Here is a 68,320-nt window from a genome sequence, read left to right on the forward strand (position 1 = left end):
TGTAACACCGCTGTTTGTTCCAGTTTAGCTAAGACTGATTCTCACTGTGTACAGGCCCTGCTGTTGCTGTTTCAATATGGGGGGTGTAAAATGCGCAAAAGCAAGAAGGAAGCAGCAAAAAATTGATCAGTTGATATATATACATGTGGGGTGAACATATTTGTGTGTGTAGAGACATAAAAGCAAAGCAGGCACTCTGAATTAGTGAGTTTTGATTTTCTCAGATGTTGCAGACCGACGGAGATGGTGTCTCCAGCTTTACATCAGCCTGGTTCTCCCAGACATATTTAAATGTATGCCTCCTATGAAACACAGCAGTCTAGACCAAAAGACATATAGGCTTGCACTGAATGGTATCTCCTAGGAAAAACAGATCATCTAACACATAACTACTCATAGGAGGCTGTACAAGCAGCATAGTGCTACTTAAATCACCAGACTGCTCTTATCTTCATTTCTGAATGTTGCAAATTACTTTCATCATCCACTTTTCACTCACTACAACAGAAACAAGTTGGTTTATTTTCCAGAGCCAAGCTTAAAGACACAGATCTGTTCTAAAAACCTTGGTGGGCTGACTGCAGATCACTTTGGCTGCAGATTTTAAAACAGTTTAAAATTCTTTTTGGCCCTTTGTGCATCTAGTTCAGCTTTTGGCTAACTTCCAACTGAGAATGAGGAATTCTTCACTTTCTGTCCAAACTGCTGTGAAATTTTGCTGTAAAATGAATTAAAATTGCAGAAACACATCCAAGAGGTTGAGAGGGAGACAGACTCCTGCATAGAAGAGGCAAAAGCTTTCTTCATACTACTAAAGCAAAAAAATCGCATAAAACTATTTAGCCCCAAATTGGCTGCTTTAGTGCTTGTTGCAGAAAGATCACAAAAAGCATCTTTCTCTGGCTTCTCAGAGCTGGTCCATGGAAACGTCATGTGTTTTGCAGGTCTGGAGGCCTGCAGAAGAGAAGCTGGAAAGTGAAGAGAAACTTCCAGGCAGCTATTTTTACCAGGCCTGTTTCTCTTCTCCTTGGGTGGTTGAATCTTCACCTCCCAATGGAAGGAGAAGGAAGGACGGAGTAAAACTACGGAGAGAAGAAATGGAAGTGTAGCTTCTCTACATGGACAATACTGTTTAATCTTTAGCTGTCGAAGTCTCATACCCATGTACCAGTCATTTTGCAGTGCCTAAGCTAGAGGATTTTTCTGACTATCTCTATTTCCACTTTCCTTTTTTTTTTTTTTCTTTCCTGTAGTACAAGAGACAAAATCAGGATCAGAGCTGTAAGGTAGCTTACAATATTTGGAAGGAAAAGGTGACATTCATGAGCATGTTTTTTTCATTAAAAGATTTGATTGCATTCACTTATATGAAAATGGGCTTTCAGAAACTGCTGGATCCCATTAAGTTGCATGCTGGTTTTAATGTAAAGCATTTCAGTACCATTCTTTGGGAGGAGTCTGTTTACATACAATATTAGACATAATTTATCTGTATGCACTACGTATCTGACTGTGGTACTCATATATACAGTAAATGGTGTCTTACACCAAAACCAGCTTCACTGGACACTGTGGGAGTTCCTGGAGGGAAAATTGCTATATATATGATGTGTATATATGTATGAGATGTGACAGTGTACGAGCCAGCTTGTGAACATCTTACCTCCTTTGGTAGCCAGCTCCTTCTCTCAGTAGACATTTTGGTTTCATAAGAACTCCCTGTGTAACTTCTTAGCAGCAATAGCTTGAGTAGCTCAACTGCCTTCAAGTGATTTTGAAAAAAAAAAAAGAAAATCCCAAACTCCCAAAACAATCAGAATATCTTTGTGGAACCCAGAAGGATTCTGCAAAGAAACAAGTGGACCATAGATATACATACATCTATCTGTGGTGCGCTTCCATCAATAACATCTTAAGCATCTCTATGGTATATATGGTCCAGAATAGCTGACCTGTTGCAGATACATTGTGATGTAGTAGTAAAACTCAGTATGATTTTCTGTGTCACCGTGCCAGATGGCAGTGTCATGTTTGCAGAGTTCACATATGAGTGCAATTTTCTTTAATGAAAGTCCTTTTTTACTGTGAATATGATTTGGTGATGCCAGAAATTCTTCCGGCTGCAGTAAACTACTGCAATGTCCCTAAATTTGAGGGACACTGGCAAAAGACTATGCAGGCACATCTGCCACAGGCAGCTGCACGCCTCCAGCTGGAGGGACAGTCAAAACCAGACTCCTTAGCAAGGAGATCCCTGTGACACGTTAGCAAGTTAGTAGAAGTCTATGCATCCACTGAGACCGAATATTAAAGAACCTTTGGCTTTCCTGGGGTGACTAGTCAAGGGATTTCAGCTCACCATTAATATCAGCCAGTACAGCTTCTTACCTGTATTACATGCCTTAGACATATCTGTGCAGTGCCTGATCTCTTCCCCCCAATTCGTATTGGGATCACATCTAATCTGTAGCAAAGGGAAACATTATCTCATACAAAACAGCAATGTATTTTGGGCTCACACTTTAGATAATCTGATTTAAAAGTGTAAGATGTATGGACTTTCCCCTACAGTGTCATTTTTCGGTGAATCTTGGCCATAGACACACAAACATGCACCACTAGAAGGAATCAAACTCTGGACCCTTAAACAGAAACATTGTAGACTGTGGTTACTAGAGAAAAGGCATAAAACAGCAGCCCCCGGATAGGTATGAGGAAAACTATAATAGACACTAATTGGTATATTGGGCTCAGTTCCCCACGCACACATCTTTTCCCTCAAAAGTAGTAAGGGATTTAACACTACATGAAATGGATCTGATCCAAATTCTGGAGATGCCCCATCCTTGGACAGGCTCTACTTCTCCTTTGTTCCCCAGATGTCCCTAGAGAAGGACATCCCTCTGCAAAAGAGCATAAGGCTGTAATTTTGTCCCAGTGGGGTAAAAACCATCCATCCCTCCAGAAAAAAGCCCATAAGATAGTATTTTTGTCCCAGTGTGCTAAAAAACATCCTGTACCGAGGACTGAAGTTGCTTGTACTCTAGTCGCACTGCCTGGCACAACCAGTGGAGTTGAGGTATAGTCTGGCCCTTGTTGTACTGAGGCACAAGGTTGGTTCACATTTATATTCCAGGAATCTCCCCATTTCAGCAGCGTGACAGAGTGTGCCCTTGTGCAGCGCTGGGAATCCGGCGCGGGTGGAAAACACAATATGTTGTGCATTCCATAATGTTCATGCTGTGAACACCATCATGGACCTGCTGATAAAACCGACTGCTGCCACAGAAAGGATTAACAAATGAAACTTAAGCGTTCTTCAATAACCACCATACCATCAAATATAGGAAGAGGAAGGACTGGTATTAACCCGACATTACTAACATCATCCCTTCAGTATCTCTTGCTATTAAGGGCTCACAGAGCTGGGAAAGTGTACATGCAAAGATGCTGATTGAAAAAAGACAGTACATTACTGGAAGTTTCAGGTGGTATGAAGTAGGCAGCACAGAGGGATCTTCCCTTAGAAGCAAAGAACTAGCCACAACATTTACTACAAGTGTTGCACCCTCCTCTTTGATTCTTCTGTTTTCTTTCTGATTTTTATTTGCACACTTTCACTTTGATCATATTGAGGGGTTCGATCTCTCTTACCCCATGGAAATTCTGATACAATTCTTTTGAGAGTAACATTGTTAGCAAGGCACCCTTAGGTATGAGCTCCCGTAGCCACACAGCAATTGGATCAACCATACACATCAGAAACACATCTCTGCTGACGCAAGTACTTTGCAGAACAGACAAGGTACGAGGGAGAGGGGTGGAAGCAAACCTCAAAAGCAGATTAATCGTCATTTCAAAAAACAAGAGCACAAGTTTTGTATAACGTATACCACTAACAGTTAATGAAGAAAGTGCATTTTTAGTGATGCAAAACAATAGATCAAGATCTAATATATTAGTGAATGGCAATAGGAATATCAGCACTTTTTAGAATAGGCTGTCCAAAAAATATTTTGACGGCAGTACAAATAGAAAGGCCTATGGTATGGCATATACATATAGACCAATGGCAATAAACCACATAAAAGTATACATCCACTGGGAATTGAGGAGGGGTGGAAAGACCAGAGGCAACAAGGGGCTTTGATTTAGTGCATTTAGAGCAAATGCATTCTGCCTTCCAGTTTAAAGAGCATGTACACAACCAAAGACACCGTTACAGATTAGTCCAATAGAGAATACCAGCAATATAATGGCTAGAGTTGTATATTACAGATCTCAAAGCCAAAGAAATTCTTTGCATAGCAGCACTGTGAGAATTGCATAAGTTCTTGCATGCTAGGAAATTTAGGGTGGTCCAGAAATAACAAAAGTCTAAAGGAAATGGCCTGCCTGCTGGGTTGCTGTAGGTCTTTGCTAAAATGCTGTTGAAGACATTTGGATACCAAATCCCTACTTACAGAAACATTTTTTAAAATAGACAACCAGAGAAATAAATTGGTGCTCTGAATGCTCTGGAAAATTATATTACACTGATTGCCAAATCTTTGCTATATATAACAGCTAACTCCCTTACAGTATGTGCAATAGTGAAAGATAATGGTGTTGTTGCTGGAGAAAAGCAAAGTTCATCCTTTCAGTAACATTTTAAAGATATATAAGAAGTCTGTCACTAACACTGGAAAGATAAAACGTTTAGTGGAAATGTACTCTGAGTTTGAGGAACGACATCCAGAGGTTTTAAAGGCAATTTTTTTTCCTCTACTCCTTCTTCCTCTAGCAGAGGCTCTGAGTCAGGCCAGTTTTCTAGCCTTCAGGTGGCCTGCTATGTTGCCTATGTAAATAAGGTCTAACTGACTCTTCTCTATGTGTTTCTGCCCTGCCATGCTCCTGAAAGGGTCTCAGGGACAGATGATGGCTCCATCTCCCAGTGTGAGGGAGAACGATGCCTTCTGTCAACTGAGTACCAGCCGGCTGATTCCTAGTGACATCCCCATTTCAATGGGCAGCTGACTCTGTGTGCGCAAGGAGCTTGAAAACTACCCGCTGCATTTATTTCAGTATTAAACGTGCAATAAAGAGAGTCTTAGACTTGTTCAGAGCACAAGAGGAACTTATAGCTGCATTAAGACTTTAGACAGCATATGGAGGAATAATATTAAAAACCTATTTTAAAAACAGGCTTACAAAACTCACCGCTTCCATAGGTGACACTAGGATTAATAGAAAGGTCAAGTTACACTTAGATCATTTGTGGTTCTCGCGCACGCGTGCGTGTGTGTGTAGAGTCTCTTGCTTCAGAGCTTCCAAGGTAACTATATTTCCTTGTCAGAGATAACATGGGGAACCTGAAAGTCCAATAGAGCTGTTCCCCCTATAGCAAATAAGTGCAATAAAGCGATTAGTATCGTTCAGTAATCACAGTTCTAGGAACTAAAACATTCACCACAGTGCACTAGCCTTGTTATGGATGTGGTTGAAGAGAATATTTAAACAGTGTCAGTGGCAATTTTCTAAAATTGGTATGTCCAAGTAGCCACCTGCAGACCAAAATCACCAGTTTTGATACTTTTGGGCATCAGAACCCATGTCTGTAATTAGACGGACACAGAAAACCTTGACAAAATGGACTTGTCCTTGACCTATTAGTTTATTTCAAAAACTTTCTGTTCATTAAACTTACATATATCAGGGAATGTTGTAGGTATTTGATTCTTTCTCTCTTATTCAACAATGTGATATATGTCAAAGGCGATCAAAGAAACTGAAGGGAACTAAAGAAACACCTTCACTGACTAATCGAGGGAAACACTTTCGTAGTTACATACTTCAAACAAAAGTGCACCACCATTTTTCAGAATGAAACTGCTTAACTTTACCATGAAGGTAACCTAAAGACGTTTTATTGCGGTCAACACTGACTGAAATTAAGAACCATCTTTTTACAATTCTCTCATATTACCCTTTCCTCAGCCTTAGGTATTTAAAGCTGCCCAGCTACTTAGGCATTTAAAAGGTCAATTTGCAAGGCATTTGGGTTTGCTAATTTCCACAGTTAACTAGAATCTTAAGCCATGTTCCAAATTCATTATGAATCATCTCTAATTTTTCTAGTTCTAAGGAAGTTAATGGAGTGCAATCTCTAAATTAGGGCAAACAGGCAAATTCATAGTACTCTTGATTTTTCACTCAAGCACACAGAATTTTGTCTCTGTCCAAACTGTACAAATTTTCTTCAAGATTTTCTGTCCTTGTATCTTTTCCAGTAATAACTTTGCAATAATGCCTGAGTAAATTTTGATGAATTGTTGATCTGTTTGAAGCCTTCGTAAATTGTTGTGGGATTTCCCACTACTGACACCTAGAAAGAACCAGAAGTCTAGATTGGGCAAATTACTCCGAGCATGTTTTTGCCATGCAGGCAGCCCCACTGGTGTGATAAGGTGGGATTCATGGCTCTAATGCCTGCTTGCTCCAATACTGGCGTGCCTGAAAAGTTACTGATATTACCATACAGGCTGTATTGCTCAGAACGCATGGCCTCCTGTTTTCTCTCTGCCAAACCAAAGTTGTGCAGAGGAAAGAAGGCGACCCTAAAAGGAAGGAAAAAGGTATGGATTCTCAACATGACGGGAATAGGACAATAGATCACTATCAAATTAAGCACAACTAATTTTCCCTATATTGCCACACATACAATTCACTAGGACAAAAGCCTACACTCTCTCTGAAATCCTTTTTACATTCACATAAGAAGATGTGCACATTAATGGATCCTGGGATGATTTTGGAAATTCCTTTGAACACACTATGTTTCTCCAGGAGAAGAAGAAAAGTTGCAAGACAAGATCAGGCTGATGTTGAAGAAGTGCCTCTTTACTCCTTTTACCCTAGACATGCTGTTTGAAGGTAACATTTATCATCATCACCGCACTATGCATCCAGTAACGACCTAGAGAAGGGTGCAAAAATTCCAGGATGAAGGACACCGTCTTTCTGAAAGTTCAGCAAGATTCTGGGTAGTATCCATATTTCTTTCACGCTCTGGGAAGGAATAAGCCAGGCTCTGCGCACGTCATTCAGATAGCCCATAATACTGAGTCAAGTGATGGCAAAAAACGTACTTCCAACGCCATGCATCTAGGATTTTGGGCACCATTGTGATCATATCTCAATGCAATATTTCCATACTAGATGCAACTTGTTGCCAGAATGCAAGTAAACTTCGTAACTGACTGCCACGAGTCAGTCCGGGAGCAGTGAGTTAGCAAGTGGCTCAGGCACCCTAGTCTAGAAGAGTAAAAAAGGAGTGTGGCTGCAGCACTGGGAACAACAACGGCCCTTGTTCTCCTTCCTTGAGTGAAAGTAAACAAGCCCATTGTTATCTGACTTTGCCAAACCTCAAAGTATAATCCTAGAAGGCAAAATAAGTTTTACAGAATTGAGCGTATACAACCCTTTTCTTCCCTTCATAAATTGTATGTTACACTAGTTGAAACTACTGAAGTGTTTACAGTATGCTATATATATAATGGCACATTTAAGCTTTTTAAAGGGATTGCAATATTTCAGGAATGTCTCTGGTGCTGAAAAAGGCTAATGTATTACAAATCATATAATATTTTAGTTCAGAAAAAATATGTTTGGGTATTTTGACCTAGCATCATAAGGGTTAGGAAACCAAATGAGGATGCCATGAAGCATGACTGACTAATCAGTCGAGCTAGTCTGCTTCAGATACATATTGTGCAAGGCATTATCGCTGCAATCAGTCACAAAAATGCATATTTAGTTTTTGTACATTAAATACTACACCTGTGAACCTATGTAAAAGATATACAAAATATAAATGTCATCAGGACTGTATATTTCAAACTTTTTAAAATAAACACAAAGTATATATATATGTAGGCATATAGGTTGTAATTTCAATGTCAACACTAGCACAGTTTGTCTCTTCTAAATACAGACCTGTATACTTCCTAGTCCAACACATGCACCTACGAACACATGGTCATGCATACAGCTTTACGTTCTGCTGTTTGCAGAAGAGTCAGAATATACAGCACTATACATTGTTTCAACTCAAAATTGATTGGCAAATTAAGGAAGATGCCATTCAAAAGAAATTCCTTGTGAGCTATTACTAAAAAAACAGAGAAAACCAGGGGTATAGTTATTTCATCTCAATAAAAACACTGAAGACTGTGGTGATGATGACCTAAGATTCAAAATGCTTTGTCCGGCATGTGGTGGGGGTCACTCTTGGACATGATACAACAGTGTAGAATTGGTTGCTATGACACGTACCCAACACAGTTACAATGAGGCGTAGAGCTTTCACAACACCATCCAACCCAGCTCTGGGTTCAGACTACTGAGGTCTCTGACCGAAAGGAGACAGAGCAGTTGTACGCTGTTCTTTTCACAGCAGGTGGTGCTGACGGTGATCTGGATGCCCATCTGGAAGGTAAGCGTCGATTTGCTGGCCGAGCGGGCCGGGAGAAACCCTTCCCACTTGAACATTTAGCTGGCACAGATACCTAGAACACAAAGGCAATTCCTTGCTTTAACAAGTTATGGCTTTTGTGGAATGCAGCGGGAATGTAGGAAGACATTTGGAGTGACCTCAGAACAGGTGGTCTGACGCTATTAAAAGGAGCACAGTAATGCACAGAATGCAAAAGAACAGCTATTGCTATGTATAGGGATTCTCCAGTCGGTTGCGGTTTAAAATATATGGAGACAAGTGTCTGACACAAGGAAAGGTATAAAATGTTAATGCAAGCCAAAACTGACATTCACTTCTCATTTCTTTTCATTTTTGGAAGGTTTTTTTGTCAATGAACACTGTATACTGCTCTAAATGTAGAACTCAGAATACCATCTTGCATTACTGGAGTATGATCTACATACTTTTCAGGTATTTTTTGATAGATCCTATTTCAGCAGTCACATCTGGCTAAGAACTCTGTTTCCATTAGCGCAACATGAAGCCGTTTACACTTGGTAACTAATTCAAAATCGTTATCTATTAATGCAGTGTCATCTCTACATACAGAGCCTTATATACACAGGAAAATCAACAGATTTTGATCATAGCTACAGTGAAGTAAATTGGAAATAATGAAAATAAACCAAATGCCCCATGCCAAATGCCCCATGCCATGTGTAGTTTTTTACATCTTTCTGACGTGAATGTTGCTGGACCTAAAATGGTACACCCTAATCAGCCAATGTTCTACACTTACTTTGCACGGATAGAAATGACAACATAAAGTGTGAGCATCAATGTAAACTCAGTCATTATCTAGTCATTATTTCTTCCCTACATATTCCTTGATGAAAATTTGTTTTCCTATCAAAAGTTCATTGGATGAAAAAGAAATTGGAAGCTTCATGGTTTTTTCTTTCTGTGCTGTAGCAAAGATGCGTCTGCTAAGCAAGATGTTGCATCACTGCGAGGCTGTCAGAAAGACAAGCAGAAGAAAGTCTGCATGGTCAGAGTCTCAGCTGTTTCAATCCACATACCTCCACTGAAGTCTGTGAATTTGTGACAGTTTAAGGCATATCAGCTGACAGTCTGAACCCATCTAAGTTTCAGAGCTCCAAACACATTTGCCTTCTCTTTTCTGAGACGTTAAGGGCATACCTCTTTGTGTTTGTTGGCTAAGGATCTCTTCAGGAAAAATGGTTTTTCTTTCTTTGTGGCCTCTTACAGAACCTGCAACTTATAGTATATTTTCAAAACCATATGTTTCTCTTTTCATTGAGAAAGAATGTTGGCAAAGGCAATATTTCTAAACTTCTGCAAATAAAATTCAGCCAAATATAAATTAATTAGTCACGCCATCCTCTTCTGTTTCTGTGAGCCTATGCTGGAATATATAGGAGAAGCCTAGAACTGAGACATGAGTCTCAGTCACTTTATTACTGGACCCTTTATGGAGATACAATACCCCTTTTCACAGGCAGTTCCAAGGACATCCTGAACCAAGCAGCACCCTGGATGCTGACGAATGCTATCTAAGCCCTCTAGGATTTTGACACGGCCGAGTGTGCTTGAGCCTTTTGGGAAGGCTTATGAAATAACTCGTCAAGTAAAGGAAGGAGAGAGGGAGTTAAAACCTAATTGCAGTTTTCACTAGTTCAATCCTTGAATAACTGCACTGCAGTTGAAATCTAGCTTTTCACAACAGCAGCAGAGACCAGAATCTGGCACACGTCTTCACTGGTTATTCTTACTTACAAGCTTCTGCCCTCCCACAACTTTATTGTCTGCAGAGGAAATACTCCTGATTCATCCAGATCCTGGCCTAAAGTGTCTATTTTTATGTAATTATTCACAATATCACATTAGGCTGCCTCATTTTAGAATCTGAAGCTTGGTCTTAAACTGAATTATTTTGTCCTTGCCATTGTCATGAACCTTACCTCTGGTAACTTTTGTTTCTCTTTTCCTTGCTTGAGTTGCTGCCCAATATGCCTGGCTGAATTCCTCGGAAATTCTTGCTTTCCTTGCTCAATCTGGAGCATTTCTAAATACTGACTCAATGTCTCGCAACCCACATCAGTGAATTCAGAATTTGCCCGTGTACACTTCTCTTTGCAGCATTTTTCATTACATGGAGAAGTCACTGTTGATTTTTCATAGTTTTTCAAAATCTTTTCAACAACACCATAGTTAGACCTTGAGTCAGCTGAACGCGGGCGACCGGATAAATTACTTGGTCTCCAGTCATGCTCATGAAGCATGTGTCTATAACCACTAGTATTTGGAAGTCCATTTATTTGCTTTTGTTGCCCTGCTGTTCTGACAGCTTTGCTGGTGTTGCTACTTTCTTGCTCCTTTGCTGCGGAGAATTTGGGATTTGAAACACAAGATGTATTTACAGTTTCTGTCCTGCTAATAGCAGACTCACACAGTGGACCACAGGGTGGGTGATCTTCTGATGCTGTTCGAGGCACCTGGTTTTCTTGCAAAGCATTGTTACGTTTGTCTGTGTGAAATACAGTGCGGTTAAACTCATCGATCTTTGCCGCTAAAGTTTCATTTCTTTGGGTCTTTCCCAAAATATACCTAGAGTCTCCCAAAAGATCATTGTGCAGGGTTGCAGGGGCATAAAAGTTGTTACTGTGATAAGGACTGCTGTGAGACTTGGGATTTTGTTTCTGCTGCATCTTGTTGCTTTGGGCCATATTTCCATCTGAACAGCTCTTTTGGGCTGACAGTGGAGAAGGTTCACTTTTACTGTCCTTTCCAAGTTTGCCCACATCATAGGCCCATGTGTTGTGGCAGAAACCTGTTGGTACATTGCACTCATTTTTGGTTACAGGTATTGAGGCAGTTACGATCACAGGACCTTTCATAGCCTGCCCTTCATTTGCACAGGCTGCTGCTGTTTCATTCTGGTTTATAGGTGAAGTATTCATCAGTTTCCTTCCACTCCTACAGTCCTGAGCCTTGCAATTGCTTTTGATGCCTGAATCTCTTATTGGTGCTTCAGAGAGCTGTACAACTGCAGAAAGTGAGTTTGTTAGGTGCCGAGAAGTGCTCCGTGGAGGAACTGGTGGAGCTTCTTTCTTTTGCCAAGGTCTGAAGTCTGTTCCTCTGTCACCAGTAAGACTACCATAAGACATGTCCTTCAAAGTCTTGGTGGAGGTCATCAGATTCTTCCTATTATTATGTTCCTCTGTTTCAAAAGCAACTGAAGTTTGTGATTCATTGCTGGACACATGGTTCATCTCAGGCAGAATAACTGTGGTTTGGGTTTCCTCAAATTCCCCCATGAAAGGAAGTGACTTCATTCTGGAAATAAAAGAAGAGGTGTTTTAGGGATGAGCAATAAGGGTATTCCCTCAGGGGACCTCAGCATGGATTCATTCTCCCCATGAGCAGGTGTTTTAACACTGGCTGCTTAAAAAGATTTGGGAACAGTTTTGCTGCAGCTGATACAGCCAGCGTATTTGAAGCACACATGAAGAATTTGAAGAAAGCTCAACAAAGCGAATCTCGTGTTCCTTTCACTTGCCACTAAAATTCTTTTTCTGAGTTTTTGTAGATGATTGCTTGTTTTCTTATCTATCCTACAGTAAGGAGAGTAGGGATCTTGTGAGTTCTAATGACTCCAGTGAGAGTCTACCTGACTATGAACTTAATGAAGAAAGCTTTAGGACATAGTGCATCCCTTGTGTAGGTTTCCTAGCATTACATATGACAGTACAGATGTGTCTTTTGAGATCTGTTCAAAAACCACCTTTCTCAGCCAGGATTTAGAAACTATGCATCAGCTATGAATCTATTTGCTTTAAAGATACAAACACTAACCCAGCTACAACAGAAATTAGTGACAGACAGCCAACTGATTGCATGGGGGAGTGTAAGAAGTCCCTCTGCTCTTTGGGAGCACCTGAGAAGACCTTGCCATGATGCAGATTTCCATGGGGTCTCAGCATAGCTGAGAAATACCCATTCTCAGTCTCTTTCATGGTGTGCACCCTGTCACATCATGGGTTCAGTCTTACCTTCTGAGAATTTCTGCGCAATTCGAGAGGAAGACTGGTGTTTAGTTTGCTAAAGAAGACCATGAACATTGAATTTTTAACAGATGGCAGAATATTCATTTGCTGTACTGTTCAGGGTCTGGTTTACCACCTTTCCATTAGCACAAATGTATGGTTGTTCTTCCTTCTTTTGCCTTCTTTGCACTCTTGGATTGTCAGTCCCTCACACATCCCCCACACTTAAAGCTGTATCTGGGCTTAATGTAAGAAACCTTCCAGCCTAACAAAGCCATAGAGTGTTGTATAGAACTGCATGGAAATGGGACCAAGGCAGACAGAAATACCCGTCCACTTTCCTAGTCCTCTATATAGCCATTAGAAAAAAGTACAATTTCATCTCATAGAAATACTACTTTCATAGATAAACTCCATTTTGCTAGTAAAATGTGCCCTTGTATCATATTTCAGAATATTTCATTCAAATATTTTATGCTCAGCACTGAAACACTAGGAGAATAGATATTGCCCAACTCCCAGTAAATTCAACAGTAAACCCTCCTTCAAAGTGAACAGGAACACAGTCTCATTATTCATTTTCTTCCTCCAATATAAAATGTCCAAATATGTTTTTACCTTCTGTGGTTGGACTTCTTTCGAATTTCTTCTTGATAGCTGCATAATTCTTCACTGACTCTGGCAAGTTCTTTAAGAGCCTTTATAAATATAAAAACAGTCCTTTAACATAAGCCTTTTAAATGGTATCTCCAGAATTTCTTTGAAACTTGTGGTGATTTGCATTTAAGACTCAAGGCAGAGGAAAGTAGCACAAGGAAAGATACAAAAATGCCCCCAGGCTATGAACGGAGGTAAAGATCATGCTGTTAACACATTTAAACACAGAGAAGATACTCATCAATAGGAAACCCAGGAGGAAGTAGATACAGTGCCTTGCTGGAAAGCTGAAATCAGGGAGATCAGTTCTTTGGGTTAACCCGGCAGGCAAAACCCTCAGTATTGCCCTCACCCTCATAACTGAAACATGCTCATGCTTTACTTACTACATTGAGATCACCAATATAATTCTTGGCATTTTTCTTGGAGGTTTTGATGCTGAGGCTGTCTTCAGGTTCCTCACAGTTCTCGAAGGCCAGATTGTCCATTAACAGAGTATTGTTTCTGCTCTTGGCTGTGGTTTCTTTACATTCGTGTCCTGTCTTACAGAGCAAACTCCCTTTTTCCATCCTGTCATTTGCCACATTGTGTTGATAGTTCAGCTCCACTGTGTCACTCTCTTCCGAAGCAGGGGAATGAATGGACAACTGCATCATCTTGCTCTGAATGGCCTTATTATCATGGACATTCATATTGTTCTCCCTTCTAAGTTTTACCTCCTGGTAAAGCTGAAAAAAACAATAGAACCTTCTATTAAATGAACTTTATGGTAAAAGAACATAGTCATCTTGTTTTGAACGATGTTTCACTCAGTTGCACCAAATAATAGAAAGATTTCATCATGTGTTAGTAGAAAAGTGTTCAGTCACACAGCATGATAGTTCACAGACCGTTATTGTCACAGGATGAGGAAAGGGCTGTTACCATTCACAAACTCTTTGCCATGGTTTTAATGTATGGCTTCCACCCATAGCGTGGGATTGGAAGAGATCTCAAGGTCAATGGCCCTGCCTTGAGCCAGAAGCTGTATGGTTGTCTTCCAAGTAATATCAGTCCACTATGTGGTGGACACAGCCCTGGTCTGATGGATGGGGAGTGTGAGGGAATGTGAGGGAGGGAGGGGACTCTGGCTATGTTACAGCCTGTTAATGTATATTAGTTTAAGGAGGGGAAGTGAAGTCTCATCACATACAGTGCCATCTGCACTAGAGCAGGCTCTTCTGCTTCTCATGCAAGTGGAATTCTTCCCTATGACTGTAGTGATAAATCAGTACTGCAGAATGGTATTGTTTGGCAATGTGCTGTCACCCTCTTATCTTCTTTCATGCTATCTGCTGAGATCCAGTGGCTTCATTAGTAAATGAAAAGGTGTTAATTCCTGTTATGCAGCACATTCCAACTAAGGAACTGTGATAAATTATAAATTAGAAAAAATAGCAACATCATAAAACCCTCTTCTGCTTACAGTATCATTTCCAGTGCCAAGGATCCCACAGCTCTTTATAAACATTCATTCTTAACTTGCTGTTATGAAGAAAGTGCAGAGCAGGCACCTTTGAACAGCCGTCTGCCTGCTCTCTCACAGTGCACAAGGCCAACACAACGGCTTTTGGAAGGACAGCAAACAGGAATAACAACATGAAGAACACGTGGCCATTTCATGGGTAGTGCTGTGGGTTAGAAGTATCTCACGTTCAGAGACTTGACACTTGGCCTCATCCTGGGCTTTCAGATTTCACTCCCAAAGCCCAGCTGCTCATGGAACCCGAGGGCTGAACCTGTCCTTTCCAAGAAATGAGGGCCTCATCCAGACTCAGCATAGCAGTAAGGAGGAAGGATACCACTTCATGACTCAACAATATAATCTCCTAAACCACACAGGTCTTCCTGTAGGATTCCAGGAATTAAGTTAGGTTTTGGTGGGCTAGAGAAAACTACCAAATAAAAATACAAGTTGATAAGGTAGCACCACTTTTATTAAGGAAATCCCTCTACAGATGATGGCTTTTAAAAGGTATTTCCCCTTTTCTCCAGCCATGTTGGCAAAGAAATGTCAGACAACTGAAATCAAGGGCAGCTATAGACACAGCTTAAGAAGGGTCCTTAGGATACCGATAACATTGGGGTATCATCTGAAGTTTTGTCTGGTCCTGCAGTACCCAATGATTTGCTTCATTCTCTTCCCCTCAGCTCCCTTCCAGGTTTTCTGTCTTTGTCACACTTTCCTAATCCATATGCTAATAAAAAACATGGAAAAAACATGGTCTTCACTGCCCTTGTCAGGACTACTAATAGCCAGAATACCTTTTCACAACACATTACTGTCATTCCAAAACAGCTCATATACCTAACAAACTGAAATTCAACTCCACACACAGATCCCATTCCTAACTTTTGAAGCACTCTCACCTTGGTGGTGAAATTGGGTAAGACACCACAGAAATGTCCTAACACAAAAGACAAAATGCTGACTCTCATACCAAAGTCTGCTGGAACTGCAGGTAAAATATAAAAGAGCTGACATTATGAAGTTATGCTGCAGGCTGGGGTAACGGGCAGTGTATGGCTGCAATTCATTTGGCTCTGATCGTTTTCCTTCTCATACTTTCATGTGAGCAATCTCTGCCATACATTCCTGTGTTGCTCAGCCACAGGACGGTGTTGGCAGAGAGCAAGCAAAACTACTCCATGTGTATATTAGAATGAAAAATGTGGAAAGCTCAGTGGTGAAAAACTTGCTTCTCTATGTTGCCAAGGCAGATTCAATTTATGCATTTACAGAATGCCGGAGGGTTCTGCTACAGTGACAATCTGAGGATAAAAGAATAATAATTAATTACCTAAACTATTTCTGGAAGGGGATGCATTAGAAATGATAGAGAGTGTTTGTTACTTTGTGTAAACACAAGAGGTGTCAGGACTTTCATGCTGTTTACTGTAGCCGTTTTCTCTGCTAAAAGCGATGCACAAATGGAGCAGGTTCTAGTCAGAATGACTCTGCATCATGCAGCATTTAATGTATGACATTCTTTTTAATATTACCATTCACCCCAGTACACCTGTGCCATGTAATTCCTTTCTGCCACAGAATGATGATACCTAGATTTTTTGTTACTAAATATGCATTTTCCTAAACCCCATATATGCAGTTGTTCAGCATGTCTGTACTTGAAAAAAGCATGTATAAAATGAGCAGTGTGGCTCATGCCCAGCAGAACTGCCAGCAGTATATACAGCCAACAATATCATAGCAAACTTCACACAAAGTGACATTTAACCTCCTGCTTCGTATTCATGAGTATGAAATAAGCAATTGCAAATTCTGCTTAACCCCAGGCTTTACATCCTACCATGAGATGTTAGAAACTTCCAATGAGATAAGAAATAGGATATAATGCAGAAAACAAAAAAATTGAAGCGACTCCTAGTCACTGATAAGACTCAAGTGGAAATGTTAGCGTTCGGAATTTTGTTTAACAATACCTCTTCTATTTTCTTCTGCATGACCTTCCATTGACATTCCCATTCTTTCCTTTCATTGTCAAATCTCTCCAGCAACTCCATCTTCTCTTTATTCCAGTTCCTCTCAGTATTCTCCAGTTGTTTACGCAAGTCCATGGTTACAGTCTGTGTAACAGCAAGAAGATAGCTCTGCTTTTTTTCTTTCTTCCCTGAATGTTTCCTGGAAGTTTATCAGAGTAAGTCTTACTTGTGTTTAATTCTAGCTTTCAGGAAAAAAAAAGAAAAAACAAACACAAAATAACCCAGGAAAACCCTCAAATAATTAACTGAAAAGTGCTTGCAGGAGAGAGCATCACAAAATTGCATGATATATATCTGGAGTGGGACTGGAATATGGACGAACTAGCATTATAGGACAAACCCAAGGGCAAAGAGGTCCAGTCTGGAAAGGGGAGGAGGGACACGCATCCAGCATGGCAGAATTCAGGAATGTCTGCCTCAGTGGGCTCTGTACTGTGGCCACTTTGCATCTTTGCCATTACTCTTCACTATAAACCCGTTTTCAACAAAATTTGAGTCTGTGTGATATTGAATGGCACTTCAGGACCCTGGGATCCTGCAACGTCTGCCCTTGAGGGTGAAAGCTATTTTTACGTTTGTTCAAAAGACAACTGCAAGTGTGAAGGTATCATGTTTGCTCACACAGTCCTTTCACACATGTATGTAGCACGACAAAGACTGTGACATTCTTTTGGCAATTGAAGACTGTAAACTTGATACGTGCAGAAAATTTTCATGGCTATATGAATGCTTTAGAATACATAAAGGAAAACAGGAGAGGAAAGCTAATAACAGGCAACAAACATACATATACAGTAGAAAGCATCATTCTACTATATAAAGGACTATAGGTCACTATAAAGTGTTCACGTATTTTGAATTTACAAATCTAAACCTATAAATATTAGTTGCAGGACCAGAATAGGGAAAACTAGAAATGATTTTCCAATAGCACTAACTTAAATTTAGTACAAAACTTTGCTCAGAATATTTAAGTAATTTGTGCTTTGGTTTCTCCTTCCTGTTCAGAAACCTTTAGTATCTTAGTATCTGTGGATGAAAAATTATTAAATGAACCACTAAATATGTATATTTTAAGGGAATTATTTTGGATCTGCTCATCTGACTTTGGAGAAAACAGTTACAGATTTTATGGGCCTGGTGTTCCTCTTGCTTTCTTAGGCTTTACAATAGAAACTGCACTACCGTCAGCACATTTACTATGCCAGCAAGGCCGACATAACACTCATTCATTCAGTTACGATGGCTCCTGTAGTATAATGGGTGGTACACACACATTGATACTGGAGTTTGTTAACTTTGGCTCACAAAGCCAGCTGTTGTGTTACTTAGGTGGACATGGAATCTAGTTCTAGTCACAAAATGCCTCTGCATTGCTTTGGTCTCCTGCCAGAAACCAAGCCTATAGGCAGGCAAATGAATTGTCCGAGAGTAAACTAGGGGTAAGCCCAGTTTACCTTCCTGGAATTTGCTCATTTCCCTGACTGATGGTCAGTGATTGTCAACTCACACGAACAGTCCATTTTATCACCTATGTTTTCTTTGATATAGTGAAAATTCATTCTTGAGCTTCATGCAACGTCCTTCCCCATCCTGTATTTTATTGGACAAATCTTGTTGATTCAGCTGTGGCTACCGTGTAATCACGGCTTAACAGTGTCTGCGTTATTTCAGCTGACTGGGAAGCTGATGCCAAACTTGGAGTCAGCTTCTTTCATGAACAAGTAAGCAGAAGAGCTCAGCTGAAGGCCAACGGGTTACTCAGGTCTTTGTGTCATAGAAGTCCTGCTACAGGATCTCTCAACTGACAGCCATCACGGGCCCAGTTTTAACGCAGGGGTTGCAAAACTGTTTACCCCAAGCAAATTTGGACTGAGGACTTAGAGAACAAGCTGACTATTCTTCAAACATCTCTGTCAGCCCATTTCACAACAGTGTACCCGTGTCACCATATAACATGGTATTGGAGCTTACTCTTTCAAGATCTGACTCACACCTGCCTTGGAGCTCTGAAATGGTGATCTATTCCTCAACTACCTACAAACAGATTTCAGACCCTTCTTCTTCCACCTGCCTAAAAATATACAGGACAGCTTTACAAAAACCATGAAATTCCCTCAAACTATGAGCTGCTGAAAGACAGTGCAGCATTCTCATCATAAAAGAAGTCAAGCACTGGTTTGCTCATGGCTTCTTAGGGAAGGCAGCCAGGCTATAGAGACTGTACCTCTCCAGGCCAACGTTTCAGCTTTGTGCCAGACGTGGGTAAATGTTGACCAAAACCAACTCACAAATAATTCCACTGCACTTAAGATCTGTTGCAATCTAGGCATCTATTGCTAATGAACTTTAAAACCATTTCAATACTTTCTCACTTTGCTAATTCAAAGGTTGCAATTTTTAGTACAGTCGTTTTCTTTTTTGTTTGTATGTTTTGGCTACATTTATGTCTTTATAACCTTTCAAGACATCTCTCAGAAATAAACAAAAGTCAACTCTCTGCTGCACTAGAATCCTTCAAATACGTGTCAGAAAGAAATAGAAAAACATGTAAATGCTGTAAAGTCATGAATAAGACAGGCAGGCATAATCTGTCTACAACTTGCACAAATGGTGATTTTGCTAGCGCACGATTAGTAATAATGGCTATGCTTCAATCAGCAGCATATTACTAGAAAGTCAATGCTATACAGCATTTTTTTTACACATCTAAGAATAGATGTATCATAGGTATTCCTTTCAAGCATGCATAGAGCATTGAAAAGGTCCTTGGTCGTTTCTTAGTGCTGGGAACTACTATTGTCATGTTTGCATTCATCTTAACAATTTCCAAGTTGTTTCATATGGGAGTCCAAATATAAAAAGAGATTGGAGACCATCAAAATGAAATCAAGTCTCAGAAGAGGTTAGTTACAGAAGTTACAGATAGGCACTTGTAGCTCTAAGATCCACAAAAAGCTTGTATTGCTGCTTATGCTCCTCTGATTTCCTCTTGACATAAATTCTAAGAAGAAAACTCATGTTTATTGATGTTAGCAGCTGGATGACTATACAGTTTTGCTGCTATTGTACAGTGGATAAATTCCTCAGAGAGTTTTAACTCTTATTTCTAATGGCTCTTTCCCCCTTTTCTTTTCTTGGTGTTTGGCTTGTGGGTTTGTTGGGTTTGGTTTTTGGTTTGGGTTTTTTTGTTTGTTTTTGGGTGTGCATGTGCTTGTTTTTTTCCCTACTAGCAATAAAATCCAATTTGTAGTCCTGGTAGTATACCCTCTGTCTGTATAGTGCACTGAGATGTCCTCATGGGTATTTCACATGGCTTAAGCAACCCAAAGGGATGTAAAATGCCACATTATAATTTGCTGTGTGGATCAGAACAGTATCTGTGCTCTTGCAGTATTGGCACTTTCTGCATGCCCTAGACAAGGTCAAAAGCTCATTACAGCAATCAAATTCAAGCAAATAATCAATTTTGTCTACATCAGCTGCATTTTCCCTTAACTTTTCCTTTAGCCCTCCCTCCTCTCAAGCAAAAAATGTTTATAAGCAACTATTTGATGTTAATATTATTACCGCATGTCTTACTCATGCACTTTCTATCCACATATTAAAAATGCAAAATAGTTTGCAACCAACCTCTATCAGCTTCTAAAAATAATCTGCAGTGCATCAGCTATGTTATTTGTCAACAGAGATTAATTAGATTGGATGTGCACAACCATTCAGATACACAAATCTTCCCTTGATTTTACAGGGGAAAAAAGGCAATTAAATTATATTTCCAACAAAAAGTGCTGTATTTTGGATGACTAAGGAAAAGGTAAATTTATGTTTGTGTTCAATTGTAAAAGTGCACCATGTGTCACAATACTGTGCACTTTATGCATAAAAAGAAACTACAGTTGCATGAGAGAGTAAAAGAGAGAGAAAGGAAAGAAAAAAGAGAGAAATGAAAGAAGAGAGAAAGAGTGTAAGATTGAAAGGGAGAAAGAGAGGCAGAAAGACAGAGAGAAAGAAAGAGAAAGAGAAAGAGAGAAAGAAAGAAAGAAAGAGAGACTCAAGTGCTCACAAAGCTACCTGTCATCCCTGTTCTATTGATCTCTGTGCCTGCTCTGAAGAAACTGACTGAACTAATGAAGAGCCTTTCTCTAAGAATAAAGACCACATATAACATGCATGAACACCACATTGCATATAAATAACATTAAAGAGATGTTAAAACAACTGTTTGCTACATTAGTAATTTGCTATCTTTTTTAATCTTAGCTGTTCAAACCCACTGCTTTAAAATAAACTGTAACCATACCTTTCATGGAATCCTTTAGAAGTTTTTCAGTCCATTTCTAAACAGCAGTGAAAGCAATGAAATGCATAGCTAGCTGGGATCCAGTTCTGCGAATCTTGATCTTTAAAAGAAATAAGAACACAAAGCAAGAGACAACCTTTCAATTGGGGCAGCATTTGCAACTCTCTTTGAATAACTCCACAACTTTTGCAAACTGAAAAACAGTTCCGTTCAGCATCATCCCAGCAGCTGGCTTCCACGTGACGTCAGTGCACGGAGGACGGTTTTAAAGCCATCTCTTCCAACCCCCAGCTCTGTAACTTTATATCTCCTCATATTTTGTGTAAACAACTCCAAGTCCAGGACATTTTTAGGTTTTATAGTACAGTCCAGTCTTTAAAGCTTGCCAAAGCAGCCAGTGTTAATATTAAAGCTATGACAATAGGCAATTTTAGGTTTCTTTTATTAGCGTCCATGTTGTAAAGGAAGATTCTTTGCTGCCTTCCAGGCCCACTTTTCAGGATTGTATTTTTTAATATGATCATTTTGAGCTTTGCAAATTGATCCTCATAAACTGCTTTGTAAAGAGAGTTTGCTGAAAGCAGCAGTTTTGTTTGCTAACAGCTCTCTTAAAGAGCTAAAAGCACACCACTCCTCCCTACAATCTTTTTCTGTATTCTAAATGCATTATCACTTATGAAGTGCAGAATTATTGGGCACTGTGTAATCCTACTGTCTTGCATTCTGGGAATGGTGATAATAATTTCTTTGGGATATACCCAAATATTCCTGCTACTTTATAAGGTTTCTGGGTCGGATTCTCCGGTCTGTTAAGATACTTTGTGTCTCAGCAAAGCAAAGCACTTGAAATTGGATGGAGAATCTCCCTTGTGCAGGGAAACTCATCCCTGGCATAAGGCTAGCAAGGAAAGTCCAAAACCACCTCGGCCCAGATATAAAGCACCGGGAGTGCCCATAGCAAGTGTCGGCGTGGGGCGAGGGAAGGGACCATATGTGACAAAAATGATCCAGCAAGTGAAAGTCCACAGGAGACCCTGAAGCCAGCATAGTGAAATTTAGCTGCTCCCCCTGCTGAGCTGCAGGCTGGAGGAGCTCAGCTTGCTCCTTGCGTCCCTGCCTACCACAGTAACTCTCCTGTTGCACTACGTGTCAAATTGCTTTCATTTGGCACGGTGAGGGAGACCCTCGGGCAGAAGCTTCACGCACATACCACTGCCCTGCCGGGTACTTGTGCTTGGAGGTGTCTGTGGACAGTGACTGAGACCACCCATAGACAGAAAATTCACATTTCAGGGAACATTTGTCCCCACGTGTAACTGGAGAAGGGCCACAAAATACTTGACTCAGGGAGCATGAAACTGGGCAAATTCTGCTATCAGAAGGGTGTCTTCGAATGCACTAAGCAGGAGTGATGTATATTTTTGTGGGCAGAGCAGCTGATGACAAGAGGATCAGTGAGACCAAGGACACGATATGAGGATTCACACATCCTTTGCTTAGTCAGCACTCTCCTCCTTAGAACAATAAGGTTTTATCTGTGATGAAATCCACACTCAGCATAAAGATTTTAGCTCTGAGTGCATTTTATAGTAAATACCAAAGCAGGTTTCAGGGAAAACACATTTTTTCTCCTTATATGGTCTAGCTCTAAGTCTCAATGAATACATTACTTGGGTGCTTATTCTGCTCCCACATAACATAAATAATGGAACTTGGGCTATTTGTGAAAATTTCAAAGATTATCTAAAAAGTGAACAAAGATGCCCAAGTATATGACTGAACGTTCCTGAAGAAAATCCTCAGCCTCTGAACTCTGAGGATTTGAAATTTCCCTGTTCATAAAGCAACAGTATGACTTTTTTCTGGGAGGTTATGTCCAAACATACCAGCTGACATGGCTGGGAGTGAAGCCCGAGTGCCTGGGAGCAGAATTGAGCTGGAGGCTGGGTGCCACAGCACTGCCTCCTCCCCAAAGACAGCACAGATGCATCACTGCAAATGAAGACACATTCCGAAGACATGGTTTTTTACTCCTATCCATCAACATCATAGGCTGTTATTCTTGTGTCTTTAATATTGCTAACTCAATGCCCCTTGTCTTGTTACATGAATTCTTTGAAGTAAAACACAGTAAAATTAAAGAAAACAATGGACAAAATCCCAGGCTTGAGTTTTCATTCAGGCAAAATCCTACCTTTCTGTCAGTGTGAGGGATTAGAAATGTGTGAGACTGAGGGGCTCATTAGGAGACAAGAGCTGGATCCCATTCATAGGTCAAAGGCCCAGGTTAAACTCATCCTAATATGGGAAAGGCAGAGCAAAGCTGGGACAAAAAAAACCCACAAAGAAAGCTCTAAAAATCTGGGCTCGTTGTTCCTGATACCCTTAAGTGTAGCAGTAGTGATTTTTGCTTTGGAGGAAAAAAGGTTATCCAGCAGAGACTGTCCCTCCCCCAACAGCAGCAGACAAAGCAGCAAATATGGCTTTCTGGCCTCTGGCACAGGTAAAATAAGCAGGAAGGCTACTGTAGGTTTATTATGTCCAACACACTGCTTCCACAGGCAAAGCGTACTTTGTCCATACCTGGTATCAGCTCTGCTTGTGTTAAAAGTCAGCAACTCAACAAAAAAAGGTGCAAGGGCATTTTAAACAAGGCCTCTGCTAAAATTCTCTTCATCATGCAAGACTGAAGACAAAGGAGCATGAGTTTCAGCATGAGCTATAATCCAATTACACGCTCAGGGTAGTGTGTATTCTGGTTAATTGTCTGCACTCCAGATCATTTCAGAGCATCTTCAGTTCTGCTGTACTTAGTTTGGTTATAGCACACCCATTTTGCTGTGTCCACGTCAATTTGGTAACAAGAAAGAAGAACAGCCCTGCTGCCATTGTAATCAACCCAACCACAACATCAGATTCCTGAATGATGTTACTTTTTACACCTCAATAATCCTGGCAAATACATCTCAGGAGTGTATATAAATGGGGAAATGGGCAGAAGGGAATACAAATTCTGTCTCCTCTTACTATTGTGCACTTCTGCAGTAGTATATAACTTAGTGCAGAAATAGAGCCAACAAAGTGTTATGTCATGTCACTTCTCCAAGGTTACATTGGAAATCGGTAGCAGATACTTTAGATGTTTACTTTAAATAGAGCCACTGTAATTTTCCCCATAGGCAACTGCATGTGTAATGGCAAAAGCTGGGTTTAGAATATCACTTCCCCTGGCATTAAATCAGAGACAGAAATGCAAGCCAATGGGAATTATGTCTCTGATACTGATGCCTTTAGAAGTCTCCTACTCACCTATCAGATTCTGGGGTGATTAAGGGGAAGGGCATCTAATATCCTAAAGCTCTTCTTGTTTTTGTAAACAACTCCCAAAGTTCATGTGCAGTTCATCTCTTTTTATAACACATGTTTAGACAGCCATGGTTTTGGCAATTTTCTATTTTCCGACTGCCAGGCATATTTCTGCACTATAGCACCTGCTGTCTTCTAGTTTTGATTCTGAAGCACTGGTGACATGTGTCAGCAGACACTTATTCTATCTCTAACTGCAGCTTCAGGCATGGATACTTTTGGTTGAAAGAAATATGTCTGATTCTGGAGAAGATGATCATTCTAGTATCATGGGAATGTTTTCAGTAACAGTAAAGAAATATTTGTAGAGGTATTTTGTCAGGGCATTCAGAGTGACTCTAAATACGAAACAAATTTAATTGAATTTAACTGATTGCATTAAAGGAAAAATGCATCTATTTTCTAAATGACATAAAAATTCATTGGAGTCGCTGCTGATTTACACAAGTGTAAAAATGTCAGAATCAGGTCTATAGATGCAAGATCTCTTCTTTCTGAAAGAACATGGAATGAATTCCCTGGGAACACAGGAAACACAATTTTAATCTTTCAGAGAAATGTAAAATTAAGGCAATTTCAGTGTTCAAATTCAATTACATTTTTGTCAGAATATTAATATTTTGCCAGAATATTCCAAAATGGGAACTGTGAGTCTGCTATCAGTATAACTGAGATTTGAACTGATAGGTAACCTGGCATATCCAGCTTGTCGGCACATAAAACCAAAATCTTATATTCTTCTTATTATCGCTCTTCAGAATTAGAAGCCATGTGGCACACAGAATCTAGAGAATCAGCAGCGTTCTGTCTGGCTCTGCCCTGCCTGATTCTTATGCACTCCTGCTAGAGAATGTGGATGTGTTCAGCTGCATTTACTCCCTCACCAGTGAGGTGGAGTTTGCCCACCAGCCCAGTAACTGAGTGGGGAGAATCTGCTTCTTTTTTTTTTTTTTGACAAGTATGATTATTGCATTTCTTTGTGAGGTCAAGTAATTTCAATTTAGCAAGACTCTGAACACTTATATTTTTGGCTAGATGTTATCTTCTGGCTACAGATAGATATCCATACTGATTTTACTAGCTTTCTCAGCAGCTTTTAAAATAGTGAAAAAATGGAGGGCTGTGAACTTCTCTGCAATATCTGGTGCAAAGCAGGTAAGCAGCTCCAATCACTCCCTTGAAGCTGAATGCAGAAGGACATGAAAAACACATCTCATTTCTCACTGAGATTTCTCTGTACTGAGGTTTGCAGGGGTCCTCACCACTCTTCTTGCTCATCACAGATTCAAAGGCTGTCAGGAGCTTCTAAAATGATTTTTTGATGCTTCAGTATGCTTTAATTTCAGATTGTAACCTGTGCATTAGCTCCCTAAATGTCCCAAAAGGTCTTGGCTTTGATTTGCTTTCTTGATGCCTGACAGAATTAGTATGAGGACAGATCCAGCTATATGCAAGAAAAACCACTGTGAGAAATCAATGGGGTTATAATTGCCAGTCCTGTACAGAGGTTATCTCCACCTTTTGTCTCAAGAGGTTTATCCTCACTTTTTCTGATTTCTGAGAAAGAATCAAATCTTTTCCAATTACTTCCAAGATGTATTCAATGTATGAATTCAGTGTACTAAACTTTCCTACTACTTTACAGTAGTACTGTTACTGACACACTTGGTGTAAATCAAAACCTCTCTACTCATCTTTATTACATACAAGGCTGAGAAAGGTATAAACAAGTTTGGGTTAAAATCTGAAAGCCCGGAACTTCAGATCGGATTAATATGATTTTTTTCTCTTGTATGAGATTGACCCAGTAACATTTAAGAAAACCTAAATGGTCTTTTCTTCCCCCAAGGGAGACACTAAACCAGAAAGAAACTCAAAAAGTCAGTTGTGTGCTAAGGTTTGATATGACAAGTATAAGCTCCAAATTATTATTCTTTTAATGTCCAAATTGCAAATCCATGGGGAAAACAATTCTCAAGCAGTTGCTGAAAAATTTCTTACAGCAGTTAATAGAAAAGCAATAAAAGGGCCTTTTCCCAGTGACTGGAGAACTATCTTTACAGTTACAGACATTCATTGTGAAGGGATGATAAGCTTGACCATATCTTGCCACAATAGTTTCTAATATGTGGAACTTACTTAACTTTTAGGTAATTGAGCATAAATTTGAGCATCTTACAAACTGCTCAAAATTACTTTGGGCTTGACTTTCTCTTTAATCAGGACACCAGGCAAGGCTATCTATTAATCTCATATATATTGGTTATCGTTTCCTTTAGACATATCTTGCCAACTACAAAATAAATAAAGATGTCAACATCCCCTAGTAGGGATAAGGATTAAATCAAGGTTAAGTGATTTAACTGATCAAGGTTACCACACCTGCAGAGTATGCTGAGGGAAAGCTAGACAAACAAGGAGAAAAACACAAGCTTTGTTTAATACTGAATATTGTGAGTTTACTATTTTTTTTTGTTTTCATAAAATAAATTCTATTGCTCAACCTCTGCTTCCCTCCAAGGGGTTTCTCTCAGTACGGTGTCTCTACTGTTTCAGGTAGCAGAGCACAACCCAAGCACGGAGACAAACTGTTCTCACTAGGGAATGGGTTAAGTGAACAAAGTGCTAGCATGATAAATCAAAGGGAATCCTTATTGCGAGCTAGAAAAACAGCTGCTTTATTTATTATCACTATTTATTACTAGGTTATTTACCACGGCATCTGCACACACACAAAAAAAAAATAATACACTTACTTGTATATTATCATCTTCAGAGAATTCACATTTGTGGGACCTGCTGGTTTCAACATAAGTCAAATAGAACAGAAAACTGACCTCCATGGGGCATTTCAGGTGAGGTTTTCACAGTGAGAGATCTAGTGTTTGTAGGAACTGCCTATGTTTAGTGTGATAGAAAGATCAAGAGTTGCCTGCACTCTCAGTGCAGCATCTTGTAGGCAGGCCAGGAATATTCAGTGCCTATTGATGCACACCTATGTACACAAGCTTCCCTCACCTATGGTCGCTCACTACCAATGGCATGGTTAGACGCGGGTCACTGAGCAAGCCAAGAGTTACCATGTTCATTTGAAACTCATTCTGAAACCTGGAGAGAAAATCCAGGGCCCTGGTGGCTACAGACTGGAAAATGTTATCTGATAAACTAGTTTGTTAAGTAAAGATATCTGACATCAGACAAGGTGACTAGCGTCGCTCTCTTCGGTTCAAGTCAGACTGTAGCGCGGCCATTTTTCTAGAGCACAGAGAGAATGCAGCCAGCCTACATCTCTCAGAAGACTCCTCGCCTACCCTGATACCTCCTCCTCCTCCTGCATCTCATTCTCAGGGTCTCCAGCTCCTTGCCCCATTTGCGGATATCATGCTCTATATGCCAACCGTTCTGATTTTGTCCCCTCCACGGTGTCTAGTCCACATAATACAGCGCTGAAAAACATTACCATCACAATCATGCAAAATATATACAAGCTGTGACATGCAATTGCAGAACACACATTGAATGTGGCTTTACTCTTCATATGTGGCTGGAATACAAATTCTTTTTCTGGGAGTGGGAAGAGGAAAGGAACAGACTCCTCACACCCACTCTGCATATTCCTGTTTTGCTTCTGATTTGGTGCAAATTAATGAATATTAAATTGGTTCCAGTCACTCAGGAAATTTTTATTCAAAAATGATAAAACCAGATGAAGTGAAAAATATCATTTTGTGTTTGCTTACCTGGAACACCGTGGTAAGTGGGTTTCCTATTCAGCTGGGTGACTTTTTGGTATATTTTGCAGGTTTTTTTGGTTTTGTTTTGGTTCTGGCAAACAAGTAGTCTTCAGTGTTTTTACAGCAGTGGCTATTACAGAAACTATGTCTCTTGCACTTCTTATCTTGGAGGGTGGACAAAATAAACTGAAAATAATACTACAATGAACAGTAAATGATGAATGGCTTACAGTACAAAAAACAGTGTAAAAAGGAAGACAAGTTTAAATATTGTTGTGTATGAAAGGGATGAAAATAATACAAGGATGAGAATAAGTAAAATGATAGGCTGGAACATCTGGGAAAGTAAATACAAAGACAAAGAGAACAGTCAATTAATGGAACAGCAAGTCCAAAGTTTCAACAAAATAAATAGTGAATCAGAGTATGCTTGTGGAGGGACTGAGTGCCCATCTCCCATTGACTTCAGTAGGAGTTCTGCATGGTCAAGCCCTGAAATGTTCAATTTAACTATTGCTGTTATTTTTTTAGAGAAAATACTAATTAGTTTGCTTTAAATTTGCAGAAGCCCATGCAGTGCTCTGCCCTTAAGCTAATGGGAGCTCTACAAGCTCAGAGCTATTGCTACATCAGAACGTGAGCATGCTAAATGCCTTTTCTGTTTGATTTCATGCAATACGTGAATAGTAATTGATTAGCTTTAAACTCACTGCGTCTGTGACTTTCTGATACAAGGAAACAAAAGACTAATTAGTCAGCATAGGAATAAGAAATAATAGCTTTCAGCTTCACCTGGCAACTACTTTGACTGTAAACTAGCAGGACAGCACAAAGTAAATTAGCACAGCAAGAGACTTATTAAAACATTGGATAATACCATGAGCAATAACAAGATTTGCCAACTATAGGATTGCATGATAAGATAAGGGTAAGTAATTTTCATTTTTCATGGCAAAAGATCTTGAGTGAGCAAGGAATTTGCTCCCCAAAACCTCTCTGGAACAATTCTGCGTAAAAATGAACTACAAAGAAGAAATGCTAGCCACTGCTGCATGTAAGCAGTGACCCGTAGGCCTTCAACAAGATACAATCAGTTACAACAGTTCTAACGTTCACACTACAGTGTGGCTCTGTGACTCTGTAAAGTAGATTTGCATGGTGTATTTTTCTCTGTGATTTGTCACATTGTCTATAATTTTGGAAATTTAATGTTTCCTCCTTTTTAAAATTAATAAGATTTTCTTTTTATTCATTTAACAGCAATGCAACCACTAAGAAAATAATGTCATTTATGTGCCAAAAATGCTGTCTGCACTGCCTTTACTGGCAATGAAGGCACAACTCTGGCAAATGCAGTTGCAAAGCCAGAAAGGAGTAAAATCTTCCACCTCCTAGAGCATAGTTCTTTTAATTTCCAGGAGACCAGACTTATTCACTGTTCACAAACAGCCCCATTGGTATAACAAGGTCTCATATGGCCAATTTAAAATAATTTAAGAAATAGAGATTTTTGTCCACTGTCTAGAACAAAAAATTTTAATGATGTGCCATACATCAAATTTGAGGCTTAAGTCATTTGGCAGAGCCTTTTTACCTGTAGGCTGTAATAAGTAAAAGTCTACCTGACTCACTGACAAAGGTTCATCTGCACTTCGATCATCCGAAGACTTTGGAACTTCAAGTCTGTCAATGAAAGCCTGGAGCTCTTTCCTGAAGGCCTTCATCTGTGCATTGATCCGGTACAGAAGCTCATGCTCGCGTATTCTGCTGCCATCGTCTTCCTCGTCCATCAGTCCAAAGAGGTCCCCATTAGCTACATAAATTCTCGCCTCTGTTATGATGGTGCTTGTGTCAGAAATTAAGCGATCTATTGTCTTGCCCAGCCGCTCAGCTTCAGAGCGAATGTCCTTCATCTGCTGCCTGTCAGTGAAGCTCTTCTGCCACCCGGATGGTGTCGGATAGAAAGACCTCGTGGGTGTCAGGCACCTGATGTTGCGTACCTCTTCAGAGTCACTTTCCCCACCGATGGGGCCTTCTCTTTTGCGGTGAGGGGGGCGGGAGTCATCATCGCTCTCTTTTTTTCCCGCATCACTTTCTGCATCACTGTCTCTGGGACTGCCACGGATCCCAAGATGAGAGGCCAAGTCATAGCGTTGCATGTTGGACATTAAGACTCTGTTCTCATACTGGAGTTGCATGACTTTGCCACTCAGCTCGTTGATCTGCATTCGTGCAGCTTTTAGCTCCTCCTGTAATGCTTCTGTCTTGGCATTATCATGGTGCCTAGAGCTCTCGTGGGCCCCAGACTTGTACTTGTATTTGTTCAGCTCAGCTGTTATGCGCTTGTTTTGTTCTTCCAAATCAGCTAAATTTCTCCTCAGCAATTCTGTTTCATCTTCTACTAGCTGCAAATGCTGTCGTAATTCTGACAGGGATTCACTCTGCTCTCCCAGAAGTGGGTTAGTGGTCCCTGAGAAATCATCTCCTCTTAAATCATCAAGTTCTGCTTTCAGTCCTCTATTTTCTACTTCTAGTTCCACTATTTTCCGCCCAAGAATGTTAGCTTCCTCCTCCACAAGTCTCAATCGAAGCTTGAGTTCAGCTTCTCTTGTGGTAGGTGGCCCACCTGCTTCACCTTTTGGCAAGGGACTGTCCAAATCCCCATAAAACGACCTATATTTTTGCAGCTCATGTTCAAATCTGTCTTTCTCTTTATCAATCTTGGCCATTTTCTTCCTCATCAAGGCTGCCTCTTCTTTGACAAACTGTAGCTGGCATTTCAGGTCTTCATTGTCCTCCTTAGAAAAAAAGAAAAGTATTTGAAGAAACTTGATGTAGAACAAGAGACCTCCAGTGGATGGTCTTGAATTACAAGATTAACAACCACAGGTACATAGCTTTAGATACTAAGAGATTTTCCTGCAATCTTTTTTTCACTGATCAATAAATTCAAGAGAGAGAAATAAATACTTAAATTTAAAAGAGGGGAAAAGACTATTTTACTTGCGACTAACGTTTGCACAGTCCCCAGAAAATACATGGTGGGGGTGGGGCTTGTAAAAAATCCTTATATTTTCTAGGCTTGCAACACTGTAATAGACTTTACAGTGTTAAAAAATCCTGAAGTCAGCACACAAAGGGCCTACAATCTTGTTTCACTGGTGCTCCCATTTACTTATTTTGCCTAAAACATAGAGTACATGAATGCTGGTGGGTTCTGTTGTAGCGGTTTGTTTAGGTGGTCCTTGACATTGTGTTGCCCGGCTACAGATCTGGGGTAAGAGCTCTCCCTTTTGCAGCATATAAGAAAACAAAGAGCAAAGCAAACAAGCAAGCAAAGTGTAAATCCACAAACCATGTACATCATATCCACAGTGTCCCTGAAGCTTCCACATGGGAATCCAGGCTACAGTTATTCCAACATACCTCTGTTGGTGTCTGCTGTGATTTTTTTTCTGATTTTGGTAGGTCTTTGCTCCCTCTTCTTTTCAATGATTGCTGCAACAACAAAATGAGATGCACTGAATGGTTCACGAAAGAGGTATACAATTCAGTCACTCTTTTAAAACACAGCAAGTCAAATGCAACGATAAAGGAATTAATTTCTTGTAATCTTTGAGATACCAAATACAGAGGGGAGACACAGCTGCCCAAAAATGACACAGCAATGTTATACAAGTAAAGTACTGGTTACCTTTTTATTCAACGCTTTTTAAGAGTAGCGCATAATGAATGTTTAACACATGCAAGAGGTAGAAAAGCAGGTATCTCAAGTGGTAACTTACAGATGGGAAAGCAGAGGTAAGCAGTGAAACCCAGCTTGCCCATTTGATATTAATCCTAATGGGCCCAAGGCACTTAAAGATGTGTCTAGCCAGACATGTAGCCTTCACCTTTGTGGTAGGCAAGCTACATGAAACAGTGTCACTGAGATCCCATCAGATGACTTGAGTGTATACCTGCAAGCACACCTTTCTCTGTGTCCCACCCACAGGCTTCGAGCTTGCAGTGTATTGCCATCACAGCTCTGTAGGTGTACACTGTAGACAAACTGGGCAGACAAACTCACACATAGATCTGGTCGCTAGGTTTGTCCTGTTTTCAGAACATATTCAAGTAAATACATTTTAAAACTGCTTAGACTACAAAGTCCTAGCGAGAAATAAAGCATATTAGCTTAAGAACAGCACCACACAAACACATGTATGCACCACCTTACGAGCAAGCTTCTTTGCTGTCTTCTCATCTGCTATGTAGCCAGAGTAGAAAAGAAACTCCTGCTTTTAGAGCAGGATGCACTGGGATCGAAATCTACTAGCACATCCAGCAAAAATCTCATAACTGCTGACAGTAGAAATTTCTTTAGTGGGCAAGTGGTAGCAGTGGAAAACAACTGCAACCATCCCACTGTCAACACTCAATACAGATCATCAAGAAAACAGCAGGAGAGAGGAAAGCGAGTGAAAGAATATATTAGTACATAACATCCCACTTGCAGCTGTTCCCAGTTTTTATCTTCCCCAGGTAAAATGTAGGCCCTGAGGCAGGGCAGTGATACAACCAAGACCATCTCCCTCTGTTGATTATTCTCTGGTAGAAGGATCCTTTGTGCTGCTGAGAAACGTGCATTTCCCTGCACTAGCCAGGGGAGAATCCAGCTAAATCTAAAAGCCATCCAGTTCCACACAGTAGGAATTAAAATATGTTCATAATCCTCAAGGAACAGAGTACAGTGGGCAAGTATGTTGTACATAACAATTCTGTGCACTGTTCACCTGCTGGTACCAATTGTTCTCTTTCTTCTGCAGATCATGCCCATAACAAATACTAAGCTTGTGGACTGATCACACTCAAACGACATAGAAATGACTCGCATATAAATCTGAGCAACTACAAGAGATGATTTCTCATGAGGTTTTTTGCTCAAATTTACTATAGAGTTATGCAAGAATTAAGAAAAACTACTTCAGATTCAGAATCAGAACTAAAATTCACAGATGGGTCCACTGAGAACCAGAATTAAAATTTTTATGCCTCTCGCAGAAACTCTGAATGCTCTTAGTAGACAAAACAATAAAACCAATCAAAGATCATTAGCTGTGATAGCTGGATAGCTGTGAATCACAGGCTTCTAATGGAATTCAGAAAAGACCTAAGAATTAGTTAATTTAACTCACTTTTCCCTTTAAATATAAAGCCAACAACTTTGGAATCCAGTCTGCAAACACAATTATTTTTTCCAGGGTCACCCATCAGTTATCGAATTGCAGAAATGGTGTATATACATGTGGAGGGTTTTTGTTGTTTTTCTTTTTGAATTGGCAAATTTATAAAACGTTAAACTTTCAGAGGAGCAGCTTCCTCCTCTGTATTACCATTAATTACACCGCTATGTATTTTCACTTTGAAAAAATCCTTTTCAAATCAGTTAGCACTGCAAACTTCTCCTTGCACCAGATTCTTGCTGATACCACCCACGGATAAAATAACTAAGGGATAGTTAAACTATATTTCTGCTTGATTACCTAAATGCCTTCTATTCACCCTGCCGAGCTCAGCATCTCTCCATATATAATGAGGTTCTGAAATGCTGAGCTGCAACTTCTTGTGCACCCTGCAACTTTTCAGAAGATAAGAGTTATATGAAAAAGTTTCCCGTGACAAAAAGAAAATAGTTGTAATGTAATGACTAGGCACTACTTTCCCTTCTGCTCTGCTTGAATTACAACAAACCATGCACAGAGCTTGTATTATTCACCAATGAAATGATGGTGTTTAGCAACAAAACTTTATAGCAGAAAGCAACAAAGAACATGGACAATTCAATTAGCACGATGATTTGGGTAAGTGGATTAGGCCTAGCTGGAATCGGTATGATCTCTCTTCTTATGAAAAACACCATGAGACAATTTCTGATCACTAGAGGCTAAGATCTCACTTGCACATCTCAGTTAACAGATGACATCTGCAAAATCATAGCATGTTAGGGCACTGAGGCAATAATACTGAACAAAGAATGTCACATATCAAGCCGTATATCCTGCTATAAATAATAAATTTTTGAGAGTTTTTTTAGAGGTACATTTCACAATTTACAGTGGCTACTCTCTTCTCTCAAGCCTTGTACTAGTCTACTCTTCCAATCCAGTTTTCAACATTAAACGTTTTATTGCTGCTAATGAAAACAAATTCATCAAAGCAAAATGGAAAAAGGAAAAATAAGTTCAAATAAACATATGGCAAAACCAAAAATAGCAACCCAGATTCCTGCAAGTGAATCTTCATATTATCCTTGCAACTGGATACTGTTAAAACTGTCTGCACGTTGCTTGTTTTGACATACTAACAAATGTTAGACAGGGCGAGTGAGTGATTCAGCCACCTTCATGTACAAAAACTGTTTGTTAAAAAACCTTTGTGTTAGATCATCTTTTAATATAATTCACCACTCGTTGATCCTTTTCCCATGCAACAGTGTACCACAAAGCAGACTGTAGTGCCACTAAAAGCCACCTCTGCTGTTGTCTCAATTGTAGCAAAAAAATCTGCCCATCATATTCTAGAATTGGTTTTGAGAGTTTGTTGTGAAGGATAATTTGGGGGCTCAGATAATTTTTCTTCAATATAATTTAAAAAACCATATACAGATCACTCTAATGGTTATGAGTTAAAAAAAGACAAAGGTAAAGTCAGAAACTCTCTGATGAGTAATGCTTACCAGACAGTATTACAGTTTTAATAACCTTGAACCAAGTTACCCATCTGCAGGAGAAAAGAAGCAAAAAAATACATATAATACTGTTTCTACAATGAGGAGTTTGCTAAACTGCTCAAGTACTAATGAAATATTTCAACAGCACTTGGGATAATAAGACCAGCAACTGGGGCATATATCATTATATTGTATAATCTCTGCTTAACTCTGAAAGACTAGGAGGTAAAACTGGGTTTGACCTGACTATTCTAGCATTCACTGTAGCCAGCACACATGGGGCTGCATGTGTGTTCTGGCAAGTTGAGAAGTTTCCACAGTCTAGATAAGACCACAGATAATGTTCGTATTGTACGCACACTGGATGACATGCAACGGGCAATTCTGTTGTGATGTTCAGCAGCATCAATTCTCCAGTGACCTTCAATGGAGTTTATCCAATGTCTTGCTGGAGATGCTAAGCACTTCTCAAGACCAGATGGTGTAATCCTTCTCTTGCCAGCCCTAAAATGCAAGCCAAATGTGCAGTCCTAACATCACCTGTGATGCTCTGTGCTTCTCCGGCATAAAAAGACCTGCAATCTTCTCTGAGAATAACACAATGCAGAAATAATAGCATCACACTCCACTGAGCAGGAAAGCTGTAAAATGAATTCAAATTCTCACTGCCTGATCCAAAGCTACGGTAAATCTCTCAGCAATTAATAAAGAAGCCCTAAGCAAAACATACCAAGATTTTTAAAAACACTTAGGTTTATTTCAAGCCTGATCTGGGGGTATATGATCTAAAAATCAATATAGGCAACCACAGGAGGAATTCCTGACATGTAAAGGGATTTATGGGTGCACAGAGCCCCCGTAACAGCCCTTATCCCTCCTCACAGAGCAGGCTAAGGCAAAGGGTATGCAGCTTCATGAACCTCCACAGCTGCAGCTGAACCTTCTCATCTGCACGCAACTGTTCTGTTTGCAGTTACGGTTAGCTGCCTCCCAACTGCTGACAGGTCTGCAGAGCTTTGAAAATCAGAGCAAACCTAACACCATCTTCACAGTCCTGAAAAGCTGCTGAACATTGAACAACTTTTGGGCTGCACAAACTTGCCTCTATGTGGCACAGAGTGACAGTGAGCAGGGAAATGGAAATTTGCCCTAAGACTCTCTCTGCATTTTCCCTTCAGTCGATATGGTCGATTAGCTTGTGGAGCTGGATCAAAACAGATGCAAGACAGATTTTTTAGTTTACTGACTCTAATTCAATGTATTCGAATGTGTAGTAAAAACTAAATGGACACTATCCATGTCAGCAAATTGAAAATGCCCATTCTCCTCAAAGAAATCCTTGTGTTTAAAATGTCTCCCTTATTCTGCAGCTCTATCAGTGCAATTTGCCAGCAACCAACTCAAGACACTGGCTTTGTCTGTCATTGGCACAAGTACATAGAATGATACAACCCTTTACTCCTTCCACCCCATTTGAGGGCAGGAGGAGTCCTGAGTATTTCAGTATTGCTTGCAAAATTAAGGCAGGAAAGAAAAAGCAGGGGATAAGTGAAATGCAAAGAAGCACAGCACCCCTGTCCATGAAGCGTACCCCTGAGCATAGCTCTACTAGCTTTAGCAATGCTCTCTTCATATTAAAATTGGTGTGTTTGAAAACACTGCTGAGGAACTATACAAAATGAAAGTAATCTGTAGTCTTTTGAATGTCTTCATATTGCAGAAGAGAAAAGAGGACCTGCCCTCCAATATTTGTATGATTTCATCTGCATTTATTTAGGAGTTGTTTCAGTTATAATTTTCAGATCCTTTGCCACAATTCATTTGCCGATTACATTAGGAAAAAATAAAAGGAGAGAAAAGATACACGACATTTGCACTTTATCTAGAGAAACCCTTTGCGTTTTGAACTGAAACCACATTGCTAGAGCCAATAATGATAACTCTGTGGTATAGCCAGGTAAAAGCATTCCTTGCAATGCATTAAGTGAAGCAACACATTTATGCTTCCATTACATTTGCTTTCTTCCTTTTCTTGTTTGAAAAAAATCCTGAGCAGTAGAAGATGAAAGCTGCCTTTTCAAAGCTCTCCATGTGACCTGGTCAAATAGCCAGCCAAACTGTAACACTTTGCTTTCTGTGACTGCACACTCCCTCATCCACCAGGATATCATAAAACAGTGGAAGCAACTTCTCTGAAGAGGAAGAGGTCTCCTGCCATTTGAACCTTTCAAAAGATGGAAGAGCTGAACATGCTTAGTTCCCCAGCACTATCCAACTAGGCCTCATTACGGACACAGCAATCACAGTCAGCTTACATTCAGCTCCCTAATCCTGAAATGCAAAAACAAATCTCAGAATAACATGAATATCTTGGAGTGAAAGTGTAGGAATAAGGTACTTTGTTGCATAGTGATGCTAGTTAAATCTATTTTCTAGGGCTTCCTAAGTTGCTGGTTTTTCGTCAGCTCAGCTATTTGACTTTTTTGGGAGAAGACAGTCAATCTTTTTGTCAGGGTTTGCACAATGCCTAGTACAATGCACTGTCCCAGCCTTTATCTGGGACTGCCAGTAGGACAGACAGTATGTCAACATAGTTCAAAACACCACCACGTAACAATAGCAATGATCACAGTCACAGAAATGGATATGGCATTTATGACTTAAATACTTATGGGTTTTGCCAAATCTAAAAATAGTTTTCTTTCTCACACCTATTATTACATGTAGAGTTTTTCAGTCTTCTTCGAAGAATATCTCAGAAGAGATTCCAAAGAAATTTTCATGAGAAAGAGAAAGTGCAAGCAACCAGATTAGGTTCATTGCCTCGGTTACAAAAATGCATATATATAAACCAAAGCATAGTTATCTAATCGCAACAAAAAAGGTTAGTCTGAAAATGAAAAGTAATAAGGAAAATAAGAACAATTCTGCACACAATGTGCACCTTTACACTGCTTGCTGGAAATGTATACAGAAGCCAGGTCTGCAAAGTTATGGGCTGATCACACACATGCATTTGCATTCAAGCTCATTTCATATCGAAGAGTTGTATTAACTGCACAGGCAGCTCTTACAGACCCCCACCTGGATTCACAGGGTAGGGCAGCATCGAGAACATGCACATCTCTGTAGGTTTGTAGGCACAAAGCAGAGAAAGGAGCTTTGCAGCTTGGCGTGTGAGACTGTGCACCTCAGGCAACACCTCCAGTTACATGGACATCTCACCAAAAAAATCAGATTTTAGAGTTCATTTGAGACGATGTAAAAATTTGAGATGAATTAAGGTAGGAAAAATTCTGAAATCTGCACTTGGTTTAGAAGCCTGAGCAGTGAGCAGATTTTCTGTTAATGGGGGAAACAAATGCATCTCTTACACGTCAGCAATCACCACTCTGTCCTCTGACAAGGAGGGGTCTTCTTTTTCTCTTCACCTCATTTTTTTGTCTGATTTTACTTGGGAAAATTCTATTATAAAGCTAGCAGTTTGTAAATTGGCTGAAAAATATTTTCCATAATACAACATATGGGGAAGTTTCAAAGGTGTCTGGGAACTTCGGTTATTGAAAACAGAGGATCAGAGTCTGCAGTGCTCTGAAGTTATACCAGTGTGATCTTGCCTTAAATCTAAGTTTTAAGCTAAGTTTTGTTGAGCAGCTCATGTAAAGCTGAGAGCTCTGGAAAAGTAAAGCACAGTTTGGACATCCCCACACCCACCTTTCTCACTCTGTCTGGTACCAGTCTGCTCTCCCACAAGCCTGGACCCAGAGCTTTTCCTGGTATTTCTACCATGCAAAGATGGAGATGAGGGAAGGAGAACATTGCAGCGCTGGCTGGAGCAGAGTGTCCAGCAGCTGCACTGACTACAGAAGTGCTCAGAAGAACTGTGACTGACCCCTATGCCTTGTTCTCCTAAATAATGACTCTTCCTCCTAAAGAAAACTTGCCCAGCTTCTAAAGTGAAATGCTTATTCCCAGCAAAGGAATGGGGCTGTGACTCTTAGGCTGTCTTTAAAACCTTCATGGTTTCCTTTGCTAGGAATGTGAAAAATCTCATTCTGAAATGAAGTTTGACAGTCTTCAGCTCATTATAGATATTTGATCACTGGGATGCATTTTAAACTAGCTATCATGAACAAACAGCCAACTCTTCAGCATTTATCATAAATGTCACTGAGCCAGCAGATAGATCCCCTGCAGATTAATGCCACAGCAGTCCTAACAGGGTCACACAAGAATCAATTCTTAGTCCTACACTAATTAACATTTTTTGCCACTGCCTAGAAAAAAACATAAAATAATATTCGATAAAAACTGTCGATAGAGTAAAGGTTGGAGAAATGTTAGATACTGAAAAGGACAGTCACTGATACAAACTTTGGTGCAAATACTATCATCTGCTTTAATATGAACTAAATGAGAACATACACATGTAAGAACAAGGAGTCAAAGCTATGCTAAGACAATAGGAAAACAGTCTAGAGAATAGAGAAGGTATCTTGAAGAGCCACATCTCTGAAAAAGACTACAGGGTCACAGAGGATAATCTGCTGAAATAATGTCCAAGTGTAATTTTGTGACCAAAAGGCTTAATTTAGTGCTAGGATGTAGATGCCAAAACTGAGGTTCCCTGTGCAGTAACTAGAAAGGGATGTGCGTCTCCACAGCGTCAAACCAACCTCAGACAAGTGGAATGAATCACTTCCAAGTAGAGCCCATCTTCTCCTTTAAGGGAGAAGAGGCTAAATTCCTAACTTACGTTAAATGTTTAATTTTTAGATGGCTGCATGATATCAACCCTAAGATGGCTACATGATATCAACCCTAAGCATGCAGATTAAAAAACAAACAACCCCCCCCCCAAAAGCCCAACAAAAACCCAAACAAAACACCACAGCATTGATGCCGGACTCTTGAATTTAGCGTGGTAGTAAGAATATACATTGCTTGGCTGGCAACCAGCTTTCAGCAAATTCAGATGAGAACGGAGGTGCAAATTTTTAGCTGTTACTGGGACAGTTCAGGAAGAGTTGTGGTAGACTGTTCTCAGCTGTCAATTTTTAACACAGACCAGCACCCTTTTCTGAAAAGTAGGCATCAATTTAATTAAAATTCCTGGGGTTATTTTATGACCCATGTTATTCAGGAGGCCAGACTAGTTGATCATGTTATACAGCTCTGTCTTCATAATTTCTGAATGCATGAAACCTGACCAAAGTTTGGGAACTCAGCAACAATACTCCTAGAAGCATACCACAAGGAAAATGAACCTTTGAGTGTATCTATGTCTGTGTATTATCAAGGCAATGTTCCAGTTCAAAATTATTTCTGGGGCACTGTAACTGGTGCTTCTAATTAATCATTTAATCAAAGATCTAAACTGCTAGCATCTGTAAAAATTAAAATAATTCAGCCAAGCCTGTAATATAAAACACCCCTGGTAATTAGGCCAGTTGGATGTCGTCATCAGTCATGCTTTACAGGGAGGTAGAAGCCTCTTATTACACACAACACTGATGGAAACAGATGCATGGCAAATACCTTCTAAGTGCAAGTACTCATCTGTGACCTAAGCAAAGAGCTTGGTTATTTTCCTAACCTGGATTCATTGCTGAGATAGCCAAAGTCAATTAACACAATCATACAACTAGGATCAGACAAAGCAAAATAGAATTGATATCCACAGGTCTCATTCTACACATCTCAATATATGCTGTTATTAATACTAGCAATGGGGGGAAAAAATCACATAATACATTAAAACATCTCAGCAGAAACAAACACTTCAGAAAAATACACTTGCACATCTAAAAGGTTAATCCACCACCCTTTGCTTCAAAATAAGAAATGCTGTGCTTGGAACTCTTAACTGTGGAGTCTTATAAAATCTTGAATCTGCTAAAATGCCAGGGAGTTGCATTTCTTGATATTATGAACACTGCAGTGAGTGAAAAATAAACCTCTAGGTTGTAGTGAACAACCACCAAAAGCCTGGTGTTCTTGTTCCTGGCTAGTATTGATTCCACACAAAATGTGAAATTATATTCTGCTTGTTATTAACAAGTACAGACCACAGAGCTGAGAAAAATCACAGACCAGCTGAGGCTGAAAGGGACCTCTGGAGATCTAGTCCAGTTCCCCTGCCCAGAGCAGAGGCAACTAAAGCAGGCTTCTCAGCCATGTCCTGTGGGGTCTTGAATATCTCCAAGGATGGAGGCAAGGTGTTCAGCATTTGACCACCTTTACAAAAAGGTTTGTTCTTGTCCTGTCACTGGACACCACTGAAAAGAGTTTGACTCCTTCTTCTTTACACTCTCCTATCAGGTACTTATACACATTGATGAGATTCACCCCACACACATGCTTCCCCCTCTTCTCCTGTCAGGACCCAGAGGGCATCCACAGGCCTCAGTGGTCCTGACCAGCCTCTCCTGGGGCCACCCCACACACCCTGCTATGGGCCCAGGAGCCCCATTTCAGCTCAGCCCAGGGGGCTTCAGGTCCTGCTTGTGAGCTATGTGAGAGGAGAACCGATCTCCATCGCAGTTGTTCCTGTGCCCAGCCATGGAACCTGTCGATCCACTTGTGGATTGGCTTCCCGGCTTCACCTCAGACCTGCCTCATCACCATGAACCTGCCCAGTAAACCTGGACTCTTGTTTGAACCTGGCTGTGATCTCTGGGTCTGCCCTGCTCTCGCCACTGGGGTATTGTGGGACTGGGCCTTGGCTGGCAACACCCCTGCCCCGCTGGCTGTGTTATCCTCCCAAACTCCCTATCCCACAGGGACCAGCCAGGCCTTGCTGCTCCCCAACATCTGGCTGAACAGTCCGAGGTCTCTCAGCCCCTCCTCATTTGACACATGCTCCAATCCCTTAATTGTCTTCACAGTCCTTGCTCTAGTATGTCCACGGGTCTCTTGTACGCACTCCAGGTGTGGCATCACCAGTGCTGAGCAGAGGGGAAGGATCACCTCCCTTGACCTGCTGGCCTCATCCAGGTCAGTAATGAGAATGTTAAATACAACTGGCCAAGTGTTGACGCCTGAGGTACTGCTGAATTGGGTCCTGGCTGGTGGGGCCCCTGTCCTATGGTCCTTCACTTTGAGGGTGACAGAGCACTGGAACAGGCTGCCCAGAAATTTTGTGGAGTCTCCTTCTTTGGAGATATTCAAAACCTGCCTGGACACAATCCTGTGCAACCTATTTTAGGTGATTCTGCTCTAGCAGGGGGGTTGGACCAGATGATCTCCAGAGGTCCCTTTCAACCCCTACCATTCACTGATTCTGTGTTACTGTGCTTGGCTCCTAGTCCCTCAGAGCAGCTGGCCCTTACTGTTTCCTGACATATATACTGCTTGTCATCAACCTCCAGATGGACTTTGTGCTGCTCATCACTACTGTTTGATTGAGCGTGGTAGTTCATCAGCCAGTTTTCAGTCAACGTCACTGTCCAGTTATTTAGCTCATACTTCATCAGCTTGTCTAGGAGAATGTTAAGAAAGAGGTTCCCTGCACCATTCACCAGTGTGCACACATTTTCCCTCATCTTCATTTTGCTGCTGATATACCCGTAGCAGCTCTTCTTGTTGCCCTTTAACGTCCCTCACCAGATTCAGATCCAGGTGGGGTTTGGCTTTTGGTTTCTCCCTCACAAGGTACTTTCTTTTATTTTTAAGTGCACTAGAGACAAACACAAAATTATCAAGCTTTTGCAACAAAACATTAAGTTGGGCTGCCTCTTTCTTATCGGGGGAAAAAAAAAAAAAAAGATGGCTTAGACAACAACTTTGGAAGAGAAGCACCAAAATATACAGCCAAATCAAAAGACCAGGCTATCACATTACATCTTCTGCATCCTACTATGTGCCATTAGGATACTAGTTATCAAACAGTATCATCTTTCCTTCAGGAACTACTTACTAGTCACGCATAACAGCACATAAAGAAGCTATACTTGCTTCAATTGACTTTTCTGATTCTGTAAGTACTGGGTACCTTATGCTGGCCACCTAAGTTCTGAGAACCATCATTCTGAAAAAGTAATGAGTAATATATTGAATAGTAAATATAGCAATTTCTATGATAGTTTTGTTGCATATGGCTCTGTTGTCTATGTTCCTATTTGAGGTCTTGCCAGTCTCTTTCACCTGTTTTTATACTGGAAACTGCACTGAGGTTACTCCCTGAGGGCCCATGACATGCTTCATAACAGCCATCTGTACTATGAAATGACAAGATTTTCCTTCCTCATACTGGCAGCTGAGTTCAGCCAAAACACAGGACAGCGCTTACCTCCATGGTGCTACTTTCTGCATACTCTCCTAAAGCCAGGACAAACTACCTCGGGCTGTGAGGCTCTGCCAAAGAGCCATCAGGAACACAGGCATCTGAAAGATGCACTGGGAAATTCTATACGCAGAATAACTAGTAAATCTACCAGGCTACAGAGTGCCCTGGGTTTTTTTGACTGTAGACTTGCTAGCAGCACCAGAGAGTGTAAACAGAGAAAATTGTTTCATGTGGGCTTGCTGAAGAGCTCAATTTAAGACTATGAGAAAGACAGCCCTGAAGCCAGCAGCAAGCACATGCACTAAAGAGCTGTGGTGATTTTCCTTTCAATGTGAAACAAGCTCAGCTTTGACCTGTATCAGCACATTGCAAATGCTGTTTTTCCAGGTGTTTCTTTGAAGGGACTGGTGCACCTCAGCAGTGGACTGAACACAATGGTATAAGAGACAGAAATAATGTATTACTATTATTCATCAAAGCCTCGGTGAGACTTCCATGAAGATTATGACATTTGGTGTATATTGATTTCATACGAACACATGTATCTAGAACTCTGGTTCAGCACTTAGAAAATTACTCTGTTCTGACTCCATAAAGCCTTCCAGCTGATAGAAAGAAATTTGGGAAAGTCATCTGGATTTCTTCTAAATCTAGAGAATCCTGGCCTACCTCTGTACTTTTGTAGCAGTATGGATTCACAGAATCACAAATTCACAGATTCACAGAATGGTAGGGGTTGGAGATCATCTAGTCCAACCCCCCCGCTAGAGCAGGGTCACCCAGACCAGGTTGCACAGGATTGCATCTGGATGGGTTTTGAATATCTCCAGAGCAGGAGACTCCACAACCTCTCTGGGCAGCCTGTTCCAGTGCTCGGTCACCCTCAGAGTAAAGAACTTTTTCCTCATGTTCAGATGGAACTTCCTGTTTTCCAGTTTGTGCCCATTGCCCCTTGTCCTGTCACTGGGCACCACTGAAAAAAGTCTGGCCCCATCCTCTTGACATCCACCCTTTAGATATTTATAAGCATTGATAAGATTCCCTCTCAGTCTTCTCTCCTCCAGGCTAAACAGACCCAGCTCTCAGGCTTTCCTCATAAAAGAGATGCTCCAATCCCCTAATTTATTTGAGTAAATAAATACTGAAACTGGGAAGTGCAAAAATAAAAACTTGTCTTGTGTGATTGAGAACCATTACTGAGTCCTAAAAGCATTGTCTTTTCCTAGAAAATAAGTAAACTTCTCAGGCTTACAAACAGCACAGTGCCAACAAATGATTAGGAGATGACTGAATATAAACCAAACAATACTGGATTTCCCAAACTTTCCTCCATTTGTTAATGTGGTATTGTACTTTGAGGATCTTATTGAAGTCAGTAGCAAGATCGCCTACTTCAGTAATGAGATATAAAAGGCCTTCTTTCTCCTTTAGATCTCAAGAAAGTCATACCCTAAAGTCTGTAGCAACAGAGATACATCTGTTCCAGCCTGCCCGACTGTGAGTTCATGCTCACAAACCATTTTCTCTGGTAACCAGTTACCATCCACCACTGAGCCACAGTTAGCGCAGCGTCCATTACTCCCACAGACAATTGGGCATGCCAGTTGTGTCAGCTTTGTCACTGCTGGTGATTGCACCTTGCCAGCAATTCTCAGCAGTAGGAATTCACGTGGCAGCAATAGACTGGACTTGCTGTTCTGTGTCTTATTTGCCATCTCATCTGGCTCCATACTAAGCCAGAGACCCCTTGCCTAGTTTTGATGCTAGTAAATGAAATGGTCAGGGACTGTTCTCAGGACCTCATGCCAACTGGCACTTCACAATTCAGTCTCCTTTCAGCTAAAGTGACAATACAACTAAAGTTCCCTGTAGCTTCTTTCCAAACAAGCAGGATCATATCCAAACTGTCAATCAGGAATAAGCTCTGACCCGGGCTAGACCCCAAATTGTGCCCAAGCACTGAAGCAGTGGTAGCTGATCCAGGCCAAAACCATCTGAGGTATGTGCTAACAATTGCTTGTCAGTGTGTGGGCCCTTCCTTAGCCTGATTTACTTTACAAATATAGTTTTTGACTCATGGAAGCAATTCTGTGGCAAAGAACAACTTTGAGAAGAATGATCCAAGCAAAAAAAAAGGGTCTCAGGTGCTGACTTGAGACCATGTCCTTTCTCTAAAACATAGTTTCTATGTGTTTGGAAGCTGAGCTCTTATGCTGTGCCTCCTCTAGTTAGGTTTGTTTTTCTTTTTAAGATGGTCATTACCTTTTTTTTTTCTTTAAAATAGAGCTTACGGCAAAGAGACTCTGATTTTAGCTGAAGACTGTATGTAGTATCAATAACAACTTTGATGAGAACTTGCAAGTCTAAGGCTGCTGATATCCATCACAGAAAGGAAGGAAAACAAGGTAACATTCTGCCACAAAGAAGGAATTCCCACGCCCCCATCAAACCAGAGTAGCAGCATTATGTTTACTGATTCAAAAGAATTGATTAACCTTGATTTTATTTTGTGATGGCTACATTCTTTTCTGTTTTAAACATATTCCATATGCACTTTTTTTCACTACAGGTGCCACTCTTTCATTATTACTTCCCCATTAGCAAGCATTCCTGCCACTCCTTTTACACATCCTTGCAAATTTTAAGACAATTCCATAGGAATCCACAAAGCAGCACACCATCTTCAATGATTCTCTGGAAAAAGAAATCCCCTGAAGGCATCTTTACTCACTAAACCTCTTCACAATAAGATATTTATGGAGTTTTATTCTTTTGAAATCATTCATTATTTATTACATATGTTTTGGAGCTATATTGTTATTGACCATTAGGCTATTTATTTTCAGTTTTGCTAAACTACCTTGAACCAAATGGCTCGTGAATTGCTGAGGGCTGATACATAATTAAAATGTAATTTTATGAGGTTTAAGTGCAAAACTACTTATCAAATGCACATAATTTCTTTTCCTGTTTATGGCATGATGTTTTCAGAGAATTACTGCAACAGATTTTGTAACAGAATTTAATTTCTTTCTCCATTATGATTCTTTTTTCATATTCAAAGAACTAAACTAAAGCAAATTCTGCTTGTCCTGCTCACTGTGAAATTGCAGTGTGCTCAGAGCAAAAATGTCAGTCACACCCTCACAGATGATGAATAGCATCCTTGGCGTGTACTGTTTTTAAAGGAACAAAATATTTGGGCAAGATACCAAAGGTAACAGCATTTCACATAAGCAAGTCTGTCAGGAGTAACTGGGGGTTCTGCATCTGCAGGGATGTGGCACTTAGAGAATCACTGAGATGTGCTTGGAGACAGAGGACTTTTTTGCTTTTTTCCTGTATAAACTCAGGCAGAGACTTGTTTCTCATATCTTTTTTAAAAAGCCTCCTCATTATTCTGTTGTTCTTTTCACCAAAGCAAACTGAATTTTCATAAGGCAACAAACTGAGATTCCAGATCACAGAAGCCCTCTGCTGAAAGGTACTTTTAGTAGAAGTGTTGCCGATAGACTTGGTATTTGGGTCCTCCAGAAGATCCAGGGAGGAACTGGGCTTGTGAGAGACTTATTAATTCCTCCCCTGCTGCCATCTGGTGCTAGGACCAAGTAAATTACTCTTCGAAGAGTACAGCGTACTACACCCATCCTGTGAAGCTGATCAGCTACATCAGCAGGCACACTAGCATCTCATCTCTCTCTACCTTGTCCCTACTCCCTCCATTACCAGCTGTTTGAAATGAGGCTGAAACTCTGAATGAAATTCATGAATGAAAACATGAGGTGCAATTAGGAAGTGCTTGGGAAACAGTATGATGCAGGAGGCTCAAACTTTCCCTTTCAAAGCAGCACAACCGAGTATTCATCTCCAGTGACTTGTACGCATGCAGCATGGGAAACAAACAGAAGCTAGAAATCCATACAGTTACAGAGCTGTGACCTCACCGGGATCACAGAAACATGACAGGAGTGCAGTCATGTATTGATACAGACTCTAAAGGTGAGGAAGAAGGGTTGTGCTCTGTGCTTTTGCATAGAGCTGAGAGCTGTGGGTAAGAACCAGAGGACAGAGAAGCATAGGTGGCATGACTTGGGGTATCTTCTACAGACCATCTGATGAATAAGAGGAAATAGATGAAGCGTTTTTCAGACAACTAGAAGAAGTCACATGATTTTTGCAATAGATTGAAGACAATTTTTTACACAGGTAATAAACAAGTCAGCTGTGGGAATGACTTTGATGGACCTCTTGTCAATAAAGAAGCATTGGTCGGGGGTTTGATGGCCAGCCCCAATTTTGAGACAGTGAAGTTTAAGATCGTGAGAGAAAGGACCAAGCCAAATAACAGATGAGGAAATTTTGATTCTGAAGGCATCCAAAAATGTAATACTGCTGTTGGATATGGTTGCCTTGCCTATTGGAAATGCTGCAAACCAGCACCAGTTATGAGACTTGTTTCCAGTTCCTTACAACCTCACCACATTTTAGATGTTGCAGATTTTCCGTGCCAAGCATCCGCCTCAGGGTAAGTTATCAACATTGTTAATATTTTGGAAAATTTCAACAAAATTATTCAGCTCTTTCCAAGAAGAGAATATCCTGGTTTGCCTATATTAAATTATTCTAGCAACTGTTCTTTTGAGAAGTTCCAGTATGCCTGTGCTCTGGAACATTTTTTGTGTGTATACAATATATACCTCATACTTTTCTAATTGATCCAAATAATGACTGGCCAAACCATAACCTTTCAGAAATCTTCCCTTCCTATACATTACCAGGTAATTATTTATTGGAGTTTAACCAGTTTAAGTTGCTGAAAATTCTATATTTACAAACTATCACATCCTCTCCCACCCCAGCCATCAATCTGCACGTTTTCTCCAGCTGACAGATTGTGTTCCAACTCCAGGCCAGAAGGCAAAGCCTAACTAGTCCTGCAAGTGTTGCTCTATGCAGGTCTAGATAAAGCTGAGGCTAGGCATTAGAACCAGCAACCTTTTCTTTAGTGCTCACAGTGATATAGTTGTTGTTTCCTAGCACAATGAGTGATCCTCCACTGCTCTCAGTCCAGATGCAAAAATGAAGAGCCAAGGCTTGGAAACAAGAAAAGGAACACAACAGACCAAAGAAGCTGACAGATTTGTAGGAGACGGTAGAAGAATCAGGGGAAAAGACAAATTTTGCAGGAGAGAGAAGCTGTAACTAAGAAGTAGGGATAATGTACTTGGGAGTAGAATAAAGGGGGAAATGAACTGGAAAAGACTTGAAATCCAGACAGTCGATTGGACACTCATGAAGAGTTGGAAAGGTGCAGGGAGAGAGGGAGTGGGAGGCAGAAGGACAAGACTGGGACTTGGGAATCAGAAGACAGCAAAACAGCCACTACTACAAGACACTCACACATTAAAAAAAAAAAAAAAACAATCAACCCCAAACAAACAAACAAAAAACCCCCACAAACAAACCACAGGATGAAGATGAGAGAGAGAACCTGGGGAATCTGAGACTTTGTGAGTTATAGGAGAAAGACTGGAAATAAGTGGTTGTGGTTAAATGGCAGGGAAAGGGTCTTAAAGAGAGAAAGGAGAGACACTGAATTTTTATCAGAGATATAGTGGGCAAGCTGATACTGGTGATCAAGGGGACTGGGATGGGATTATCCCTTACCAGTTCTTTTCACAGCTTTCCAGTTTCTGGGTTTGGGGAGAGGGGTTGTTTGGCTTTTTTTTTTTTTTTTTAAGCAGCTTTTATTGTGAAATTTCCAGCTACCCTCATGATTTCTGTTCAGCCTGACCACTCAGAGATGTATAGAGAGCTAATATGTGCATAGATAGGGCAGGCAAAGGTTGTAAGAGTAAGCAGAAAAGTGTAATTACTTCCCTGTGGTCCCACAGCAGGTGAGTATCAAAATCAGGAACAGAATTCAGATTCCTCCTCCCAGCTCCAGTGCCCAGTCCCCCAGACCCTACTGCCTTCTTCCATTTCCATGCAGCATACAAAACAGACTGACTGACACGACAGGCACCACTCCAGCAAAACAGAGCCACACAGGGAGGCATAAACTCCTCTGCCTGCAGTCTGAACTGATGGGACGAAAGACATCTCTAGTTCACCTGCTGTGTAGCCATGGTTATCGCAAGATCTGTACCTGAGCTAATAACCTATGCTTAGAAGAAAATGGCAGCTTGAGAACATCACCCTACTGTGGCCGTAAGAACTGAGCTGTCTTGCACCTGCCCAGCTTGGAGCACTAGCAGAGCAATCTATTTCTATCCAGAAAGACACATGTCTCTGAAAAACACTGTGCCTCTTGCAATTCCATACCTGCATTGCAATGAGGATTTGTAAAGCCCAAGGCCCAGTACCTCTGTCATATTTTCCCCCTACTTCATTTGTCTCCCAACAAACCATCTAAAGCATGGCTAACTGGGCATTTCCTACATAGCTATAGCAAATGAATGCATTCTTATTTCATACTGATATCATGACAAGCTCTACAAGAGTTAGTTAGGCTTTAACAAATGGTTACCATAAAATTAATGAACATTAACTAATTAATGAACAACTCCTTAACATTTTTTTATATTTGAAAAAATTACATCTAGCTGCAGTTGGTTTCTCTTTCTTCTAGGAAACAATTTCTCTAGTTTGTTTTCAGCTTCCCAAAAAGCACTACAATTAATAGTAATGAATAATAAAGACGGAATCAGAAGCAGTTGCTACAAATAAATTCCAAGAACTGACAATGCAGATTAAAAATCTTGTGTTTCTGTGTGGACGTATGCAGGAATAACACTAAATGAAATAGCTGCAGGTTGGGGGACTGAAAGTAAAAGTAACTGATAGAAAATGTACTCTTTGCTGGAACACCTTCCAAATCCTGGATGCTTGCAAGGTTCTGCTACCATCAACAACAACTTCCATTTTTCATGCAATATATCATAGTTATTGTTTTAAAAAGCTCCAAACCAAGAAAGTAAACAAAAACTGTCTCTTTATATTAATGGACAAATACATTCATAAGTCTGTATTCATCTGAATGTTCACTGGAGAACTCTAGATTTGACTCTACACAAACACATCTGCTAGCATTTATCATTTATACATGTTTCCAGTCAAATCTACCATATTTTTTAAAACAATATAGAATCTACATAGTGAGAACTTTGGCTTTGGTCCTACTCTAGAGACTACCTAACAAAAAATTATGCTTCTGCCTCCAACATTTTCTACTAAGTCTTTTAAGCATTCTCTGCTATCTCACACTGTTCATTATAAAAAGAGAACAAATTTCCCATGGCAGTTATACATAAATAGATTTTAAGAAGAATGGGAAGGTTTGTGGTTGTACAGTACATTTGATGACATAAAAGTACAGAAATCAGTTATTACATACTCTGAGCACTGTTATTATCCTGTAAAATAAAAATGTTTTATTGTCTTTGGAGATTAACTCTCCCATTAATTCTAAGATCAATAAAGTGAAGATCACAATCCAGACAAAAGGTCTTGAATCTGCATTCCTAGTTACAGTGAGTAGAACTTCCTTAAACAGGAGGTTGCATTCGTTATAGTGCCTGTACTGAAATGAGAAAGGGTTATAAACCCATGAAACTGGAGGAAATAACTCACAAGCAAACAGAAAATTAACATTAGGACTATCTGACAATGACATTTAAGATGCATAAAACCCTTGACTGCCAAAGAAGAAAAGGTATTTGTCACAGAAAAAAATCTAATGCACATCAGACTGCTGTGGGTAGTTTTCATGGCTGGTTCATGTCAACATTTTCATAGCTTCTTCACAGACTCTAAATTCCAAATCTGTAAGAATTAATATTCTTCACCAGCATCCTTCCATTGGTCCCCCAAGTCATGGCATGCTTGCAAAGTGCATAATAATTTGGCTTCACTTCAAACTTGCTTTTCTCTGACTTGCACCTCCTCAACCATCCTCCAGCTTCCCCCATGCTGTGCTGAGAGTCCTAGCCTGAAAAGCAGCCTTCTCCTACTGAAAGGGACTCAGCAGCCTGCTTGAAATACATAAATGACAGCTCCTGCCTAATTATGATGATGCATTTAATGACTGGGCATGGCAGTTCTCCTCTCCAGTGTAAGGATGCGTTTCTGACTCTTTGTTCACTCCACCTCTGCTCTGGTGTGAAGTCTTACTGCATTTTTCCATTCTGGCTCAGAGTCCCCATTCTGTGCCAATGGAAATCATCCACCTGTTTCAGCTTTGTGAAAATAGTGTTGTGTAGAAGTGCCCCCAGCTTAAACATGACACTTTCCATCCTTCCATTGATATCAACCACAAAGACCAAAAGGGGCAAACACCTACACTAAAGAAAGAAGCGGAGAGCAGCGTGAGAGCAGCAGAACCATAGTTCAGCATAGCAGCCCAGATGGAAGAATCAGGATAAGGAGAAAGTGACTACTGATGACAAAGAAGCCTAATTATTGGGTTTATTTCCTGCAGATACATAGCTCCCAAAGAGCATAAGCTATTAAATTGCCACTACACTTCATTGTAATCTGAAGATCCATAAGAAGAAGCAAGGCAAAAGAAGCTTACTGTGGTACAACCTCTCCAAGGGCAGGAGGAAAGGATCCAGAAATGGGAATCTAAAGAAAGCAGAGTCTGAATGGACAAGAATAATGGAAAATATGGAGTAAAGCCGAGCTTAACAAGAAATTGTAAGGATAATTACAGGAAGATCATGCTCTCATAAAGGATGCAGTCCCAGAAACTGAGTTGTATTTGATGGCAGAAACGAGAGTGAAAATGGAAGAAGAAAGTCTCAGGCAGAGGAGAGGGAAGCTGAATAAGGCTCAGATTTCTTTCATGCCCTTTTCAAATCTGCAGTTATCTGGAAAAGCAGTAGAAGGTGCAAAAAACCACCTCTTTATCCTCTACTAACATGTTTGAAATTCAGTTCCTGTAAAAAAAAAAATGAATATTTTTAATACTACATCACTTAAAGTAAGCACTTGCAGTTCCTAAAAATACTATAACTTACCATACAACTGAAAATTTCCTGCCTTTCTTAACAAATGAAATACATCTCTTCTGCTTCATACAAGATCAAAGTAGACATTGGCATTCCTGCTAGGGAATATTACTAAAAGTGAAAATCAGTGGCATTCATTGAATTTTAAACACTGAGCTGGAGAGCTATTTCGAAAATCTGTTCTGAGAAGTCATTCTTAGTCAACAGTTTTTACTGCATGTGTTGGTATCTCTGTCAGCCAGGCTATTACTGCTTTAATACTATTTTCTGCTTACTTAACAGCACAGTATCTTGCATCTCTATGATTGCAAATGGAGTAATTTTGAAGATGAACTAGATATAATGTAAAATTATGCTTAGACTGAAAGGCTAGGTAGAGTCTCTCACTTCCCAATATTCCAAAGAGCATGACTAAACAAGATGGAGAGGTGGCTAGATCCCCAGTCTCGGTGTGCCTGTTAGTCCCTAGTAGTAATTAGTAAGGGAAAAAAAAAATTGTCGTTGTAAAAACCTGTGGGGAACATCATCTGCAAAGTTAGATGCCTCTGACTTCCTTCAGCACTCTTCTCGTATGTATCTTAACGTAAGTACAATGTCTCAAAGCCTCTGGACTTTGTTACCATCAGTTCCACGTTTCCCTTCTTGTATAGGAAAAATAAAGCCAGTTTGGTTTCTGTTTTGCCTAGGAAACACCAAATACTTTAGTTTGTTCCCAGCTTCCCAATCACCAAACGGTACTTCAGCACTCTTTGCAATTTTCAAAGGAAGAAAACTAGTTAGTTCAGCAATAAGAATTTGAGAACTTCAAATACTTTGTGTAGAAGCAAATAGCAATACTAACCTCTTTCATTTTTTCCAGTTCATTCTGTAGTGCTTGTTTGGCAATTTCAACTTCTATAAGCTGCTGTCTTAATTTTTCATTTTCATCTTCTGTTACAGTACGTTTTTCTTCCACGTTTTCTAATTCGTGGTGAAGTCTCACCGATACATCTTTTGCAACCTAAATGAAATGGTAGTTCAAGAGAAAGATTAAAAAAAGGAATTACTGCTGCAGTGCTTAGTGCCTAAGCAACCATTTACAGGTTAATTCTGGATGTTTTGATGGAAGCGGTATGAAAAGAAACCTAGACAAGGACATCCACAGATAGAATTCTAAACAATTCAAAATTCAAGCCGATTCCGTCCAAAAATGGTATAGTCTTCCTATGGACTTCACTGGAAACCACGCTAGACACTAAACGCCAACTCCTTCTTACATTGTTATGCTGACAGTGAAATAGGACCTTCATTACTCCTGGAGACAGTACAGCATCTATTTTCTCTCAACCACTGCTAGCTTATGTTTTTCAAGGCACTAAGGCATATACCCTTCAAATACTTGACATGCAGCAGCATCTAAAAGCAGGGCCCACCTTCTCCAGGCGTACTGTACCTTGCCTGGTATAGGATCACAAACGGACACACCTTTATGTCAACCCTGATAGTTTCTCTCTCCTTCATGGACAGTTAATCTAAATATCTGGCTTTTACTACTATTGGTTAATTTAAAGTGTAAAATATGAACAAATAACATTTTTACTGACCTTGTGTTCACCCAAATGATGTCCAATATTTTAAATGAAAATGAACACTGAGGTTTTCGCTTTTTTCTTTTTCTTTTTTTTTTTCTTTTTATTTTTTCTGTTTTCACAGGAATAGAGTTAAAAGGCACATGTCAAGATCTAATTCCTCTTCCTCATGTAAGGTAATGAGTATTTTGCCATTCAAGCCACTTGCACTGTGGTTTGTGAAACCACCAGAAACTATGATTATGCACCAAAAATATTTAAATATGCATTAATCACTGTTATGATGGTGATTTAGACACATAGTTTGAAAAGCCTAATTTCCTGCTTTTTTAGAACACTGGAAAGTATAATTAATCCTTCTTAGCATTAGCTAGGGGAGCTCAGAGAGCTACCCTTTATGGCTTTGACTAGAACAACCTTTATGTTTGTATGTTAAAGAACTCTCTTTGACATACTAAAACTCTGAAGAAAAAAATAATTGCAAGCAAGCAGTCTGGAAGAATCTGATCTATCAGAAAACAGCAGCAGCTAGTGACTCAGCCTCCCCTGACAAGAAACCCAGTGTGTGTGAATTACAGATACAACACCGCAGTGTAGCACAAGATCATTCAATAACCTCCCCCACTGCACGCACACTCAAGACACATAATGCCCAACAGAAAGAGAGAGTGGAGAGGAATTTCAATTATAACCGTACTCCAAAGAGACTGCAGGATGAGCTGAGAATCACACCACCGGGCTATATCTTGATATCTTTTCCTACACTCGGTATTAAACTGCTCATCTAGTTGTCCAACCAAAGTAAATGGAAAATCATGGGGGACATTTGCAACAGCATCCTATCAGAATCTCTCTTCGGTCCATAAATACAGTCTGTAAATACAACCAAATAACAAAATCATTACTGGTAGTGATTTTTTGACAGAAAATTTGGTGGAGTAGCAGTTAATGCGGGGAAATCCTACAGAGCATTCTAGATCACGTGGGGAATGGGACTCACTTATGCAAGATGCATTTTAATACAGCTATATGCAAGACTGTATCTCTGAAGGATTAAGTCCCCTAATATATTACCCATGCAAAATGAAGGTTATTTTGGACAGAAATTCTTCAGAAAAGGACTTGGGAACACTACAAAGAACTGCACATGAGTTACAATTATGGTTAGCCAGCACCCAGAATTCAATTAGGCAGAAATTTGGCATTAGACATTCATCTCTACTCCAAAGCAGAACACATTCATGATCTGTGGGAACACTTTGCAAAAACATTATTCCTTTCCAAATAGTCAGTTGCATGGTTATTGGGAAAGACATGGGAGAAATCCTAATTAAAGCGAGCCCTTTGTCCAGCTCAGCCTAAGGCCTTAGCGGCTATCTCCTATATTGCAGGGGAGCACCTCACCGGAGGTGCCCTCACCATTTCCCTCCATGGGCCTGTGCATCTGATACTCAATACAAAGTAACATTGAGCCAACAAAGAAATCAACTCTGTAAGCTGGAATCACAATATTCACTTGGGACACGAAGGCTCATGTTCAAATTCTGCTTGCAAAGGTGCGTGTCTCAACAATTCACCTAAGCGTCATCCTGAGTGTACAAAATGTCCCTTGTTTCTATCAGAAATTCCCCTGACAAAGGGGCCTTCTGATCAGGAAGACTGGTCCAACGGGACCAAAAAAGGGGACAAAAAATGGGACTTTTGTCAAAAGCCACGTGGACAGCTGTACTGATAGAACTGTCGTGGCCACAACAGCAAACATGGGTTTTCAATATGCACAGAAAAGGAATATCAAATAGAAATAGAGAGAAGGATATTAGCATTTTAAATGGCATTAGTGAGAAAATTACTGGAACGTGTCTTGGACCGGTTTCTCCATTTTAATAAGAATGACAAGCTGGAAAATTTTCAGAAAAGATGATCCAAGTCTGTAAACCAGGCCTGGGAATAACAGACTCTCAATCCATTATACTTATCATAAAGAAGCTTAAAAATGGCCTTGTTCCTGATTAAATTATTAAATTAGCATTTTCAACTCCAGTTCACAGAATCCAGCGAGCCACAGGTTACTAGTCCCAGGCAGAAGCATGGTCGATAAGCTTGCATTTGCTATACAGAGATCTGTATTTCCATGCGAAATGGCAGGAGACTAGTCAACTGAAAAAAGTTTAGAAGTCCTGATTCAGTAAGAGCCTTAACAAAACCTAGTGGATGGAAGCAGAAATTAAACAGCTTCCAACTAGCACAAGAAAGGGTTTTTTTCCTGTAATTGGACCAATCTAGAATGGAGATGATAGATATTTTACCAATAGTAATCTTTAAACAAGCACTGAAACTTTTCCTGAACAATGGGCTGCGGTTCATTCAGACGTTATGGACGAAATATACTTAATTACGCATTGAAATTTGATGGCTGTGTCTATGGTTTCAGGTGGATGTGGAAAATCCTGGCTTCACTGAAGATGACAGCAGTTTTTCCACTGACACCAATGGAGTCAGGATTTCATATTGTGACTCTGCAAGTATCCAATCTAGCAGTCCTCTGCAATATTTACTAAAGAGTGCAGTAATCCCCTCAAAGTCAATGAGACTATTCAGTGAGGTTGGTTTAATTTTACAGCGGTAGGGTATGTTTTGAGTTCATCATAAAAGGTCCAAAACCTCCAGATCCTAATTTGTATTTCAATCACTTCTTGCATATTAACTTTACCAAAAAAAATGATTGGACTAAAGCTGAAAATAGCCTACCTATGTACCAAAGGACTTCTAGTACCAAGGTAAGCTTGCCCATTGCTATCCCATGAGCTGCACTGGGTGCACAGTGTACAACAGAACGGATGGAAATGTCTGAGTCATGAGGACCGTGTCTCTGTCTGAGGCGCTCCCTCCCCTTGACACCAGCTCACGTCCGTACCTTGAGGTCCTGCTCCATGCTGCGCAAGAGCTCGCCGTCGATCTCGCCGGTCTGGGCATAGCGGAGCCTCTTGCGCTCAGCCTTGCGCAGACGGTACTGAAGGATCCGGCAGTTCTTGTTGGCTCGTTCCAGTTCATGGCGCATTTCTTGGAGCTGACAAGCGTCCTCCTCGAAGAAACTGTCCCTCATCTCGTCCATCTCTGTCCTCAGCTCATCTATCTCATTCTGGCACCGGAGCAAGAAGGGGACAGGGATGCAACAGGTGGGTCAAAAGCACAGATGTCAGCACGTATAGGGGAAGGCGGCCAAAATGGAGCTCCTGCCCGCAGGGACACCAGCTAAATACAACCCAGCTCATCAAAAGCACCGCAAGGAAGCAGAGAAGTGCCACTGCCCACACGCCCCACGACAGGGCCATCTTACCTCTGCCTCCAGCATTAGTGCCGGGGGAGAGGGCGGCGGGAAAGCCCCCGCCCGGCGCGGAGATGGGGAGGCCGCCCGGCCCCGGTTCTCCCCCACCCCCGCCACCGCCCCGGCTATCCCCGCCGCCCCCCGCCCCTCACCTTGAGGCTCTCGTTCTCCTCCCGCAGCTTCTCCATCTCTTCCTGCATCTCCTCCTGCAGCTGCGGGCTCAGGGCGCCCTCGGGGACGCCGCTCCTGCCGCCGCCGCACGCCTCGCCCTGCCGCAGCCCCTCCGCCCCGGCCGCCGCCATGGCAGAGGGCGAGGAGGCGGAGGCGGCCGGGGGAGGCTCGGCCGGGGCGGCGGCCGCGGAGGCGGAGGAGGCGGAGGAAGCGCTGCCGCTGCTGCTGTGGTTGCTGCCCTTGGTTTGCATCTGGGCGGCCGCCGCCAGCCCCTTCCTGAGGTGGAACTGGATGAGCTCACTTTGCAGGCATCCCTCCTTCCAGTACCCGCCGCCGCCGCCCGCCGCCCCGCGGCCCTTCCCCGCGCCCGAGGAAGATGGAGTCGCCGGGGCCGCCTCCCCCGCGCCCTTCAGCGGAAACCGCCCCGCTTTCCCCCGCCAGTGCTTGGGCGGCGGCGGCGGCTGCGGCGCCACCGCCCCCTCCCGCTCCCCCCCGCCGCCGCCGCCTCCTGCAGGGGGCGCCTCCTCGGCGGCCCGCGGCGCGGCGGGCTCGGCGGCGCGCGGCGGCGGTTCCTCGGCGACGGCTTTCCCGCCGGGGCCGGGCGGCGGTTCAGCACCGGCGCCCGGCTGGACAGCTCCCGGAGGCCCGGCGCCGCGCGGCGGCTTGTCGGCGGCGCGGCCGCGGGCGGCTCTGGGGGCCTGGCCCGGCGGCGGGCGCGCCGAGGCGGCTTTGGCGGCGGCGGCCGGGGCGCGGGAGGCGGCGGCGGCGGCGGCGGGGGCGGGCGGCGGGCGCGGGGCGTTGTCGCGGGCCCTGGCCGGAGAGGAGGCTCGCTGCTGCTTCCTGCCGCTGCTGCCCTCGGGATGGAGGCGAGGCTCGGCGGCGGCGGCGCCCCCTGCAGGCGGCTGGCTCATGGCGGCGGCTATCTCGGGGAGACGTCCATCACCGGCGGCGTCCTCCGCCTCCTCCGCCGCCACCGCCCTGAGAGCTGGGGGAGGAGAAGCGGAGAAGACGGTCGGGGTGGGGACGGGGAGGACAGCCGGGGGGTGGCGGGGAGAAGGGCGATCTGGCGACGCCGGGGCCGGCGTGCCCGCTCCCTGCCGCCGCAGTGCCCCGTCTGCTCCCGAGCCCCGTCCCGCGGCCCGCCGGCGGGCAGAGCGGCGCCGGAGACAAGCCGGCCGAGGCTGAAGCCCAGCGTCAGTCCGGATGCCAAACCCTTCCCCCTGCTGGCTGCCACATCAGTTAAATTTCTGTCCGCACACAACCTTCCCTCTCGCTCATCCACGCTACCGAGCCGAGTACCAGACTGGGTCGCTACGGCACCTGTCTGCCTCCTCAAAGGCCTCTTCCAGGTGTCCGGCACAGCCGGGTGGGGAAGGCCGCTCCACAAAGGGCTGCACACGTGGAAGCAACAACAGATTTCCCTTCGGCTTTGACAGGGGCTCTTCCAGGACAAGGCTGGGCCTCCGAAACTCGGGAATCGAGGCCCATAAAGGAAAGGGGTCCTTCAATCAGCTTCTAAACCCAGATTTGTCCCAGTTTGTTTTCCAGAGGCACTGTCAGGACTTAAGACTGATTCAGGCTTGTTACTGATTATACTGACATAGGACTGAGGTGTAATCGCTCCGACAGATCTTCAAACCACCCTCACCCAGTACAAGATGTTATGTGGTATTCACCGAAGGGTGCTCAGATGGCAATTTTCTCCCACAGTGACAAACTAGGATTTTCATGGTCACAACAGATTATTAAAAAGGGCTCTTAAAAGCAATATCATGCTGCAAAGATGTTCCTTAATATATTCTGAAAATAATGGCTATGATACACAAGATGTTTTCACATAGCCTTTATTCAACCGTCCTTAAAGGCAAAACATGGGCAAAAGCAGAAATGACAGCATTCTTAACACAGCCTAACGATTCCCCTCCTAGAACACGGCTTAACCATTCCCTACTAGAACAGGGAATAAAGAAAAGAAACCCAACTGGGTAAAGTCAATGTAGACATTATACCATACCCTGACAATTGGTTTACTCCCTGGAACATACTAGACAATGAGACTGTGTTTGCTCTGCTCTCACTGGCAAGGCACAGGGTTTCCTCTCAAATGCACAATCATTATCATCCTGATTTTAACCGGTATACTGGAAATTAATGCTCAAAAGAACGCAATTTGGCAAAAACGTCCCAGGCATTATTTAGTAAAAAGGGAGCATTGGTGTGTGAACCCATCAAAACTTACATTTGTAATCACAACACTTTATAAAAGATTTGCTTTGTAGCTCTATTAAGCATCACAAACAAAATTCCCGAACTGCTGTTGTTCAGAGCTGAACAGGTAGAAAAGGTCACTCTTGAAATCCAAACCTAAAGAAATTGCAAAAAGCTAGGACTCAGCTTAGATCCTCTATCTTACTCATTATTCTGCCTTTTACCTAATGTTCACAATTAAATTAAAAACAATATTCGGGAATCCTGCACTATACCTGGCTCTCTTCGGGAAGTTTCACTGCAGCAAAGTCATCAGCGACCTGCCGGGAACACAACCCGCACCGTGCCTGCCCCCAATTCCAGGACCGGCTACCGCCTACGGTTCAGTTGGCCGATTTTTCTTTCTTTTTTTTTTTTTTTTTTCCTCTTCCCTCTTTTAACTAGCACAACAAAAGCCCCGTTTGAGGCCAAGTCCGAAATCCCCGTCCTCACAAAACTCCGCCACACAGCCTCCTCCCCAGAGGCAAACCCACGTGGCGCCAGGACGTGGCGTCTCCGCAGGTTTTCCTGTCGGGAACAGCTGCCCGGGCGGAAAAATGCATAAATAAAGGGCAGTAACAAAAGGGAAAAGTCCGGTGACTCCACCCGCCGGGATGGGGATCTCCGCTGCCCGGGGCCTCAGGCAGGGCTTCCCCTCGGCACCGGCCGCCCTGCCCCTCGCCGGGCGCCCGCCTCTCCCTCTCCGAGATCCCAATTCGCAACCGGGGCTTAAGGTTTGGGAGCGCTTCTGCCTTTTGTCCGTGTTTTTAAGGCGCGGGAGGATTTTCGCAGGTCTCCCTTTATACCTGGCGGATTTGTTGCGTCTGAATCCCGAGTAACGTTCCCTTTTTGGAGGGGGAAAAAAAAAAATATGGAAAAAAAAATAATGTTTGAACCTAAAGCGGCCGCATTACTCACCACCACTTTGTCTGCTGCCGGGCTGGCGAAATGCATGCACAGGGAGACGGGCACCCGCACACCAGGTACCCGGCGCTGCCAGAGCCGCTCAGGAAAATGAAGCAATATTCATGAGCTGACCTCACTGGGCCTGGGAGACGGAAAGGGGGGGGGGGAGGGAGGGAGGAAAGCAGCGAAGGGAAGAAAAAAGAAAAGATTAAACGGTAAGAACCCCGCCCAGGCCTGAAGGCTGAGTTGCGTCTCCTTATCTATCTGCACACGGTGGAATAGGATTACAGCGCAAATGGGGGAAGGGGCTGCATGCAAGGGATGCGCCCGGTTTCCCTTCCCGATGCATCCCGGCAATCGATTCTGATCAATTATTTAGTGTCCCCTCCAGGGGAGCCTGCTCTGACCAGGCAGGGATGCCGGGCGCCTTCCGCACCAGCAGCGGCGGGACGGCAACAGGATTTTCCTTTGTCCGCTGCCTCCATCCGCGCTGGCAGCGCGGCGGGTCCTCCCCGCGTCCCACCGACCCCAGCCCGCTGCGACCGGGAAGGGTTAGAAACAAAGGCAACCCGCTCCGCCCTACTGAAGGTGGTAATCCCCTGGTCTTATTTATTTGCGTGAATAGAGGGACTAACGGGCCCGTGACCGTTTGCTCGTATCGTGGGCAAACCCCAGAGGTGGTCATCTGTTCCACCTGTTTATTTTATCATGGGGTGAATCTGTCTTTGCTCTGAAGCACCTTAGATGGCTCTTGAGACTTCGCGCTTGAAGTCTTTCCCAAATAGAGACAAAGAAAACCGGGGGGGGGGGGGAGGGGGGGCAGCTTTCTCCCCCTTCCCCTGCCCTCCGAGGAGGGAGAATTTCCATCTGATGGCTGTGCGTGGGAGTGTCCTGGAGCCACCTGTGTCTGTGTGTCTGCGTGAACAGCCGGCGAGAAAGGGCTGAGGGGAAGCGGTGCTCGGGTTGGGGTCCTTCTCATTCCTCCTGCAGCAGCGGGCAGGGCCGGCTGAGGTCCTGGGCTCTGCCTCAGCCCCCGAAAGTACTTCCCCGGGGCGGAGGGGGGGGGCGGCCCAGCCCTCTACTCCAGCCGGGGGGAGACGGGGTTTCCGGGCTGGAAATTCCTCCCGAGGAATTGAGGATTTCGTGCCCGTAGGTATACCAGTGTATACATACATGCATACATCTATATACAAAATATATATCTACAAATACACTGCACATACCTATATATATAAATGTGTGTGCATATACACGTGTGAACACACATAAAATATATATATATGAATGGGTTTATATATTGTATATACACATATATATGTGAGGTCCTTGTTCAACCCTCAGGGGAGGGCAAGCTCAGGGGAGACCAGCTGCCCCCTTTCCAGCTGCCCCTGCCCCACAGTCCTCTCCACCTCTTCTGATATGACAAGCAAGACCCAACACATCTTAAACAGCATATCCTGGGATGTGGAAAGGTATCCTCCCCTCCATGCAGATGCATGTCCTCCAGCCTTGAGCCCAGGGACTGCACAAACTGGATATATATAGATGTGATGAGCTGAGTGAGGACAATCAGAAAATAGGAAATGGAACATATATGCTGAAGAAGAAAAACACTGGGAAGATGAAAAGCTACTTTTAAAATTCATAATATTTAATGATTTGTTAGGCCTTTGAAACTCTTAAATATTGGCTGCAGTCATACAAACTGAACAGAATAAATGGTTGAAAACATGAAGAATGAAAATACAAAATATTTCTGGAGTTGGTGCTGAGAAATTTTCCTGTGAAAGTGGAGGATAGACTCTGCTAGAAGGACATCTAGGCTCCTTGTCTCAGTGAATATACAGAATAGCAGTGATGAGGTCATCACAATAACATAACATTTCATCTATACAATATCTTCCAGAAGGACAAGCACAGCAGTCCCTACCTTTAAGCACTGGACAGCAATTAGCATCCTTTCTGCTCCCTCGGTGGATGAGGTCCTTGGATGGACTTTCCACAGTAAAACAAAAATGGGATGTGTCGTATCACCTACAAGTTTTATTGTGCTTTGGGAAAGATACTGATCCTTATTTTCTCATAGTAGTGTCCAAATGGAGACAAGGTCATCAGATTATCTTCACCCATATTGTCAGGCCATATGTCTGATAGTAGAGACCAATCTTATGATAGAAAAATTTGCCCATCTCAGTGCTATTTGGGGTTGTTGACTTTATTCTCAAAATGTATATTCTGGCTAAAACTTCAGTGCTGACACAGTTATAAAAATTGACACGGGCACAAAAATGCTTCTACTCATATCATTTACTCTTCTGGTGGGATGTGTATAATCTACACAAGCTAAAGAATTCTTTTGTTAATAAAAACTGTATTTCCATTAGGAAATTCACTGCTAGATCTCTGTAGGAATTTTACATCAGCAGCAGGTCGTGATTTAATAGATACAATAATTATATCTACCCTAGAATAAGTCTTGTATGACAAGACCTATACAGAAAAGTCAATACAATAAAAGTTCCATTTATGATCAGATTTTGTTGCAGAGCCTCTAAAAACCTGTGAATGGAAATAATACACAGAAAGAAAGATCTTAACTTCACATAGAAAACAAGGGGCTCTCAGCGGACTATTACCGTTCAAAAATGAAGCACTGACATGATGCTGAACAGTTGTATAAATGCATTGACTCAAATGTCAGTGGCAGGCAAAACAATGGAAATCAAATATTAGAAATTATTTAGGCAGAGGTAGAGAACAAACCAGAAAACATCATTATTGCCCCGGTATAATTTGATGGTACAGATAGATTTTGATTACCAAGAGCAGTTCTGGTGACCTGTTCAAACCAGGCATGGTGGAAAGGGGTGAGGTACAGAGAGGGGCAGCCAGGATCTGAAGTGGCTCTGCTCAAGGAGTGATTAGGTATGGTAGGAGTCTTCAGGCTGGAAACGGAGTGACTGGGGAGATATATGATACACGTCCCTACAACCTTTAGTAAGGAAGGTAAACAAGGGTAAAAGGCTCACTGCTACTCACAGTCTCTTCCCGTACAAGTAGTGCAAAGATGCAAATGTGAATGAAAAATACAAGCAGGTGATGAATTAAAAAAAAAAAAAAACAAAACAGAAAAGAAAAGAAAATGTCCTTGTGGTAAAGCAATTAAATTCCCTGCCACAGAGTGTTGTGAATATAAGGGTCTACATGGGTTTAAAAAACGATTGAACAAAGTCATGGAAGAAAGATCAGTTGGAGACCACAAAGGCAAAACACGTAGCTCAAAAAAAGTCTCCACTGACAAATTTTTTGACCTGGGAAATTGTCTGGGAGAGGTATCAGTATGTGGTTTTGTGTTCTCTTCCGGCATCCACTACTGACCACAGTCAGACACCTGTCAGTAAGCTAAAAGATCTTTGATCTGGATCCATATGAAAATTTTTACCCTGTCAGTATCATCCTCTAGTTTGGCCTCTCTCTCTTTCCCAACTTCTTTTATTTTCTTCACTTCTTTTTCATTCTTCCTCCTTAGATTTCTTGTCATACAGTGCATTGGTAACCTGCTGCACCCTGGTAGAGCATACCTATGACTTTTTCAGTACTTTTTTGCCTTCAATAACTAAAAGTATTTTGACTCAAACTAGAGCTGTGAATACCTTGGTTTTTAGTCCCCATCCTTGCTTGCTCACATAAAGACTTTTTTTTTTTTTCTGCCTACAATTGCATTTAGTTGTATGTAATTGTGCAAGAGATGAAAGAACACTAGACTCAATGAGGAGGAGAGGAAGAGAAAGGAAAGGAAGAATTTCTCCTCCAAGCAGAGTTTCAGTTTAAGTCATATAGGTTTCTTTTCCAAAGTTAAGATGAGAATCCCTTTACATAACACCCTAGAACTATAACCCAAGCATGACCTCCTAGCTTTCAGTAGAGAATACTTTAATAACAGATTTCAGGAGCAAGTTGGAGAGGACGCTTTTCCAGGAGGATGCCTGGGTGGCACGGACTTGCCATGCTTCTATGACTTTGCTTACTCACCTCCTCTGCCCTCCTGGGAATATGCTGGGTTATGCTGGGGCAGAAAGAGGAGCTGCTGGAGCGTGCTGTGCTGGTCCATGGCACTGGCACTGCCCCAGCTGGCGCAGGCTGCAGCTTATCTCCCTGCCCAAGGAGATGTACTGGACACAACTAATTATACACCAAACCAGAGCCCTTCTTCTCTGCCCATGGAAAACTGAAAGTTTGAGACTTTAGCCAATGGATTTCTAATATGTTGACTAAATCACCCTGATGTCTATTGCACCAAACGGTAATCTGAGAATAAACAATGAATACTTTATAGCTGTTCTCTTTTCTTATTTAGTTGGAAATGGAAAGCTCTCCAGACATACTGCATAGCAGAATTGCACTGCACCAATTCATGATGTTTCAAAAAGAAGAAAGCTTTATGTTGAACAGGAGTAACACTTAGGTGAAAAAGCAAAGCTAAAAAACAAATAACATTTTAAGTTCATACAACTCATCAGATATAGAAAGATGCTAACAGCAGCAAATAGTTTGTTAAAACAGGCATATTTTGGTATACATGTTTGATGGGATCATTATATAAAATCATGGTGGTCCTGGCTGTCCTGTCTCTCTCCTTTTTCCTCCTCCTCCTCTTTAGCGGCTGCTCCTCATCCAGAGACAGCTATAGCATAGCACATTGAGGCTGCACCTTCTGTTCATCCACATCCTCATACCCACAGAGCCCACTGAGGGGACAGGATGCCCCACCAAAGGGACAGCAATACCATCTGCACCCTCCCTGACAGTTCATCCCAATGGGAGAAGCAGGTCATGCTGCTGTTCACTGCTATGTAAAGGGAACGGCCTCAACCTTCATATCTGTAAGGGATTTCATACATCCTGGTTCTGGAAGTCTGTATGTCATGTATTGTGTCATACTTATCTTGGTTTAACACTTGCATTCCAACACCTGGCTGGTTTCTTAGCCTCACAGGAGCTGACAAGGCACAAAAAAATGAAATTGTAATGAAAATTAGAGGAATGTTTGGCTCCGTCAATGGAAAATAAAACTAGGTGAAATTAGGTCTGTTGCTTATTAGAACTCAATCCTTATAGTTATAAAACAAAGGCCTGGTTCTATTTTTGTTTTCAGATATTTAATTCAGCCTTTCTGAAGGCTGCAGGAAGTTTTATACTCCAGCTTTTTATTCCTATAGCAATCAATTGTACCTATTGTTCAGAAATAATGACAGAACTGAGCATGCCCTGAAACAGGCCAGTGCCACTCAACCATTTCTAATAACAAAACGACCTCTACCAGTCTCTCTCTGTCTCCCCTGGACTTGCTATAACTTATGTTGCCAGAATGAATTTTTAATTTTTTTTAAATAATTTATGAATTTAGAATTTAAGACATTATTTACACTAAAAAACCCCAGATATCTGTATCACTGTGCTTCCTGCAACTCTACTTTTTCATAGTCAGAGGATAGGATTATACCAACCATGCATGAATCCTATCATGCAGGCATATATCTGCATAGTCTATATGTTGCATTAGTATCTAGAGCTTATTGATTAATTAATGAGCTAATGGGAGAGGAATGGTACTGAAAATTGTATAGCTAAATCTGTAGGAATGAAAGCCAAAATATGGAATTTCTCTAGATTAGTTGGTCTTGTACCTTGTCTCATTGCATTTGATATAACATGCTCACTGGCTGCTGAAGAAACACAGTATCCCTGTTTGGGCACTAGCACAGTACTAGTACCTTTAAACAGCCATTTCCAGGGAGGGATTTCATGTATAAAGGAACATGTTTGAAGGCAACCTGAGACCTCTTCTCTAGCACTAAATGGCTGGTCTTAAAAGAAGTTACTCATAAGCAGGCTGTACTCTGGGGTCTGCCTGCTTCCTCCCACGAGGGAGGCCGTGCCACAACCTGTGCATCACACCGAGTGGTGGCCCATGGTCAATACAAGGGTTTTGTTACTCATCTAAATCATAAAATCCTCCTCATGACATTCTCAAGCAGCTGGCAGAGGTTCTTACCCCATTGTGCTCCACCACAGCTTAAACTAAGTGACAACAGCGGTGCCTGCATCTGGGGCATGGGGCATCTACAGACTCCTTCCTCTGTGCCTAAAGAGAGTTTGGGAGAAGCAGGGCCAGCCCAGCCTCATACACCTGGTGACCAGTAAGGCAAAGTCCTTTCTAGAGGTCTCCACAGTAGCTGATTTTTCTTCATGAATCCATTGCAGCGCAGCAGTGGGCCATTGCATCTGCCAGGCAAGTGTAAAATGAAGCTGCACACCCTTAAAGGCACTGAAGTGCCCAATTTCCTTTGATTGCCAGAGGACTAGGCCCTTACCTTGAAAAGACAGGGGCTGAAGCAAGGAAACAGGTGATGAAACAGTCTGCATTTTGTTAGCTGAGAGGCTTGAGAGTGGTTTATTTTTCGTTTATTCCTCATTCAATGTTAATTTCATTTGTATTTCCTCCTTGTTAATTTGGGATGCTTGCTTTGATAACTTATGGATGTGTATAATTGTTTAGCTGGAACTGTATGTAGCTACTCTGACTTCCAGGTGGCATCGCATTACCGTACACATAAGCTTCCAGATGCAAAATTCAACATAGATTTTCCAACACCAGCTGGTGTTAGGCAATTGGTTGCCTTTCCACCTGTAGTGCCTCCTGAATTACTCTGCCTTGTTGTCATCTTCTTACCGGTAATCTGTCTTCACTTTTTGTCTTTAGCCTTTCTGGTAATTATTCACTATAACTTGTATTTCAGGATCAGGGGATTTTTTTTTTACATCTCTAAGCCGTTTGTGAGCTTAATGCCATTTTCAGAGATAATTCTTGAACAAGGAACTTTTGAAAATGTTGGCAACTTTATCTCTCTTTTTTATTCTCCTACAGGCCTGTGATAGCTCAACATAAGTAATTTTGAAAACAAGTGTTTTCATTTCTATGTCTTAATGGATTTTGAATATGATGAGTTGGCATTTTTTTTGTTAATTTACACTTGCAAAGGCTAGGGGAAAATTACTGTACTTATGCAAGCTGAAAATTAATAAATCAATGGTGAATCAGATCCTTTGTTTACCAATTTGTTGGACTTTCTATCACGCCTGTTATGCTGTTATCTACATCCTGGATTATATCCAAGCTTCTTACATAATGCCCTAGTGCTTTTGGAGAAATTAGAGGACTTCTGGCACACATCAAAATAGTAAAATCAGGATATCAGGTTTTCCACCTGGTACATGTGCATGGAAAAAGCTCTGCAAGTGTGTCGAGAAGTACATAAAGCAGGTTTGTTGCATGGCTTTTGATTCAGGGACCGCATATGAAAAGAGCAATTGAGAAAATGGTTTGCCCCAAATACCCTTCCTTGTGTACGCTGATACTGCTTTGCACGGGTTTGAATGACAGGCAGTGTCGGTCGGCTGTGACTATACCTACAACAGCTTCTGTGCTCTCTCCGGGCTGCGGGGAGCAGCTCAGTGTGCAAATGAGGCCAAAGTCCCCGTTTCTATGGTGACTTCACCCACACGTCACCCCACCAAGCAAGCCCTCTTCAATGCCATCGCGCTGGTGGGGGCTGGTAGAGGAGGTGGGGGAGAGGAAGGAGCATCTCCAAGGAGGAGCCTGGGAAATCAGAGCTGGTGCATTACCTTTGTAGCCTTTATGGTGGTCTCAGAGGATCGGAGAATGGAAATGGGAGAGATCTCATTCCTGCAGGGGAAGCTCCGGGAGGATGCTGGGCTCCTCCACCCTTACTCCCTCCTGCACGCTTTGCATCTCGCGGAAGCACAGCAGAGACAAGGTGCTGATAGTCTGATCTTGTTTGGAGTCCCAGTGGAGTAGCATTATTCAGCACAGCACATCTACTCTGGTGTAATTCTATTACAAGTGAAATAACAATCAGGCTGGGTGGAGTAAGGGCAGGGCAGGTG

General features: G+C 41.8%; 2 protein-coding genes across 7 annotated transcripts; both read right to left on the reverse strand.

The window, feature by feature from the left end:
- Positions 1–5,619: 5,619 nt before the first annotated feature.
- On the reverse strand, positions 5,620–28,039 carry KIAA0408 (KIAA0408 ortholog). 2 transcript variants are annotated; one of them, XM_075748040.1, is made up of 7 exons: positions 27,703–28,039; positions 21,026–21,125; positions 16,663–16,806; positions 13,566–13,907; positions 13,141–13,220; positions 10,438–11,812; positions 5,620–8,546 (listed from the first exon to the last, which is right to left on the reverse strand). In XM_075748040.1, the coding sequence occupies exons 3-7, from the start codon at positions 16,795–16,797 to the stop codon at positions 8,373–8,375; spliced, it is 2,106 nt and encodes a 701-aa protein (XP_075604155.1). In that variant the 5' UTR covers positions 16,798–16,806; positions 21,026–21,125; positions 27,703–28,039; the 3' UTR covers positions 5,620–8,372. The 2 variants fall into 2 exon arrangements, with proteins under 2 accessions (XP_075604155.1, XP_010300828.1); XM_010302526.2 differs by lacking the exon at positions 27,703–28,039 and having other exon boundaries at positions 16,663–16,861; positions 21,026–27,690.
- Positions 28,040–28,182: 143 nt separating this feature from the next.
- Positions 28,183–60,581, reverse strand: MTCL3 (MTCL family member 3). Of its 5 annotated transcripts, none has more exons than XM_075748037.1 (7): positions 60,365–60,579; positions 57,181–58,184; positions 56,618–56,842; positions 52,977–53,135; positions 31,552–31,623; positions 29,757–30,923; positions 28,183–28,462 (listed from the first exon to the last, which is right to left on the reverse strand). In XM_075748037.1, the coding sequence occupies exons 2-7, from the start codon at positions 58,108–58,110 to the stop codon at positions 28,352–28,354; spliced, it is 2,664 nt and encodes an 887-aa protein (XP_075604152.1). In that variant the 5' UTR covers positions 58,111–58,184; positions 60,365–60,579; the 3' UTR covers positions 28,183–28,351. The 5 variants fall into 5 exon arrangements, with proteins under 5 accessions (XP_075604152.1, XP_075604151.1, XP_075604154.1 ...); XM_075748036.1 differs by having other exon boundaries at positions 29,748–30,923; positions 60,365–60,577; XM_075748039.1 differs by having other exon boundaries at positions 28,351–28,850; positions 60,365–60,581.
- Positions 60,582–68,320: the final 7,739 nt, after the last annotated feature.

This window comes from Balearica regulorum, chromosome 3, assembly GCF_011004875.1.
Source record: "Balearica regulorum gibbericeps isolate bBalReg1 chromosome 3, bBalReg1.pri, whole genome shotgun sequence".
In the NCBI taxonomy this organism is placed as follows: domain Eukaryota; kingdom Metazoa; phylum Chordata; class Aves; order Gruiformes; family Gruidae; genus Balearica; species Balearica regulorum.

Bases quoted from the DNA above. Each gene is read 5' to 3' on its own strand.
- KIAA0408 (XM_075748040.1), bottom strand. From the start codon at position 16,797: ATGGACTTGCGTAAACAACTGGAGAATACTGAGAGGAACTGGAATAAA. The intron at 11,813-13,140 runs GTAAAAACATAT...TTTTATTTCCAG, and splicing joins AAGAAGTCCAACCACAGAAG to AATGAAGTCACTTCCTTTCA. The intron at 8,547-10,437 runs GTAAGGTTCATG...TTTGTGTTCTAG, and splicing joins AGAAACAAAAGTTACCAGAG to GTATCTGTGCCAGCTAAATG.
- MTCL3 (XM_075748033.1), bottom strand. From the start codon at position 58,110: ATGAGCCAGCCGCCTGCAGGGGGCGCCGCCGCCGCCGAGCCTCGCCTC. The intron at 56,843-57,180 runs GTGAGGGGCGGG...CTCCGGTGCCAG, and splicing joins AGGAGAACGAGAGCCTCAAG to AATGAGATAGATGAGCTGAG. The intron at 31,624-52,976 runs GTTAGTATTGCT...TTGTTGTTGCAG, and splicing joins AACTGGAAAAAATGAAAGAG to CAATCATTGAAAAGAAGAGG.